The sequence below is a fragment of the Coptis chinensis genome, chromosome 5 (genome assembly GCF_015680905.1).
Source record: "Coptis chinensis isolate HL-2020 chromosome 5, ASM1568090v1, whole genome shotgun sequence".
NCBI classification, from domain to species: domain Eukaryota; kingdom Viridiplantae; phylum Streptophyta; class Magnoliopsida; order Ranunculales; family Ranunculaceae; genus Coptis; species Coptis chinensis.
In genome coordinates, this window is record NC_141460.1 from 59,717,334 (window position 1) to 59,789,422 (window position 72,089).

General features: G+C 35.8%; 2 protein-coding genes and 1 pseudogene across 2 annotated transcripts; all 3 read left to right on the forward strand.

Annotated features, from left to right (window-relative positions):
* The first annotated feature begins 222 nt into the window (after positions 1–222).
* On the forward strand, positions 223–3,264 carry LOC147498170 (E3 ubiquitin-protein ligase BOI-like). Its single transcript, XM_086563159.1, has 4 exons — positions 223–231; positions 1,554–1,725; positions 1,836–2,233; positions 2,667–3,264. Exons 1-4 carry the CDS (start codon positions 223–225, stop codon positions 3,198–3,200), a joined length of 1,113 nt encoding a protein of 370 aa, XP_086419285.1. The 3' UTR covers positions 3,201–3,264.
* Positions 3,265–31,713: 28,449 nt separating this feature from the next.
* LOC147498171 (E3 ubiquitin-protein ligase BOI-like) lies at positions 31,714–35,349 on the forward strand. Its single transcript, XM_086559027.1, has 3 exons — positions 31,714–31,819; positions 33,681–34,081; positions 34,518–35,349. The coding sequence occupies exons 1-3, from the start codon at positions 31,714–31,716 to the stop codon at positions 35,049–35,051; spliced, it is 1,041 nt and encodes a 346-aa protein (XP_086415153.1). The 3' UTR covers positions 35,052–35,349.
* A 6,078-nt stretch (positions 35,350–41,427) lies between these two features.
* Positions 41,428–41,901, forward strand: LOC147498172 (ubiquitin-ribosomal protein eS31 fusion protein-like; annotated as a pseudogene).
* The last annotated feature ends 30,188 nt before the right edge of the window (positions 41,902–72,089 follow it).

Sequence of the window (72,089 nt, forward strand, 5' to 3'; positions counted from 1 at the left end):
ATAATTTTTCTTTTTATATTATTGAGCTACTATATTTGTCTTGATATCAATGACTAGTATGTTTATTTGTTTTGCATGTATGTATCACATAAGTTGTAATGGTCATTTATGTCATACATTTCATGTAAATTGTTGTGTTTAAATTTTCTAGTAATTGAATAAATTCTTTACTGCTTTTGATGATCAATGTTGCTCAAATTCTAAACAAGCAAAATTTAAGTCATGGGTGTGGTATGTCACCACTTGGAGGCATCAATGTGAATAGTATCATTTAATCTGTAAGCACCCAAAAGTTTTGAATTATTACTCACAATATTAGTTATTGATGAATCAGGAATAAGATTTCTCAACACTTTTGGGTATATTCGAATTGAGAATCATTTCTCATAATTATTACATATTACTGATTGTTAAGCGTAAATCTGCCTAAACTACTTAGAGGTGTAATAGAGGGACAATTGATATGATATTGGTGACACTGGACTCCTAAGAGCTGCCCTACGTACCCTTCAGTATGGGATAAAGTCTCAAACAAGATGAAGAATATGCTTAATCTTGCTTGCATAATTCAACTAGGGTTTGTCCTCATGTATTTATAGAGAACCTAGACCGTCTGTGGGAGTCCTATTAGAATTAGAAAGCATCCCATTCGGTCTCAATCTTCCTTCAGTGGCAAGATTGGATAAAATCTCATTAGAATATGCTAACTAAGTATTAGACATGTTTCCTAACTATAAGGTCGGTGCCTTGTGTAATTAGCAAGTCTAGACTTGGGCTCGGGTTGTACCAAGCCTAAGTGTTAAGTTAACAGGGGCTAGACTTGTTTGTAGATGGATGTGGGCCATTGGGCGTTAGTGGAGCTAAGCTATTTGGGCTTGGTTATAAGTGAACCAGTTAGGTTTGGTCCATGCCCATTACAGTTAGGGCCTGTGGACTTGGGATTGGTAATGGGCATGTACTGGTTAGGGGCCTACGAAAGGGGGTCCCAAATATTGACACAACATATAGGCACCTGTAATGAGCATAAATTTAGAATGACTACTCAAAATAACTAAAATATATGCACACAATATAAAACAAGCCCTAAATTAATTTGATATCTAACTCAGTTTCACCAATTATCGGGGAAAAAAAATCTAACTTTTGTTACCTTGAAATGTCCTCTTGTTAGACAATTGTTTCACTGCAATCTTAAGCACATCCATAATCCGTTTAGGCAGATTCTCATTTAATTTTAGGCTAGTAGTTATTATTAAAGATCCTAGCTATGTTTCATCGTTCACCGCAAAAATTCTTGAGCGAGTCTACTATAACCCTCCCAAAGCTATTCCTAGTTTGTTCGTGTAAAATTTGATGATACTATTGCTGTATCTTGTATGTGACATGAAATCCCTACACATTGTCGCTCATTCCAATTATTGACTTTATCTTACCTCCCATTTAATCTAGTTCACAAGCTATAACATTTACAAACTTAATTGTATGTTCAAATTGATGCAGATGAATCGATATTAAATATTTTTCTTCCCTTTTAGTCTTTTTAATATTTGTAGTTGTTGTTTAATGCAATATATGTTATAGTTTCAGACAATTGCAGTGATGCTCCAATGAACTACGTGGGAAATGAGCACATATCTGTTATGAATTGTCCTACTGTCGCAAATGAGCTTGTTCATGTTCTAAATCAGCCAGTCGAAAAGAACGGGGAGGCAGAAAATATTTCATGTATGTACAAACTGATGTAGATGAAACAAAATTAAATGCTGCCTTCTGTTTTACTCTTTTTAATCTTTGTACGTAGTTGTTGTTTAATGTAATGTATGTAATAGTTCCAGGCAATTGCAGTGGTGCTCCAGTGAACTACATGGGAAATGAGCACATATCTGTTATGAATTGTCCCACTGTAGCAAATGAGCTTGTTCCTGTTCTTATAAGTCAGCCAGCCGAAAATAACATGGAGGCAGAAGATATTTCTAGACAGCGACAATTTCATATTTCTTTGAATAATAGCTTATATCAAGATGATGCTCATTGTTTAATCGACAATCTAAACCCCAACCCTATATCAACTGGGCGAAGGCTTTCTTATGATGATGAAGAGCACAACTCCTATGTAACTGAAGCAAGTACTGGTATGATAGAGGCTTTTCCAATAATATTGCCTGTTAACAACAATCTAGGGTTCGAAATTGACAGGCAACATGAAGAGCTTGATCACTACATTAGACTTCAGGTAATCCCCGTCCCCTTTTTCATTCAAGTCTGAAACTTATACCATAATATGGGTCCCGATTGGGGATTCTTTTCAGTCCAAGAGCAATGCAATCAGCAGAGAATAGAGCCTGAAAACATGAGACCCATTTATGATTAAATTTGTATTTTTAATGGTAGTATATTCTTGAAATGGCCGGAGCGTAGGTGTCTTAAAGTTATATTTATTTGAGTCCAATTTTTCAGCCCTTTAGGTAGTCATGATGACAAAACCCCCTACACCCACCCAAATGTCCACAAGACTTACTTTTGATGCTTCATTCATAGAACCGTTTGACCATAAGATGCTACATGTATGTTATAAAACAACTCAACTGCTTAATGCACTTTTGAACATACACATAAATTTTCTCTACATTTTATTACTTTATTTGATGCTTACTTCAATTTATCAGGAAAATCATATAGCGACGGGACTGAGGGAAATGAAGCAAAGACAAATGGCTTCAGTCCTTGGTATCATAGAAAATGAAGTGAATAAGAAGCTTCAAGAAAAAGAGATTAAGGTGGAAATCATGACTCTTAAGAATAGAGAATTGGCTGATAAAATACAGCAAGTCACTATGGAAGCCCAATCCTGGCAACATAGAGCGAAATACAATGAGTCAGTGGTGAATGTTTTGAAGAGCGATCTCAAGCAGGCCATTGCCCTAAGTGCCAACCAACCAAAGGAAGGCTATGGCGACAGTGAGGTTGAAAATGAAGCTTCCTCTTACATTGACCATAACAACCGCCCTGTCTTGGGTGGAGATGGAAGACCTAGAACCTGTCGGGGACTGACTTGCAAGACATGCAAGATTAATGAGGTATCAATCTTGTTTTTGCCTTGTAGGCACTTGTGCTTATGTGAGGACTGTGAGGGGTCTATCAACGTCTGCCCCGTCTGCCAGTCGATGAAAGCTGCAAGTGTTCAGGTATTCATGCCTTGAGATAAAAAAAAAATAGATAACAAAATAAGCAGTTATCAATACTACCTTTATAAGCTAAGCTTTGAAGTTGTCCCTTGATACTGTGAACTAAATGTGGAGAAGTTAAACTTCACTACAAAGTGGATTTTAGTTGAAATTTTAATTGTTTTTATTAGTTGAATATTGAATAGTAAGAACTCTGGGTGGTGGGATTCCTTTTGCTTTGTAATAATTTGGTTTAGATGAGATATGTATAATGGGAAAATTGAAATTCGTTGTTTGTCAAATAAATAAAACTGCTTTTTGAATAGCCTATATAAATAGCCAACATAAAGAATATTTACCATTAACTTGAGAGGACTAAACTACAGATAAAAAGGTGATTGATCTTGTTATTGAAAAAGGAAAAGATATCAAGAGAGACAGATGATGTCATTATTTTTAGCAAAGGGATGCTAGAAGTGTGTCTAACATAGCTGATCTTATGGAGAGATATCAAGTTTATTCGGATCGATTATGAACAAGAATAAGAGTAGGATGTTTGTTGGGGGTATGAATATGGAAAGAAGACATCACTTGCAACAACTCTTGAATATTCAAGTGGGAGCTCTACCCGAAAAGAGAAATATCTAGGGTGCTTAGTTGATCAAAGCCAAAGGTTACTAGAGTTGTGCTAGCTCCCTTGATAGACAAGATAAAAAGAGGATTAGGGTTGGGAGAGGGGAAAATTACTATCCTTTCAAGGGAGGAGTGTTCTCATAAAAGTGGGTCTGTCTAGTATTTTGGTCCAACAACATAGAGAATTACACAAGTGGCACAATAAGCATCATAAAAAGAAGTGAAGAAGCTGTTAAGATTTTTTCTACGGGCCGGGCAATCCCAAAGCTTCTGAAAAAGACTAGTGACAACCTCGTGGGAAAAAGTTTGCAAACCTCGAGAAAGAAATTGGTCGGTATCGAGGGAAGATTGAAGGAGTTAAATCGGCTTTGTTAATGAAATTAAGCTTGGCATATAAGGTTTAATGATGATGATTATCTTTGTTTTCATGATAAAAAGTTCTTTACTAGAGGCGGAGAGTTGATAAACTACTATGCAAAGTCTACTATATGACCCGGGGAATTAAGTGGGCTTTTTGAGAAGTTTTCTTCTGGGGGCTCGGTGGTTTTTTGGGCTGGGTGAGAAGGTAGATCTATAGAGCTGGCGGATTGGGGAGGCAATCAATTGACGAGAGGCTACAATTACAACCCGTTTTTTTTTTTTGTGTGTCACGTTATAGAAAAAGTGACAATGAAAAGTGACACAACATACCTCTTCCACTTCTATTCCCATCTAAAGTGACACATTAGGGCCATATGCGGTCACTTTTATGGTAAAAAGCGCAGACTATAAGTTCTTTTTTGTAGTGATTTTCATCTTTGCTTGAAGACAAGAAAATGCTGTTTTGGGGTTTTTGATCGACCCCAAATATGTGTTTTTTATCCCTTAGAATGCTTCAATTTAGGCAAATTATATGATCAATAATATAGAAAAACTCCACGTTCTTATCGCTTTTTCATGATACAAGCCTATTATGGACCAAATATCTCTAAAAAGACATGTTCTGTGTCAAAAGGGCCTGTCCAAAGGACCTCATGGAACAAATTTGAAAAGTGCCAAAAGTCACGGTCAAAAGTCAAAGTCAACTTAAGGTATGAAAACTCAAAAACTCATAAAACACCCAAAGACCTCAACCTTTTGCAAACAATGACTAAAGATACAAAAGCCCAAAAGGCCAAATGATCAAACCCCAAAAGATATGGCTTGGGGCCCAAAAGCGCTCGGGACCCCTATCCACCTCAAAGAAGGCACAAGAAGCTTCTAGATTAGGTTTATCACGGATAAGATAAGATATGGTTTGATTATGTACATCTCCACACATATATATGTAGAGATGCCCACAAAATAGGTATGGGTTAGTGCAGTTTAGGAGAGTAGTGCAATTAAGTAGGAGTAGGAGATCATAATTAGTTAATTGTTTTTATTTACTTTTAATTCATTGTTTTCCATTTTCATCGATTTAAAGCTTCAAGTTTTTTAGGTGATTTTAAGTTGGTTTTCTTCCATTCAAAAGTGTTTAATCTTACTTCTTTTCATAATAATAGTTCTTCAAAAACATCTTCTTAATCATTCATTAAAACTTTCAACCAAAGTTATTATAATCGTTTTAAATCAATCAAACGAGTTTAACTTACTAACCAATCTACATTTTTCTTACCTAATCTTCATGTTTTCTTAACCTAAAACAACTCTTTGTTTTCATGTTTTAATCATCATCACTAATAATAACTAGTTTTTCTACATCTTCAAAACCAAAGTCTTACAAAAACAAGTGAAAAGAAAAGAAAAGTTTGAGTTTTTCCATCATAATTCTACTCACATTAGATCTAAGATGAACAACTTCAAAACCCCAAACCCCACTTTCTACACCAACAAGTGATCACCGCAGAAAAGTTAGAGAAGAGTTTCTAAATTCACTCACGATCACACTCAAAACTATGGGTCGCCGGAATTGCCCATCCATTTTGTAGTTTTGTTTATGAGCAAACTTCCTTAATTGACTTCAGACGATTTCTCTTGGAGCGTGAGCAAGTGCTTTTTATGTTTTGACAGAGATGCATCAGAGTCTAAATGATCCTAAACCCTTTTTGGATTTTTAGATGTTGGGGTCGTTAATCCTAAATCATCTTCTCGGTGAAGTTTCCATTTAATTGTTTCTTCAGATTTTTGTTCTTGTTCCCCATTTGTCGGAGGCTTACGGCCTAACCTAAGTTGTTGGATTTGTAATATGAATACCTACTCTCTCGGGCCGCAGATGGCTGAGAACCATTGGACTTGGAAAGTGAATTTCCAATTGCAAAAGTCGAGTCTTGAACTTAAAGCGCAGAAGGAAAGCATTCACCGTTGTTTGTTATCGGTGAAGCCATTAACATTAACTTTTTGTGGGTTGAGGGTAGGAGTACAGACGATGCCAAATATGTTTCAACAAGATCCGCCAAAACACACTAGTTGGGTTGTAAAGTGTTCTTTCGGAAGAGATCAGTGGAGAGAGATAGTTGTTGCATTAGGGAGGGAGTTAAGACTAGGCTTCAGTATGAAGTTGCCTACATACCCAAATATATTACTTGGGATCAAGTCTTGATGGTGTAGTTATGGAGATTGATGAATGTTGGATTTTATAGGTAGGATTGATGATCAGTTTCTTGCTTGTTCTCCAATATTCCAATCATGGGATGAAGTTGGAGAACCCGCCACACCCACTTGAAGTGAATGGAAGTTTTGTGAAGCTAATCTTGAATGTGGATGAAGTTGTAGAGCGTTGTTTGATTCGGTCAAACAACTTTCTTTTGCAAATGTTCAAGACACGCGGTTTAATAGACTTTGTGTTGTGTAGGTAGGCAGGCTATAAATTGGGATTTGATTATGGGTTTTATGGGCTCGAAAGCATGGGCTTTATTGTAGGTGCGTTTTGAGCATGGACTTGTATTGAATTGGGCTTTTTATGGGCCATAATTGTGTGGGCGGAACAATATCTACAAAATATCAGCCCTTAATTCAACCAAATTAGGGATGAGGTATAGCTTTTATGCGCTTTGGGAGTGGCTCTAATTCGTGGCTTTATATATATATATATATATATATATATATATATATATATATATATACACCTACTACCTTAATACCCACATCCTACTATACACACTCCAAATCTGGTCCGTTAATTTCCTTGGAATGAGTGGACCGGATACACCCATTCTTTCTCACTAAAATACAAACAAACTAAGGAGGCTAAAATGGTAATTTGACTAACCAAATAAACCAAAAAAAAAAAGAACAGATCGATGGAATTCTTTTTATTCTCTCCACCACTTCTTCTCTAAACTCTCTCCACTTCACCTCATTTTATCAATCCTTCACCCATATTCTCCAAAGAACCCTAACTCCTATCTATTTTATTATTATTCTTCTAATCTCTAAAATATATCTCCCCCCTCCTTCCCCCTTCTCTTAATTAGTTAAAAGAGAGCTGGAATCGATGCTAATGTTCAATGAATCAGGTGAGCAAACATTTATTTTCTTATGATTTTGCATACAATCAATTTGAAGAAACTCGTGATTGCTTTTTTTTAGATTTTTATCCTAGGAACAAATACATATAGCTACTTTATTTCCAAGATGAAGTATACAAAATAATTCTTTTCTATGTGTTTTTGATAGCTTACCATACCTTCTCTAACTTTGAATTGATTATCAAATATGTTTTTGTAAAATCAATGGATGACCTATTTCATCTTGGACTATCGAGGAACATGAAAATGAGGCCGGCTCTTCTTCTTTTCCAACTCCAGATGAAATAGAAATAGTAGAGAATGTCAAGTCACCGTGTTTTGGGATGAGTTTTATAAGTCCGAAGTTGAACAATTTTATATAGACTATGGCAAAGCATTGGGATTTAGTGTCGCTATACGGGCACGCATAAAAAGGATTCCTTATTTAGATGAAGTGAGTGATAGGGTTATATACGCAAAAAGCATTAATTTTGTATTAACTCTAATTCTTTATATTTTGAATGAGAATCATATGGGCAAATGTTATGCATATTATATATGTTATTAGTTATATGCATGTGTCTAATACTTTATGTTGTAGATGATATGGTGTGTGGGGACACAATACGAAGATCATATCATGATTGCATCTTTATAAAGTATAAGTAAATGATCACAACCTAGATGAATTTGGACAAACCATTGGCAAGGTTGTAGTATAATTTGGTATTAGTCTATCTTGACTATAGGATTACACTAGTACACTTTGTGTGTATTGGCGAGGATCAAGTGAGGTTATTTTTCTTTATTATCGACTATATAAGAGAATAAACACCTTTTATTATGGATGCTTGTCCTCTTAATCCGGATATAATAACGGCACTTACGTGCATTGTACATTGCTTTAAATCATCAATGAGTAAGATTCATTTGTGAATCAACAAACTCGATGGATTAGGTAATGACATTGTATGTAAGGTGTCTTTATGATTATAGAAGGAAATGCGGACCCGCAGAAGTCGGGTTGATGATGTCCCCTTGAGGAACTTCATAAGGATTGTCATGTAAACCCCGCAGGTGGATTTATTCGACATGACAATGAGGTTGAGTGGTACTACTCAAGGACATAAGAAGTTGATTGATGTAGTTGTCGCGAATTTGACTTAATCAACGGGCATTCGATATCTTAAACACGGGGAGATCAACAAGCATATAATATGGAGCCCATAAACGCTGACACATAATTTGGGATTAGGGCGGTAGTGCAACAATGACCTTTAGTGGAATAAGCTATTTGTTGATGGACTTGGGTGGGTGTTCAGGCAAACATGGGAAGCCCAAGCCCGTCGAGGCCCAACCCGATTTCTCCTCATGGTTTTTGTTGTAGCTTATAAAAAGAAACCTCTTTTTCGCCATTTTTCTCAGACATCACTCAAGCAAAAACAGATCCAAAATTCAGTTCTAAGGTTGAGAGAGATAAAGAGGCCAAGAGAGAAAGAAGAGGTTGGAAGATCGTTGCCCACAATAACGTCCACTCGCGCATAGAATACAATGTAAGATCAAGAGGTTCTTGATCTAGGATTCTCAGAGTTATCACAGCTGATCTACAAGTATGTTTTCCAATCAAAATCGTGAACCCCATTAATTCCGCTGTGCATGGTTTTCACGGTTTGTAGAAATTTACATTTTGAAATAACGGTTCCTACAGTGAGTACATGTCAAATGACTTGCGAGTGATTTGGGACTTACAATGTACGAAAAAAAAAAATGACAGATGAGGAGTCCAAGAAAGAAGTGAAAAGGAAGAAGAGAAATACGAATACGGTGAAATGTGGGTGTCCTACAATAATAAGAGTGACAAAACATGACAGTGGATTGTGGAAAGTGGTGAAGTATATTAGTGCGTGCAATCACAACCTAGTTAGTCGGAGAAAAGAATGTGCATGCCCTGTTTGCAAAAATTTACCCGGGCTACTGACTAAGACGTTGATTGACTCATTTTAAGTGATGAAGACATACCGGTCAATAAAATTGCTAATATACTTGACGGATTACAAAATGGTTTTTTTGACAGAGATTGTTGGAACCATTTGGGCCCCTTGAAGGAACACAAAAAACCTATCAAAGGCGATGCTACTGCAGTGCTTAATATTTTTTTAAGAAGAAGTGTATAAAAGATCCTAATTTTTTCTATGCAATACAAATGGATAGCGAAGCACGAGCATTAAATTTTTTCTAGGTAGATGGTTGGTCACATATGCAGTTTCAGTATTTTGGTGACGTGCTTTTCTTTGACACCACATATCGCAAGAATGTATATGAAATGCCATTTGCTCCGTTTACTGGAGTTAACCACCATATGCAGTCAATCCAGTTTGGTTATGCACTACTTTTGGATGTGACAAAAAATTCTTTTCAGTGGTTTATTGAGACCTGGCTTGCAGCTATGGGCGGGCGTGCCCCATCTTCAATCATCACAGATCAAGACAGAGCTATGACGACGATTGCTGTGAATGTATTCCCAAATACACCACATAGATTTTGCCTATGGCACATTAGGAAGAAATTCTCAAAAAAACTTCCACATGTTTATTTCAAGAGGTCATCTTTCAAAAAAGCTATCAAAATGTGTATTTGGGAAACTTATATTCTTAACGGTTTTGAAATGAGGTGGGAAGAATTGATGTCTACATATGAGTTGGAGGATAATGAATGGCACTAAGGAATATACAAGATTCGAGATAAATGGGCACCGGTTTATCATTTGGACACTTTCTATAGTGGTAATAATATACCCTGTGTTTCGAATGAATGAATTCTTTTTACAATAATTTTTTCCGTTTAACTACAACTCTTAGAGAGTTTGTGTTAAACAATGATAGGTATTTGAGTAGAATTGTTGAAAGAAAAAAAAAAAAAAGAGGACTATACTACTGAAGACTTGGATCGCATTGTCGATAGTAATGCCTTTCTCTTGAAGAGTGCATCAAAAGTGTATATGAGGAATGCCTATGATAGGTTCACGAAAGAATGTGAGAAAGCTCAAGCTGAGTATGTCCTGTATGATGATGAAAAGGGTAATGATAACTACATGACCTACACTTACAAGTCTCAAGTGAAAGGTGATCAATGTGAGTGGGAGGTGAAGTTCAACCCAGCCACAAAAGAAGGTAACTGTGAATGCAAACCTTTTAAGTTTCTAAGGATACCTTGTAGACACCTCATAAAGGTTTTTTAGTGTTGTGATATAGAGATACCTAATCACTTTATTTTTGAAAGGTGGATGAAAGGGGCTAACAAATATAGAGCTGAGTATGACACTGAACTAGTAAGTAGTCATGAGAGTTCCGAAGCTAATTGAAACTTACCCAATTTCAGATGGCTGCTAATCAATTGGATTATGAAGCAGCTGAAACAGATGAGACTTATCAATTGATGTTAAAAAGATTACAATAACTATCATTGGAGCTCAAGAATAAAGAAGACTAACGACCAGAGCAAGATTTCAGTTGTTGATTCATGCACTGTCAATGAGAAGTCACAAGTTGCAATTGATGCCTCTCAAGTTTTTCTTATGAATCCCAATATCTCACAAACTAAAGGAAGGAAAAAAGAAGTAAAGGTTTCCAAGAGTAGTACTAGAATAAAAGAAGGTTTGGAGAAAGGCATTGCAAAAGCCACCGAAGCAAAGATGGGTAGGAGATGTACTTGTTGGAATCAGGTTGGTGTGAATCACGACAAATTAAATTGTTCTGAAAATCCAATAGGAAGAAGGGGATAAGTAAGTAAAGTAATTTAAGTAGTTTTCATTCTTTCCTAGTATTTTAACATTTTAGTTGGAGTTCACTTTAAAATTGACATTTGTCATCACTTTCTTACTTGACAGTTGTTGATGAGGAGATTGATTATAAAGACGAAGATAGAGATGATGATGATGATGATGAAGATAGAGACAATGATGGTGAAGATGAAGATACAAATGATGATGAAGAGAATGACTAAAGAATATTTTATTAGTATTGTCTTTGTGTCTTTGTTATTGGTTTTGTTAACCTGTTTTTTATTATTGTTTGTTGGGGATTGGCTTTATTCTCGTTGAATGATATATAGCTTCCAATTGGTTATGCCTACGTAAAACTTATTATTTGACATTTTGTACCTTTAGCTGAAATTGTTGTAGGAGCCATTATTTTGGTAATTTAGATAATTGTTTTGGTACCTTTACAGAGTACCAAAACAATGATTTAATATGAACTCCATCATATTCGTAGGATTTTGATTCAATGATCAATATGAAATTTTTAAGAGAAAAACTCAAAAATATTCTGGTAATTGCTGGTGTAGTTGACATTGAAGTTAAAGGTAATTGCCATTGCAACAATCCTAATTGTTGGTGTAGTTGGCATTGCAGTTCCACTAATTGGGAAAAATCGTCGCTACTGAAAAAGAGATGGAAATATGTTTTTCAAATGAGGCGCGTTCCTGCAGGTGTAAGGTGTAATTCTAGCTATTGGATTTGTGCACATGCTTCCTTGTGCTTCGAACACACTTACTAACCCTTGTTTGCCTGATACTCCTTGGTTGAAGTTTTCATTCTCGGGTTTTGTTGCTATGATGGCTTCATTTTTCACTTTTTTTGCGGACTTTTTAGGAACACAATTTTATGAGAGGAAGCATGAGGAGAGGAAAGTTAGTGAAGTGGAAGAGAGGTTGTTAAGTTCTCGATTATGCAGAAGAGGGGAGATAAAAAAAGGCAGGTATTTGTGGAAAGAAGGAGGAGGAATGCACATAGTTGGAATACATGCACTATAAGTATGATTCCAACTTAATGTAAATAATCGAAAAGTTGTTTCACTTCCTTTTCATTGAGTGTGGGCCGGATCTTTCAAGATCCGCACTTCCTTTCATATTTTTGCTTCAAAGAAGTGTCACTAACAATCCAAACCATCTGTATTCAAGAACAAGTTTAAGAAATGACAATTAACACAAAACATACCAGGACAGACACACAAATAGCATTTACACTTATATAGTCACCAATAGAAGTTCTATCCTTGCTTTTGCTTTCAATAACCTAGTTTATGATGTTTACCACAATTTTTCCATAATAACTCAAGGAATCAAGGATAAATGAAGCATAAATGTAGGTACATGAGTTGCATCTCCAGAAAAAGCCTTACCATCCTAAATATAGTGTGAGATCTGCTACTTCGAGCATTCATATTTGTCTCAGCAAAGTGTAGATTAATTGAAAATAGCAACTCACCAAGAAAAAGACATGCTGATCCCAAATAGATTGATAAAATAACATCATTTGATGCTTTTACGTCAACAGAACAAACCTTCTCAGATTCAATAAATTTAAGTAGATTCAATACATAGAATTGCCCAAAAAATTCATTACATTGCATTGGACTATCCAAAAATTCTACAATACATTTTTCCTTTCATTTAATTTTACAATGAAATTCAAATTCCTTCAATATAGCAACATCGTCAAATTCAATCATAATTTTGATTTTTTTAGAAGAGGAAGAACTCGATTAGAAGAAGAGCTTGTCGCTGAAATTTCATTCACGATTGGTGCGCATTGTGTCCAACCATTCAAGTCGTTACCACATTCAGTGCAATTTAAGAACTTTCTCCTTTCATTTTTATTTTTCTTCCTTGTTGTGTTTAACTTTCAAATCTTCGCAATTCAATATTTTGCATCTAAGAATTCATTGTTCGATCATCGACGACGGCGCCAAGCATCTTCCAACCACTGAAAGTCCCCACAATGATAACAAGTTAAAAATACTTTTCCCAATGATCAAACTTGGCTAGATCGTTGTAGAATTCTAGTGCATGAACACTTCCAAATCCAACATGGTGTTGACACCCAAATACAATTTGAAGGTGAATGAGAGTCGCCAACAATCCTTGCAAACTTGGTTTTCCATCTTAATGAAATCTTAAAAAAAAAAAAAAAAAAAAAAAAAAACATTGACATTTATAGCTATCTAAATGCTTAGTAAAAAAACCATTGTAAACTACATAATCACTTGATATCAATTAAAGGTTTAACAATTTAACATGGGCAGATTCACACCCATTTCGAACAACAATATAAGCAGATACTGTTTATCTCAATATATCATTGCACAACAATTTAACTCTACCCCATTGCTAATCATTCATAAAAGCAACTTTCAAAAATCATAAAAAGAACAAACTCAATTAATCAATCCGAGAGGGTTTCTTCATTATCTTTCTATAATACAATTTCTCCAATTTAATCTAGGGTTTCATTTGAAATCCGAGAAATAAATTAACTTAAATTTAATCTAGGGTTTCAATTTCTCCAATTCAATATATCATTAGCATTGAATTGAAAATAACTTAAATTTCAAATGAAAAAAATAATGTAATGGAGAAAAAAACAAAATTTTTTGACTTGCCTGAAGAGCAAAGCCAAGCTCGAAGTCTACTTGAGAAGTAGGAAATGATTAAGTAATGTAAGCTTTTCCTTCAAAGTGGAGAGAGTTTAGAGAAGAAGTGGTTGGTGGAGAAGAAGGAATTCCATCAATTTGTTTTTTTAGTCAAATTACCATTTTAACCTCCTTAGTTTGTTTGTATTTGGTGAGAAAGAATTGGTGTATCTTGTCCACACATTCCAAGGATATCAATGGACCAGATTTGGAGTGTGTAGGATGTGAGTATTAAGGGAGTGGGTGTATCTCTCCCATATATATATATCCGAGCAGGTTTAGTTTACCATACTTTTTATACCATAGTTTATATCATACCCCACAATTTTACCTACAACGTGAATATTATATATATACAATCTAGATCTTAGAAGTACATATTTATTTTAAGTTAAAATAAGTACGTAAATAAAACTTCACCTAGAAAATGAAATCAAACCTAATTTTTTGTGGATGTCATCTACTCATCATAAACATCATCTCTAAAAAAATTTCAACTCATTTGGAAATCTCCAACCTAGACAAAAGATGATTGCAAAAACACTATTTTTTGAACCGTTAGATTTCTTTTCAAAGATGATAACAATTTTTATCTAGGTTAGAGGTTTCCAAATGAGGTAAAATTTTGTTGAGATGGTCCTTATGAAGTAGATGATATCCACAAAAAATTGGGTTTGAATTCATTTTCTATATAAAGTTTTTACTTACATTACTTATTTTAACTTAAAAAATAAGTATGTACTTCTAAGATTCGGTATTGTGATAATGTGTTCCAATAATACAAGTACCAAAATTAATATTGATATATTACAAATGTTTTACTGTTGTTGTAATGGAAATGCTTTAAGTTATAATTTCATCGTTTCTCATTATCATAGCACAAAAAAAAAAGAACTTTCTAAGATGGTGAGAGAGACCGAGAATGCTCATGAGTTTAATAACCCAATATTTTCCGGTAAGATAATTACTTCGTCTATTTTTGTGCATATATCTTAATATTAAATGAAAGATTTACCTTACACAATTGATTTATGGTTGGTTCATTTATCGATGTGATCTTTAGTCCAACTATTGTGACCATTTCAGCAAAAATAATCTCATTTGAAAATCCCCAACTTAAGCAAAAGGTGTAAGAAAATAAATATGTAAATAACTTTCTTGGGTTTTGGAGCCCTTTTTGACGAAGTTGGAAATTTTGAAATGAGCAATTTACTGTGCAAGTTTGTTGCCTAATTATGAAATGTACAAAAATGTACTACCCATCCTATTAATGTATTTACTATTCTATGATCATTATTACTTCTGTTTTAGTTTCTCATTTGATTTTTGAAATATTTCATTTCTAGCAAATTTGTCGAGAGAATAGGATTTCACTTTAGTTTTAGGGAAAAAAGTAAATACATATTTTTACCATAATAAGAAGGTGTCTGTGTCCACACGTAGTAGTATAAAGAAAGGACCGATAAAGAATTAAAAATAGACACTTTCGTTGGTGGTGAGCGATGTGAAAAATGATAGCAATTCCACAACTTGTATCTCTCCGCCTACCACCACATCATCACAACATCTAAATTTTTATTTTTGTTTTACTTAATTTTGATTCATTGTCAACGACATTACATATTCTTCTTATTCCATCTCCAAACCTTTTCTTTTCTAGGTAACGCATCATTCTAGTCCTTGAATCTACCCTTAACCACGTTTAGTTTATGAGAGTTTTGTCTGCTTTTCTTCTTGATCATCTAGCGTGCATACAATAACTTTCTTGATTCAATATTGTCTCAATTTTCATTTGAGGTGATTTATGTAATGTTCAGTTTAATTACATTGTTTTCTTCATTTGTGTTTAGAAAAAAAAAATCTTGATTTGGTATTTAGGTTGAATCTAGCTTCGGTATTGGTTTAATCTTAAATAAAATGAAAAAAAGGTGTTGCCGTTTTTCTTTTATTATTTTCTTTCTTATATATTTTTTTGGATGATTGATTTTCAGGTTGACTGAATTTGGTTACACTTGTTTCCAAAGCGTTATTCTTTGAGGTATTTTACCTTATCTCTTTCTTTCTTGCTAGGTTTCAAGTATTTTAAAAAATACCCCACACCCTTGGGGTATGGGTTATTTTTTATGTTATGTTAAATGTGTGATGATTTTTCCTAATCAAGAAACACAAATATTTTGTTGATGATCAAAGAACAACTAGAAGTATTGAATCAATAAGAAGAAGAGATTTAGAAGATGATGAGTTGAACCACGTTCTTTAATGGTTGCCTACGTATCCTGTGTATAGGAATCAAACTCAAAGCGTAGTTCAACTATTCTATTTATAAGAATAGATGAGATTTCCCAATTAGTGTTTAACTAGGAAACTGTCTCTTGTTAAGTATCACCTTGATGAATAGATGAGGTTTCCCAATTAGTGTTTAACTAGGAGACCGTCTCTTGTTAAGTCTCATCTTGACTCTTCTAGAAGCCCCATGTTTCCCAAGTCAAATAGGTCTCCTTTATTGACTTAAACAACAGAAAAACATGTTTAAGTTCGGAGTCGTAGTTGAGGTTCGAGCCTAGTAGTTGAGCTCGGATTTGGAGTTCATAGTTAGGAGTTGGTTATCTTAACCTACAACTCCAACCAGTTCAAAGCCCTATTTAACCTGCTCGAACCTAGTAGTTGAGTTCCGGATTTAGAGTTCATAGTTAGGAGTTGGTTATACGAACCTACAACTCTAACTAGTTCCAAAGTCCACGAACCTCTTCTTTTTGTCTCACTTCCGAACCTAGGAAGTAAGAGGATTTGGACTTGAAGTGTGTTCTGGTACTTTCTACCCACACCAAGACCATATCCGAGCCTTACAAAGATGCTACCACGTGTTACATATCTATTTGCTAAAATATGCACACATAGATGCCCCCCTTTTTTATTCATGGGTTGTGAATGAAACCCTTAAGGAAAAAGGCCGGATAAAAATGTAAGCGACGTCTTACGCCTCGATTTTCTCTGTGGAATATATTGGCAAAATTTTGCATTACTTCTGCGCAAGGAACTGTAAATTCGGATCTGCCGTGACCATGCCCCGAACCTTGTATATTAGGCCGAACTTATTGAAAACCGGTTATGCCATGCCTTGTGATGATCCGGACTTGGGATTACATTTCGGAACTAAACTTCGTGAAAGTCGGACCTGTCATGCCTCGTGTTTACCCGGACCTGGAATATCTAAGGGACCAAATATGGCCACATGGCCCGGACTTAGGTAGATTTTACTAAGTCACCGTGACTCGGAAGTGCAACCCGGAACTGGGCCTTGCAAAACTGGAACTTGACCCGGAGTTGAGAAATCACTCAAAGCCCAATACATGTCTTGTAAATCCATCTGGACTTGGGTCTTATTTCCTTTTCCTTATACCCTTCGGCTTCTTTTATATTTACACCCAATATTATTCATCCGGAGTTGGATTCACTCCATCAGGAACTAAACAATTTGAAACCCGGAGTTCACAAGTCTCGCCATGAATCAAACTAGGAGTCTTGGACAAATCAGCCCATGTCAAGCCCCGTATCACTCATTTGGAGTTGAGTTATACTTGTTCAAGTAGTCTTTTTGCTTCCTGCTTGCTGAACTCCTTTTCTCTTTCTATTTGTATGTCATTGTTTAATTGGAAACAAAATAAAGATCGCCTGTTATAGCCTCCATTACCAACATAAATCTACAATTTGCTTTTTTGTTGACAATATCTTAAAAAAGTAAACCTTACTTTTCATCTTTTACAAGCATTCTTGCTTGCAGCCACCACTTAAAGCGTCAAGGTGTTCGTGGAAATCATCTCGTTTCCGCCGTGGATTCATCGATTCAATCAAAAAAAGAAAACAAGCACTGAATATTTTCTTGAAAGCTTTAAGATCGCCATTGACAAGCATCGAAGCCTTTTTAGCCACCATATTGGATTCAAAAGGAAGTGAGTAAATCACCATCAATTTGTCATATGACCTGGACCTGAGCCATGAGCCGGACCTGGGCAGATTAGGACATGCCATAAGCCCATTATCACTCATCCGGAATTAATTATACTTGGTCATGAGATAGGAGGTGAAGCCAGAACTAGCTTATCCGGAATTGGAAATACTTGGTCAGGAGATGTGAAGTAACGAAATTCTTTTACTTCATTACTTGTTGTTTGCATGAATCAACTCTTTAGGATACGATAGAAGTTTGTTCACCTTAGATTAAAAGTGAACTTTACCTTTCCAATTCCTTTAAAGTTAAGCGCTGTCCAGCAAGTTAGCCTTTTCCATTGGAAGTGGTCATTTTATCATCTTCCAGATCTAAACACTCATGTCCGACGTTGGAAACCGAGTCGTGATTTCATGGGCAATCACAAGGTCTACCAATTTTGGTTGTACCAATTGATTGTGCCCTCCCAATTTGGTTGCATCGTCAATCAGATTCGGGTTCTAAATTGTTGAGGTAGTTCCAGATTCAGTATTGGGCAATGCAGTTACGGATTCAGTTTTGGGCAATGCAGTTCCAGATTCTTCAGTCCACAAAACAATGTCAGGTTTGTTACTCGACAGAGCAGTACCGAACTTGGACTTTCTGTGTTCTTTACTAGCTAGGAAGTGGAGTTCCGAACTTAGGCAAGTTCTGAACATGGATTTCCAAGCAAGCTAGGAAGTGGTGTTCCGAACTTGGACAAGTTCCGTACGTGGAGTTCCAGACTAGCTAGGAAGTGGAGTTCCGAACGTAGAGTTCCTAACTGGCTAGGAAGTGGAGTTCCGAACTTGGACAAGTTCCGAACATGGAGTTGATGACTAGCTAGGAAGTGGAGTTCTGAACTTGGACAAGTTCTGAAAGTGGAGTTCCTGACTAGCTAGGAAGTGAAATTCCAAACTTTGACAAGTTCCGAACGTGGAGTTCCAAACTTGCTAGGAAGTAGAGTTTCGAACGTGGAGTTCCTAACTAACTAGGAAGTGGAGTTTCGAACTTGGACAAGTTCCGAACGTGAAGTTCCAGACTAGCTAGGAAGTGGTGTCCTTTTCTCCTTATTTGCATAAATATGTATACACAGATGCCCCACTTTTCTCTTAGACGACGGTTTCACATTCGGCTGTTGAGGAAAAATGACAAAAGTGTGAATTATATTTTATACAAATTAAGTATTTCAAATCTTAGAAAAACAAGGTTTTGTAGGAAAATAGGGTTTGCCCCCTGTGTCAATTCCTGTAAATACCTTTAGTTTTGTTAAGAAATAAGACTTTGTAGGAGCGTAGGGTGTGCCCCTCAGTACTATTTCTGTAAAGTCCTTAAATGATATAGTATCTAATACATAAACCGATAAGTGCTCAAAAGTGCTATTTAACCCTCGATTATGCCTCTTGTTTAGCCATCTTAGTGGACTAATAGTGTTTATAAGTTGTGTTTTAAGATTGGTGAAAAAAGAGAGTTTTGTAGAATATTAGAGAAAATGGGGTAAAACGAAGCAATTCGGAGCATTAAGGATCACATGGGAGGCCCGTGGACAATCATGGAGAAGGCCAAGGAATTGGAGCTGTTAAAGATGTGACTTGGACCTATTTTAAAGTCTATTTGGAAGCCCAAGGCCAAAGGATTCGTTGTTTGGACCAAAGCCCGCAAAAGAGGATAGAAGGATAGAGCAGAAGAGAGAAAATCGGCTTATGCGTCTGGGACGCATGTATCGAGCGTCCAGATGCATTGAGTGCATCTCGGACGTATAAATTGAGCGTCCAGATGCATTGATTAAGTTTGGGACGCATGAATAATGCGTCCAGATGCATGAATCGACACTGTAGCCAATTCCTTCTCAGTTTTGAAGACGAAGTTGGACTCTCAAATAAGTCTATTTGTATTAGGAAACAAATAACGGTTTGGAATGCTTCTAGAGCTCATTGTAACCCCTATAAATAGAGGACCTAAGTGCCTCATGTAATTTGCCAATTCACTTATATTCTTGTCTCCAGAACTTGAGGCAGAGAGAGATTAATAATAAAAGATCGGTTTTAACTAGCTGAGTCTTAATAAATTAGTCTTTCTAGTCTTATGTTCTTCGACTCTTCTTCTTCTCGTTCTTCATGTTCTTCCTTCTATATGGAAGGCTAATCTTCTCCTTCAAGGGAGGAGATGAAGCCGGTGCTTAAGGTTTAATGATTCTTCTGGTTTATGGTGTTCTTCAATCAGGTTAGTTCTTTATGTTTTTAGTTATTAGTTCCATTGCCCACACCAGGGGATGGAAGTATAGATTAAAGTTTTTATTTATTACAATTGAATATCATGCTAGTTTAGGGTTTTATTTATTGCAATTGAATATTTGCTAGTAACATGCTTTTATTTATTGCAATTGAATATAATGCTAGAATAGAGTTTTATTTATTGTAATTGAATATTATACTATTATTCTCTACTTTTCTTCTAATTGTGTAGTGTTTTAGAGTAAGGGAAGTATTCCTTGTGTTTGCCTTAGATGGTGATTCATTGAATAGCTGCCCAAGCTCACATAAAAGGAAAGAAGATACTAGTAACATGAACATAGGAACAACCTTAAGTAGAGTTAATTGTTTAACGATGTTTCACCCAAAAAGGCATCGGACACTCATTTCGATGCCCGATTGTAGTCTACTTGGAGAACAACATGAAGCAAAAAGTCATTGAATCAAAAGCATTGGTGGATTTGAATCTCTTGAATCTATCTCTCTCATATTCTCTCCTTATTTCCAATTCTTAGCTTTAGTATAAGTTTAGTTAGTTTAGTTTAGTTTAGCATTAGAATCTACAATATCTATAATCATAGTTTTTAATCCCTCAAACCCCTTTCAGTCCACGTCCTTCATATAAACATACACTTAAAAGTGGAACGATACCCTACTCATCCTTTACTTATTGAGGGATAATTAGGTTTTGATACGCTTCTTTTTGTTCAACGACCATCATCTATCTACATCATCCATACCACATCACACGCACAAAAAGACGAAGTGTCAATGGCGCCGCTGCCATTTTAAGTTGTCTATGTTTAACGTTTTCTTTCAAGATTAGAATTTTGGATCTTGAGGTAATTTTAGCCGCATCATCCATCCTTTTAAGAAAGAAAGAAGCTTGAAGGACACTCGAAGACAAGATCTACCATCCAGGTTAGTCGAATCTTCATTCTTTTTATTGCTTTCTTAGTATAGTTGCATCATAGTTTAGTTTTATTGCTTTCTAGTATAATTGCATTTAGGACCTTTTCAACAATTGAAATTGTAAAAGCCAACACAAATGAAAAATCAAACTCTAGTGTTTCTTGTCGAATCTTGACAAACGGACTATCGTCATGGGCAATGGTACTTAAGCAATCCAAGTGATTCACCATAACCCTAGAAGAGGCGACTTTTAGACAACGGGCGAGATACTAGCTGCAAAGCCCAACCCAGTTGAAGAAAAGTAGTTTTACATTCTAGTATAATTTAGAATAGTTGCATAGTAGGATAGTTTTGTTATTTTTCAAGATAGAATTTTCTAGTGTATGCCCCCGTCGTCCATATCATCGTCCGGTCCGAAGAACAACGGTGGACAAGGTTTAACAACCGACTCACAAGAATACTAGGCGAGATTGATACAATGGCCGACACACAATGATAGAGGTGTTTTGGACACCAATAATCCTTAAGCTATCCTACCCATACAAGCCAATGAGGAAGGAAGAAGGTCGGCGATTTCTATTCACCAATCATTGGAGACCCACTGGCCGAGTATTGTTTTTCCGAGACGAAGCTAATCGGTTTGAACTTAGAGCATCGGTAATATCTATGCTTCCAAAGTTCAATGGTTCGCATAATGTTCAAATTTTATGTTCACATGAACAAATTTCTATCGATCTCTCGAGAACTTTCAAGAACGAGAATATCGAGGGGATGAGAGTATCAAGTTAATTCTTTTTTCCTCTCTCACCGAAGGTAAAAGCATCCGAATGGTTAACCGCGACCCGATTAATTCAATCAACAACTAGGAGAAGTTAAGAACAAAGTTTATGAACAAGTTCTACCCACCCAGAAGGCGGATGCAATGCCGCAAGCCATCGACAATTTCAAAGGGAAGGTGATCAAGAATATCATCAAAGCTAGGAGAAATTCAATAATCTGCTAGTCTCATGTCCACATCATGGTTATGATAAGAGCACATAATTTGGCTCATTTTTCTTTTCGAGGACTTTCTACTATGAACAAGCGGATGATCTGATCCAATGCATCAAGGTAAGTTTACATCATTGGATGGAGAGGAAGCCTACAACTTCCTTGAGAATTTAGTCAAGACACTCAACATGGAGTACTAGCAACGAGGACGAGCTAGAGTGGAGGGTGTCGAAGAAATTTGGTAACCAAATTCAAGAAGACCCAAATCAAGCAATGCTATCAATTATGGCAAGCCTATCAACGGGACTTGAAAATCTGAACAAGAAGTTTGATCGGGTTCATCATGAATCCTCCAAAACCAAACAATTTCCAAGCTAAACCTCAGCCATCCAAGCCTTGTTATACCATTTGTGAGCTATGTTCTGATGAAGGCCATACCACTGAAGAGTGTTCGTACTATCTGGATACTAATGCAGAGGCATGTAGTATCAACTCTTTAGGAAGAAATAACCAGTTCAATCGAGGGACGTAATTATTGGAAGCCACAAAATACAAATCGGAGGAATTTTCCTCCGTGGATTTCGAGAATCGGTCAAATCGGTTCGAATAAGCGATTATCGGTTCCAAAACCGCCAAAGAACCATCGTAAATCAACGGTCATACCGGAACCCAGCAATACCAAGCCAACACAAATAGAGAGTTAGTACCGGATCTTATGAGTGGATATATTGCCCCACGCCTCCGGTCGAGCAAAGCGGTTATCCCACATCCGGAAGAAGCTATCACCACCATTGTCAATAAGTCAAAACGGACAAATCAAAGAACCGAAGTTGGAGAATAACTTTAGTGTCATTCAAGGCCGATAGGGCAAATCGCTGCCCTTGACGGAGAGAGATCAAAAGGAACATTACCAAGCGGTAGAGCCAAATCCGAAAGGAAGAGGTGTCCGCAAGTAGATAACACGGAGATTACACATGAACAAGTTAATGCTGTCACCACTCGAGGTCGGGGCAAGAAAGTTGATAACAAGATTGTCTATGAACCAGAAAAGATTCTCGTGGAGCCTAAGGTAACTTATGTCCCCACCATCCCACCCATTCTAACATTCCGGATATATCTAGTGTTGTGCCACCCATGAAGTAATCGGTTGAGAGAGAAGTCCGGAAGGAACTCTTGTGAAAGTAAGTAAGAAGAAGCCATCACACGAGTGACTCCCACCTGTCACTCCACTATTTGTTACCAAGCGGTGAAGCCGAAAAGAAGAGAACCGATATTGAAGAATCCGCCAAAGCACCGTTTCTTTCGAAACTAGTGAATACCAAAAAAGATGACCAGTACAAGGAGATTTGCGATGTATTTCAGAATTTACAGATTAATATCCCATTTCTGACCGCCATCAAGCAAGTTCCCTCATATGCCAAGTTCCTGAAAGATCTAGTAAAAAGAAGGCCAACATTCCAAAAAAGCTTTTATCGCTTCAAAGATGTTCATCGTATCTCTGAGAATCTATCGGTTGTGAAACTGAAAGATCCTGGAAGTCCAACTGTTACATGCAGAATTGGAGATTCTTTGGAGGAACAAGCTTTATTAGATTTGGGTGCCAGTGTGAATCTTCTACCATATTTCGTCTACGAGAAGTTGGGCTTGAAGGATCTAAAACCGACTGATGTTACTTTACAGTTGGCAGATAGATCAATGAAGATACCTAGAGGACTCATTGAAGACGTCATAGTCAAGATCGAAGACTTCTATTATTCGGTTGATTTCATAGTACTAGACACAGAACCTACATCTGGTAGGCAGATACCAATCATTCTAGGCAGACCATTCTTGGCCACTGCAAATGCACTCATCAACTGTCGAAATGGTAATATGACGTTATCCTTTGGTAATATGAGAGTCAAAACCAATATTTTCCATACTTTATAGCAACCACAGGAGGTGTGTGCTGTGAACGAGGTTTGTATGATTGAAGCGTTAGCACAGGATTATCAGACTCATTCATATCCTGCTGACGAAGTGTTGAAAGCTCGACGGATTTCGCACTATGAGGAACTTAGTGTTGAGGCAATGCCTAATGGACCATATAAAGAGTTTAAGAAGGAGCCGCCTAAGCTAGAATTGAAGCCTTTGCCGTCTACACTCAAGTATGTTTTCTTGGGAGATTTGGGAACCTACCCAGTAGTCATTGCATCGATTTGGTGAGGAGTAGGAATCCAAGGTTAGTAGCACTTTTAAAGGAACACAAGTCAGCTATAGGTTGGACAATTGATGATATCAAGGGGATCAGCCCTATGATAGTTCAACATATGATTCATTTGGAAGAGGATTCCAATACTTCTAAGCAACCACAGAGGAGGCTTAATCCGAAGATGAAGGAAATAGTTCGAGAAGAGGACGTCAAACTCCTTGATGCCAGCATTATCTACCCTATTTCTGATAGTCATTGGGTTAGTCCAGTTCAAGATGTGCCAAAGAAGTCCGGAACCACAGTGATCGAGAACGAGAACAATGAGTTGATTCCAACCGTGATTCGACCGGATGGAGAGTTTGCATCGACATGAGGAAGTTGAATAAGCGCGATCGAGGAAAGATCATTTTCCATTGCCTTTCATCGATCGATATTTGAAAGATTAGCTTGACAAGCTTCCTACCGCTTTCTTGATGGTTACTTTCGGGATACTTTCAGATCCATATTCACCCCGAGGACCAAGAGAAGACATTCACATGTCCTTTTTGAGGATTGTGCGCATCATCTCTCCTTAGTCCTTAAACGTTGTTGTTGCGATAACAACTTAGTTCGAACCGGGAAAAGTGTTACTTCATGGTAAAGGAAGGGATACTCACTGGAAGGAATTCTAGTAGATCGGCGAAAATGTCTACAGGAAGTAAGCATGTTGTCGAAAAGATCGGTTTTGAGATGGAAACCTAAGTATTCCCCACTGTTAGTTTATGGGATTTACTCCTGTTGACCTTCAAAGGAAGATTATTTGTATGGCTCGTGTAGGGTTGGTAAAAGTCCATTTGCACATAAGAGGAGAGTCGCGTAAGCTAGGTTCTTTGTAAGAATTGCCATTCTGAAACTTGTCCCCGGGTTCTGACCATTAAGAGAAAATTGTTGGTACAAGGTATACTTTTGTCAATCACATGCGAGAGAGATCGGAAGAATTCCTACAAAGTGGAACCGAGTGGGTGGGAGTACTAGTCTTGAGGATCTAACTATAAAGGACTCAAAAGTCTTGAGGATCTGACTTTAAAAGACTCACATTATGTCTTGAGGATATGACTTTAAAAAGACTCACATTACGCCTTTGGGATCCGACGTAAAAGACCTAAAAATTTGTTTCTTGAACTAATTCTGATATTCGGCATCAATGGTAATATCCTACATTTTTCTCATCCATTTCATTTACTTCTTTATACATTGAGGTCAATGCATGCATAAGTAGGGGGAGGGTGTACTTGAGAAATGAATTTCGAAAATTAGTTTTCAAAAACAAAAATATTTTTGTTTCTATATCAGTAGCATGAGAAAAATGAATTTTAATGAGGAGTCTGGGATATATATTCTATACTGCTTAGTGTTGAGTTTGATAGATAGTTGATATTATTGATTTCATTACCGCTTAGACTATTTATTATGCTCGGACATAGTTTTTATTGATAGAATTCTTTATCAAGGCATCACCATAATACTTGGTCAGTTTTGTGTACTTTTGCTAGAAGAGAGATTTAAACCCCTAGTAAACTAGAAGTAGATTTTTTAGACTTAGCCCGTGAGACTTGAGCTTTATACCCATTCTTTGGAGAGTTCTTACGAAAAATCCGAGTCTTAGTGACTCAACATCTTTCAGTTCTTTATGTCGTTGTAATATAGTCTCATTATTCGTTAATTTGGTTAATCACGAAGTGACATCAACTGGGGAGATAGTCATTAGGTCTTGTAGTCTATTCGAAATAGAGTATCATACTGATAAGTCAAGTAGTGAACCCATTCAGCCTTTATCCCACCTAGTAGGACCATCATGTTAAACCCTTTTGAGCCTTACAATAAGCCATTTTCTTTCATAAAACCTTTACCGTCCACCCAACTCGGACAAGGAGTATAGCCAAAATCTTTTATCACCATACCCATATGTTTCGAGAATACGAGGGACACAAAGAGGAAGAAAGAGCACAAAAAGGAAGATTATAAGGAAATACTAGAGAGATACAATAAAGACCATCATTCTCGTTTCTAAGTGAAAGAAGCTAGTGGAAAACAAGCATATCCATTACTAATCAAGGATACACCATCGAAGTCTTTAAAAAAAAAAAAAAAAAAAAAAATGGATGGAAAAGCTAAGACAAATGGAAAAGCTAAGACAAAGGAAGAATTTTCTCTACAATACAGAATTTGAAGAAATCTTCCAAAGAAAGAAGCAAAACCCTTAGTGTTTTTGAAACAACCTTAGAATCCTTTTACCTTTCCTTCATAAACCAATACCCAAGCCAAGTTACAACCCATGTCTTATCACTACGGTATTAATGCGAAGTCTAGAATAGGTGAGAGGATGCTAAAGTGAAGGACTCCGACACTTCATATGTGATTGACATTCTTTCGATGAGACTACTTTTATTGAAGTCCTTTTTCAAGGTAGTATGTGGGATGTTCAGATGCATTATTCTTTTCCCCACATACATGAGGTAAAATAGTAGACCATCTTCCGAGAGATTCTTTTTCGAGAGTATGACCGGTGAGAATTGAAAGTCGAGATTATCTACCTATGGTAAATTAGGGATTCTGTTTCTTGGATAGGAGAGTATAGGAGATTGACTAAGTACAAACATAAGCCTTGATTGAGAATTTTGTCAATTTTTACTATCTCACATCATAATCTATGAGTCTTTGCAGCAATGTAGTTAGCAATGGAGACTGTCTATTGGAGTAAGCACTAAGTGGGTAAGGAATTTCTCTCTCTGAAAAATACTATCATTCTTGAACATGCTATTGATTGATTTTGTGGGTATATATCACCGAAAACCCTCACGAGACTATAACTCGTCCTTTTTGGGAAATTTAAAGGTTTAAAGCCTTGTTGCATATGGTAAATGCAATCGCGATGCCTGCGAAAATGAGTTAGGATTTTATTTTTGTTATTAGGATGTGATTTTGATCACTTATCTATTTTTTATCTTATTTGCTAAGAGACTACCAAATGGCTAGTTGGGAGTTGTGATAAGTGCTCAAAAAGTGCTATTTAACCCTCGATTATGCCTCTTGTTTAGCCATCTTAGTGGACTAATAGTGTTTATAAGTTGTGTTTTAAGATTCTACAGGTGAAAAAGAGAGTTTTGTAGAAGATGAGAGAAAATGGGGTAAGATGAAGCAATTCAGAGCATTAAGGATCACATGGGAGGCCTGTGGACAATCATGGAGAAGGCCAAGGAATTGGAGCTATTAAAGATGCGACTTGGACCTATTTTAAAGTCTATTTGGAAGCCCAAGGCCAAAGGATTCGTTATTTGGACCAAAGCCCGCAAAAGAGGATAGAAAGATAGAGCAAAAGAGAGAAAATCGGCTTATGCGTCTGGGACGCATGTATCGAGCGTCCAGACGCATTGAGTGCGTCTGGGACGCATAAATCGAGCGTCCAGATGCATTGATTAAGTCTGGGATGCATGAATAATGCATCCAGACGCATGAATCGACACTGTAGCCAATTCCTTCTCAGTTTTGAAGATGAAGTTGGACTCTAAAAGAAGTCTATTTGTATTAGGAAACAAATGATGGTTTGGAATGCTTCTAGAGCTCATTGTAACCCCTATAAATAGAGGACCTAAGTGCCTCATGTAATTTGCCAATTCACTTATATTCTTGTCTCCAGAACTTGAGGCAGAGAGATTAATAATAAAAGATCGGTTTTAACTAGCTGAGTCTTAATAAATTAGTCTTTCTAGTCTTATGTTCTTCGACTCTTCTTCTTCTCGTTCTTCGTGTTCTTCCTTCTATATGGAAGGCTAATCTTCTCCTTCAAGGGAGGAGATGAAGCCGATGCTTAAGGTTTAATGATTCTTCCGGTTTATGGTGTTCTTCAATCAGGTTAGTTCTTTATGTTTTAGTTATTAGTTCCATTGCCCACACCGGGGATGGAAGTATAGATTAAGGTTTTTATTTATTACAATTGAATATCATGCTAGTTTAGGGTTTTATTTATTGCAATTGAATATTTGCTAGTAACATGTTTTTATTTATTGCAATTGAATATAATGCTAGAATAGAGTTTTATTTATTGTAATTGAATATTATACTATTATTCTCTACTTTTCTTCTAATTGTGTAGTGTTTTAGAGTAAAGGGAAGTATTCCTTGTGTTTTGCCTTAGATGGTGATTCATTGAATAGCTGCCCAAACTCACATAAAAGGAAAGAAGATACTAGTAACATGAACATAGGAACAACCTTAAGTAGAGTTAATTGTTTAACGATGTTTCACCCAAAAGGCATCGGCTTTCATTTCGATTGCCGATTGTAGTCTACTTGGAGAACAACATGAAGCAAAAAGTCATTGAATCAAAAGCATTGGTGGATTTGAATCTCTTGAATCTATCTCTCTCATATTCTCTCCTTATTTCCAATTCTTAGCTTTAGTATAAGTTTAGTTAGTTTAGTTTAGTTTAGCATTAGAATCTACAATATCTATAATCATAGTTTTTAATCCCTCAAACCCCATTTCCAGTCCTGTCCTTCATATAAACATACACTTAAAAGTGGAACGATACCCTACTCATCCTTTACTTATTGAGGAATAATTAGGTTTTGATACGCTTCTTTTTGTTCAACGACCATCATCTATCTACATCATCCATACCACATCACACACACAAAAAGAGGAAGTGTCATAAACCGACACTTATAATCATAAGGCATTAGAATTGCTCTTAGGAGGATAAAATCCAAGCTAAGTTAAACTTTCTCCATCACACGAGGAACAACACATGAGATCTTTCACTCATTATCCCGAGAAAGCTTTCTAAAGGTTCTGATACAACTTTGGCCAACATATGGGATCTTTCACCCAACATCCAAAAAGTATCCCAACAAAAAATTATAAAAGAAATAATGCTCTGAAAAGAGAAATTTAACTTTTATTAAGCATTGATTGGCATAGATCATGCCCCCAGTATAGTGGAAGCAGATCCAAATTTGTGAAAATTTTGTCTCTTAGAAGCTAAGAGTAGTATAACATTACTTGGAAACAGTACATGTTAGCATCGAGATTCACCGCTGGAGGATCTTTCATGAACATCTTGTTCCTGGTTAACTTCAAAGATGTCCTCATAAGGATAAGTTAAAGTGGTAAAGTCTCTATCCTGTGGGGGTAATTTATTACTTCCGAATGTGTCACTAGTCTTTTGTCTCTTGGACTTATCTTGATAGGAATTCCTGTCGACTAACTTGTGCTCATTTGTGGTTCCTCGGACTTCCTATCATTATAATGACTAGCGAGCTCCTACCAACAGAACGGAGGTGACATCGGTTATCACTCTTTTATAAGAAGATTCCCTATCCAATTGGTCTTCTTCTAGTTCTCAAGATACTTATCGATCCGAGCATACAACTCTGTCATGTTAAGTAGGCTCCTCTTTCTTCAAGGACATGTATAGACCGAAGTGGGATCTAACCCCTTTCTAAAGGCCACAATGGCGAGGGTCTCATCGACGTTGTCAATATGCAATTGCACCTTGTTAAATCTTTTGGTGAAATCCCTAATACATTTCGTCCTTTTCGGATCTTCATGTCAAATAGTGCATCAGCCGGTTTTAATGTAGGATTCGGTTGCAACTGAATTTCACAATGAAATTGATGGATAACACCTTAAACTTCGTGAATGCCCTTGGGCAGCCTTGTACTAGGTGAGTGCCGAAGTCCGTCAAACTTGAAGCAAAATACCGGCACAAATAATGATCTTTCTTAGAAAGACCCACCATTGCTTGACGATAAACAAGCACGCGTGAGAGACCGGATCTCCTTTGCCATTAAATTTAGAGAACTTCGTGGTTTATAATAATGGGGATGTATCCACTCATAACATGTCGTGAAAAAGGAGTTCCAATGTCTCCCTCGATTGCTGACTGAACAACTAACTCATCCATCTTAGTTGGTTTCGAACCTCGCAATTCCTCCAGTATTTGCGCCTTAAGCTGTGTAAGAGTAGTCGGTTAATGAATTTGAGTTCTCTCGTTGTTATACCTCAGACCTGGACTCTCGTAGTTCTCATCTCGATGATAACATGGTTCCGGATCCCAAGATCGAGTGGAGGAGTTTCCAAAACTGGATCGGGGAACTGAGGGATTCTGAGGCAATGAAGGTTCCCTTGGAATTGAAAGTCTTCTTCGTACTGAGGGTGACCTTGATAGTTGTGGATTCCGGGAAAACACATTCGAACGTCCATCCCTCGTACCTCTAGAACTTTGAATACCAAGAGAAGTCGGCCAGTGTGAACTCGAGTGTCGGGTTGGATCCAATTTCAGATTATAATCCGAATTTGGTTGGTCGCTATGATACCCAACGAAGTAAGGGATATAAGGCGTAGGGACGTAACCCTCACTATGGTCAAGACTTGGTGGCCAGAACTGCCCCCCTCGAGTTTCCATCAGTAGGCAACACTACGGTAGTAGTCTTGTAAAAAACGTAAACGAGCCTCTTGTCGACCACGTTCGGCCATCACAGCATCCATGATGGCTTGGTTGGTTATGGCAGATTGGGGAGTATCGTTGTTAGGCTCATCTTCTTCACGACCCTGTCCAAAATGATGATCTCCTCTACATTCAGATTGTCTTTGAGAAGTAACACGTGGGTTATTGATCTCGTTATTCCCCTCGTTACTTTGATTCACATTGGCTCTTGTAGTAACTATGATTTTGAATCAAAGTGAAGATAAGAATTATTTTTTTTTAAAGAACAACAAACCCAAGAAAAATTGGTGGGTAGGAGAACCTAGAACCGAAAAAATTTCAACCAAGAAATCAAATCAATTCTGTATGGTGTTTCCCACAGACGGCGCCAATTGTATGATGATTTTTCCTAATCAAGAAACACAAATATTTTGTTGATGATCAAAGAACAACTAGAAGTATTGAATCAATAAGAAGAAGAGATTTAGAAGATGATGAGTTGAACCACGTTCTTTAATGGCTGCCTACGTATCCTGTGTATAGGAATCAAACTCAAAGCGTAGTTCAACTATTCTATTTATAAGAATAGATGAGATTTCCCAATTAGTGTTTAACTAGGAAACTGTCTCTTGTTAAGTATCACCTTGATGAATAGATGAGGTTTCCCAATTAGTGTTTAACTAGGAGACCGTCTCTTGTTAAGTCTCATCTTGACTCTTCTAGAAGCCCCATGTTTCCCAAGTCAAATAGGTCTCTTTTATTGACTTAAACAACAGAAAAAAACATGTTTAGGTTCGAGTAAGTAGTTAGAGCTCCGAGCCTAGTAGTTGAGCTCGGATTTGGAGTTCATAGTTAGGAGTTGGTTATCTGAACCTACAACTCCAACCAGTTCCAAAGCCCACGAACTTGCTCCGAACCTAGTAGTTGAGTTCCGGATTTAGAGTTCATAGTTAGGAGTTGGTTATACGAACCTACAACTCTAACTAGTTCCAAAGTCCACGAACCTCTTCTTCTTGTCTCACTTCCGAACCTAGGAAGTAAGAGGATTTGGACTTGAAGTGTGTTCTGGTACTTTCTACCCACACCAAGACCATATCCGAGCCTTACGAAGATGCTACCACGTGTTACATATCTATTTGCTAAAATATGCACACACATTACATATATTAGCTGATTATGTAAATGGGGTTATTGATAGTTTAAGATGTTTGGAGGAGATAATTCTAGTCCAGTGTATCCTAATTTCTTGGAAGAAGATCAGTTCCAATTTGATTCCAATGTTTCAACTCAGTTGCAACTCTTTGGTAATTGTGAGTAACTTTGGATGCTTTAATTCCCTTTATAATTTTTCTTTTTATATTATTGAGCTACTATATTTGTCTTGATATCAATGACTAGTATGTTTATTTGTTTTGCATGTATGTATCACATAAGTCGTAATGGTCATTTATGTCATACATTTCATGTAAATTGTTGTGTTTAAATTTTCTAGTAATTGAATAAATTCTTTACTGCTTTTGATGATCAATGTTGCTCAAATTCTAAACAAGCAAAATTTAAGTCATGGGTGTGGTATGTCACCACTTGGAGGCATCAATGTGAATAGTATCATTTAATCTGTAAGCACCCAAAAGTTTTGAATTATTACTCACAGTATTAGTTATTGATGAATCAGGAATAAGATTTCTCAACACTTTTGGGTATATTCGAATTGAGAATCATTTCTCATAATTATTACATATTACTGATTGTTAAGCGTAAATCTGCCTAAACTACTTAGAGGTGTAATAGAGGGGACAATTGATATGATATTGGTGACACTGGACTCCTAAGAGCTGCCCTACGTACCCTTCAGTATGGGATAAAGTCTCAAACAAGATGAAGAATATGCTTAATCTTGCTTGCATAATTCAACTAGGGTTTGTCCTCATGTATTTATAGAGAACCTAGACCGTCTGTGGGAGTCCTATTAGAATTAGAAAGCATCCCATTCGGTCTCAATCTTCCTTCAGTGGCAAGATTGGATAAAATCTCATTAGAATATGCTAACTAAGTATTAGACATGTTTCCTAACTATAAGGTCGGTGCCTTGTGTAATTAGCAAGTCTAGACTTGGGCTCGGGTTGTACCAAGCCTAAGTGTTAAGTTAACAGGGGCTAGACTTGTTTGTAGATGGATGTGGGCCATTGGGCGTTAGTGGAGCTAAGCTATTTGGGCTTGGTTATAAGTGAACCAGTTAGGTTTGGTCCATGCCCATTACAGTTAGGGCCTGTGGACTTGGGATTGGTAATGGGCATGTACTGGTTAGGGGCCTACGAAAGGGGGTCCCAAATATTGACACAACATATAGGCACCTGTAATGAGCATAAATTTAGAATGACTACTCAAAATAACTAAAATATATGCACACAAAATAAAACAAGCCCTAAATTAATTTGATATCTAACTCAGTTTCACCAATTATCGGGGAAAAAAAATCTAACTTTTGTTACCTTGAAATGTCCTCTTGTTAGACAATTGTTTCACTGCAATCTTAAGCACATCCATAATCCGTTTAGGCAGATTCTCATTTAATTTTAGGCTAGTAGTTATTATTAAAGATCCTAGCTATGTTTCATCGTTCACCGCAAAAATTCTTGAGCGAGTCTACTATAACCCTCCCAAAGCTATTCCTAGTTTGTTCGTGTAAAATTTGATGATACTATTGCTGTATCTTGTATGTGACATGAAATCCCTACACATTGTCGCTCATTCCAATTATTGACTTTATCTTACCTCCCATTTAATCTAGTTCACAAGCTATAACATTTACAAACTTAATTGTATGTTCAAATTGATGCAGATGAATCGATATTAAATATTTTTCTTCCCTTTTAGTCTTTTTAATATTTGTAGTTGTTGTTTAATGCAATATATGTTATAGTTTCAGACAATTGCAGTGATGCTCCAATGAACTACGTGGGAAATGAGCACATATCTGTTATGAATTGTCCTACTGTCGCAAATGAGCTTGTTCATGTTCTAAATCAGCCAGTCGAAAAGAACGGGGAGGCAGAAAATATTTCATGTATGTACAAACTGATGTAGATGAAACAAAATTAAATGCTGCCTTCTGTTTTACTCTTTTTAATCTTTGTACGTAGTTGTTGTTTAATGTAATGTATGTAATAGTTCCAGGCAATTGCAGTGGTGCTCCAGTGAACTACATGGGAAATGAGCACATATCTGTTATGAATTGTCCCACTGTAGCAAATGAGCTTGTTCCTGTTCTAAGTCAGCCAGCCGAAAATAACATGGAGGCAGAAGATATTTCTAGACAGCGACAATTTCATATTTCTTTGAATAATAGCTTATATCAAGATGATGCTCATTGTTTAATCGACAATCTAAACCCCAACCCTATATCAACTGGGCGAAGGCTTTCTTATGATGATGAAGAGCACAACTCCTATGTAACTGAAGCAAGTACTGGTATGATAGAGGCTTTTCCAATAATATTGCCTGTTAACAACAATCTAGGGTTCGAAATTGACAGGCAACATGAAGAGCTTGATCACTACATTAGACTTCAGGTAATCCCCCCGTCCCCCCTTTTCATTCAAGTCTGAAACTTATACCATAATATGGGTCCCGATTGGGGATTCTTTTCAGTCCAAGAGCAATGCAATCAGCAGAGAATAGAGCCTGAAAACATGAGACCCATTTATGATTAAATTTGTATTTTTAATGGTAGTATATTCTTGAAATGGCCGGAGCGTAGGTGTCTTAAACTTATATTTATTTGAGTCCAATTTTTCAGCCCTTTAGGTAGTCATGATGACAAAACCCCCTACACCCACCCAAATGTCCACAAGACTTACTTTTGATGCTTCATTCAGAGAACCGTTTGACCATAAGATGCTACATGTATGTTATAAAACAACTCAACTGCTTAATGCACTTTTGAACATACACATAAATTTTCTCTACATTTTATTACTTTATTTGATGCTTACTTCAATTTATCAGGAAAATCATATAGCGACAGGACTGAGGGAAATGAAGCAAAGACAAATGGCTTCAGTCCTTGGTATCATAGAAAATGAAGTGAATAAGAAGCTTCAAGAAAAAGAGATTAAGGTGGAAATCATGACTCTTAAGAATAGAGAATTGGCTGATAAAATACAGCAAGTCACTATGGAAGCCCAATCCTGGCAACATAGAGCGAAATACAATGAGTCAGTGCTGAATGTTTTGAAGAGCGATCTCAAGCAGGCCATTGCCCTAAGTGCCAACCAACCAAAGGAAGGCTATGGCGACAGTGAGGTTGAAAATGAAGCTTCCTCTTACATTGACCATAAGAACCGCCCTGTCTTGGGTGGAGATGGAAGACCTAGAACCTGTCGGGGACTGACTTGCAAGACAAGCAAGATTAATGAGGTATCAATCTTGTTTTTGCCTTGTAGGCACTTGTGCTTATGTGAGGACTGTGAGGGGTCTATCAACGTCTGCCCCGTCTGCCAGTCGATGAAAGCTGCAAGTGTTCAGGTATTCATGCCTTGAGATAAAAAAAAAAAAATAGATAACAAAATAAGCAGTTATCAATACTACCTTTATAAGCTAAGCTTTGAAGTTGTCCCTTGATACTGTGAACTAAATGTGGAGAAGTTAAACTTCACTACAAAGTGGATTTTAGTTGAAATTTTAATTGTTTTTTATTAGTTGAATATTGAATAGTAAGAACTCTGGGTGGTGGGATTCCTTTTGCTTTGTAATAATTTGGTTTAGATGAGATATGTATAATGGGAAAATTGAAATTCGTTGTTTGTCAAATAAAGAAACTGCTTTTTTGAATAGCCTATATAAATAGCCAACATAAAGAATATTTACCATTAACTTGAGAGGACTAAACTACAGATAAAAAAGGTGATTGATCTTGTTATTGAAAAAGGAAAAGATATCAAGAGAGACAGATGATGTCATTATTTTTAGCAAAGGGGATGCTAGAAGTGTGTCTAACATAGCTGATCTTATGGAGAGATATCAAGTTTCGTCGGGTCAGATTATGAACAAGAATAAGAGTAGGATGTTTGTTGGGGGTATGAATATGGAAAGAAGACATCACTTGCAACAACTCTTGAATATTCAAGTGGGAGCTCTACCCGAGAAATATCTAGGGGTGCCGTTGATCAAAGGTAAGGTTACTAGAGTTGTGCTAGCTCCCTTGATAGACAAGATAAAAAAGAGGATTACAGGTTGGAGAGGAAAATTACTATCCTTTCAAGGGAGGAGTGTTCTCATAAAGTCGGTCCTGTCTAGTATTTTGGTGTACAACATGGGAGTCTACAAGTGGCCTGTAAGCATCATAAAAGAAGTCGAAGAACTGTTAAGGAATTTTCTCTGGACGGGCAATCTAGCTACGAAAAGACTAGTGACAACCTCGTGGGAAAAAGTTTGCAAACCTCAGAAAGAGGGTGGTCTCGGTATCAGAAGATTGAAGGAGTTAAATCTGGCTTTGTTAATGAAATTTGCTTGGCATATAAGGTTTAATGATGATGATTATGCTGTTTTCATGAGAAAGAAGTTCTTTACTAGAGACGGAGAGTTGATAAACTACTATGCAAAGTCTACTATATGACCAGGAATTAAGTGGGCTTTGCCTGAAGTTTCTTCTAGGGCTCAGTGGATTTTGGGCTCAGGTGAGAAGGTAGATCTATAAAGAGAGATTGGGATTGGGGAGCAATCAATTCAACAGAGGCTACAATTACAACCAGAGGTTCTCAAGGGATGTAAAGCTAAGGTTAGCAGTATTATCTCTGATGGTACATGGTCTATCCCTTGAGCTCTTCAAGTCATTCTTATGATTGCAGGGTTTAACTTAAATCAGCTACCTATTATCAATGGGGCAGACCATGCGATTTGGAAGCCTGACCAACAAGGTCAATTTTCGGTTCAATCTGCATTTGAGACAATTAGAAGGAGAGCACTAGGCTCTTGGTGGTGCAAACATTTGTGGCACAATTGGTTGCAACCAAAGATCTCGGATACTGCTTGGAAGCTATTGAGGAACTGTGCTGCCACTGATGAGTCTCTCCAAAAAAGAGGTGTTAAACTAGTTTCCAGATGCTACATGGGATGTAATGCGGCTGATACATTCCAACATATTTTGTGGGATTGTACAGAGGCAAAGAAATTATGGGAATGGGCTGGATTTCAGTTTGGATGTAACGACAATTTTACAAATTTTTCAGAGGCACTTAGGCTACATAGAAGAAGCGGTTCTCTCGTTAAGCAGTTGTGGGTGTCGACGGTATTAGCATGCATGGTCATCAACTGGAGAAGTAGAAATCGATGCATCTTTGAAGGGGAATAGCTGAGTCTATGTCAAAGAAAAGCACAATTGAGGACTAATATCCAATTCTCTTATTGCCTTGCTACAGGTCAGATGAAAAGAGGGGGTAGTGAGTCTCGTATCTTGAAGAATTGGGGTTTGCAAGACAAGCTAGGGAGGGCACCTAGGATCAAGGATTGCAAATGGTACCCACCCGAGGGTGATATCATAAAAGTTAATGTCGATGGGGCTTCTTGTGGTAATCCTGGCCCTTCAGGCTATGGTGTGGCTTTAGAAATTATGAATGTGTGTTCCTAGCGTGTCTTTGCAGGAATATTGGTCATCAGACGAATTTCATAGCTAAATGTTTAGCAATTCTAGAGGCGGTGGAGTATGCTATTAAGAGAAATTAGAGGAAGGTATGGGTGGAGTCAGACTCGACATCTACGGTTAATGCTTTTGGAACTTCAAGTGTACCTTGGTGTATGAAGCAGAGATGGCAGAGATGCATAAATCTTTTAGACTACTGCAAATTGACTCCAGTTTGGAGAGAAGCCAATTTCACAGCAGATCAATTGGCAAAGTACTCGGTCAGTTTGCAAGACAATGATCAAGTTGTTTTTATTGTAAAACCCCCATGGATTACTGAGAATTTTTTTTATTGTAAACCCCCCCCCCCCCCAACCACCTTTCATCAATACAAATTTTTGCTTACTGAGAAAAAAAAAAGAGACAGATGACACCAAATAAAGCATATATGATTTATAAACAGTGATATATTTCCTTGGCAGGTTTTCCTAATAATAGACAACATTAGAAGAATGATTTTAGGATAGTAAAGGTTCACAATTAAGAATGTGTATAGAGAAGTAAATTAGCTAGCAGATGCTTTAGCAGATAGTATTCCAAAAAATGCTAGCTTTGTAGCGATTTTCCTAGTTCCTTTTCTAAGGACATTAGGAAAATCATTTATGCTGATGTATTAAGGAAATAGAATCTCATAACATGACCAACTTGTATTATTAATGAAAATGGGTAAAATACCTCTCAACAACCCTGCTAGCATATGACCAAGACAACCACATGGATAGAACATGAATTAAAGAGGAAAATAAAATAAACAATAATACGACAATGAATATATAAGAGTAATCATGAAGGGAAAAATATCTTCTTTGTTTTTCTCTTATTGATGGAAAAATAGATCTACAATTAGAGAAGGTTTTCTACTTGCTCCTTTTTTGGATTACAAGTCCATTTATATAGTGAGAGTCCTATCTCTACTCAACTAGGTTTTTACAATGCAAGTGGAGCCCATTAGGAAACTAGGTCGCCCACTTAATTAACTACCCACATGTATTGCCACTTGTGATGCCTATGTGTGTTGCCACTAAGCTGCCCACTTAAGGTGCCTACTTTATTCTTATATATCCTCTTGGATCATGGCTCCCCATTTAGGAGCCTTGAGCTCCTGTTCAAGGTAAACTTGGAGATGAGGGAATTTAGAAGTTCCTTTTCCATGACTGTACCACTTGGACTTGCTAGGAAGTTGACCTTTTATGCTGATTCTGAAAGAGTCAGATTTGGCTCTCCGGGTTTTACTCACCTTTCTCTTTAGAATACAATCCCCCCTTCAAAGGTTCTTCTCGCTCAATCTATAAAAATATCAACTGATGGTAAACGAATATCTTTGGTGGAGTCTTCATCCAGTAGAGATGGCTTAAAAAGCTTTATATTCTCAGCTTTAGTTATTGAGTACATAGGCATAGAGTATAATAAAAAAGAAACAAGTAGAAGTTATACATTAGTAAAAATAACTATCAATAACCACATGGTAGTTATTGCTAGAAATAACCACCTGGTAATTTGAATAAAATATTGTCTAAACGAGCGATATCGAGTTCTCTTGCACTAAGGAGGTAAAAAATTATTGTACGTCTGACCTGTTCGCTGTCCTTTTGTTTTTTTTTTTCTTTCATCTTCCCTAATTTCCTTCTTCTCTTCCTCTCCCTCCCTCAATTTCTTTCATTCATGAATCATACTTTGCGACTTTCTTTATTTCCTATTTTAGAACCAGATTTTTATTTTTATTTTTTCAAATCTCCTCATTCCTTATTTCCATCTCCTATTTTCTTCTTTTATTCTCTTCTCTTCTCCCGCAAACACCAATCCTATTTTTAATTGCAAATTTCAACTTCCCAGGGATGATTCATGAGTTCACTTACTGTCACATGGTACACTGTATAAGTCTTAGGGGTCATTTGTTTTTCTGAGCCTCTGAATGCTAAATGCTGAATGCTAAATGACACATCTTGAATGCTGAATGCTGATTTGAACTCTGAAATACATGTTTGTTTTCTGTCAGAATGATCTGGCTTTGAATACTGAATATAAATCATTTGGACAATTTCACCCGTTGTTATCTATTTTGAGCACAACTTAATTGTTTATAAAAACAAAAGATATGAAAATACCAAGTTAAATTAAATTACATGTTATTATTATAGAAGCGAAAATAAATACATTTATCTATTTATTATTTTTTCGGCTAATTAGTTAGAAAAATGAGATGAGGTTATAATAAATCATTTATCTATTTAATTATTTCGGCTAATAATAAATGATTTATCTATTTAATTATTTTGGCTAATAATAAATCATTTATCTATTTATTATTTATTAAGAAAAATGATTGTTTTAACTTTTAAATATGAGATGAGGTTATTATACATGTCGACTATTGGTGGACATTGAAGAAAATTTTGATTTTTCAATTCAAAGTTGGAGAGACAAATGTGAGGGCAAAAAGGGAACTATACTTTAACATCTCTAATTTCAACATTCAGCGAGACCTTAGGCGCGGAACGTTGAAGACACTTTTAGCTATTGATCACTGAAACAACTTAAAAAAACAAACAGCTTTTACACCTCTTAATGCTTAAAACTTATGATTCAGAAGCTCTGAATACTGAAAAGTCAAAAAACAAACAACACCTTAGTGTTAGTTTAGGTGGTTCTTTTATCAAATGTTTTCTATTGTATATATGAAATATGAATATGTGTTCTTCTTGTACTATTCTATAAATAACCTTTCGTGTGCGTGTTTATGGCTATGAGATGGCTGTAACTGTTGATTTGTTGTATCATATATATATGGAACTACCATTAAAATTAAGGGAGGGGTTTTATGGACGACATATATTTCAAAAACACGTAAACAAACTCATGATTGTTACGGCCTTTCTAAGTTTTAGATTTGGGTAATTTTTTGTACATATGATCTTTCAACTATTTTAAACATTGTCACAAAAAATTATTCAAATCCGAAACTTGTGATCCCATCGAATGTTGTCAACAAATTCAAAATTGTGGACCGTTCATTTTCACGATTATAGATACTATATCTGGCAAGTTTAGATTTTTTTTTTTATTATTTGTGCAATGTTTAGAATAGTTAAGTAGAGATCATATCTACAAAAAATTAGCCTAATCTAAACTTTATAAATGCCCTAACAATTTTGAGTTTGTGTACGTGTTTTTATAAAATATGTCCCTAGAACTCATCCTTAAAATTAAAAGGCTAAACTTGGTAGTGTTTGTGATTGTTCTTCACTAAAGGCTAAAGGTGTGTTTTGTTTTTCTTTTTCTGAATTATCTTATTCATTTACACACGCCTATGCTGCATCCACATCAGTTTTACTTGTATGACGGAAATATGGCTTTACATGACCACCTTCGTCCGAACCCCCAGTTGTCTAGAGATGTCTTGTAATTTGCAAGTAATTCAAAAACTCTTATCTTCAAAAATGACTTTTACAAAGTGTATAAGAATTCTTTAAAAATTTTAACTAAAAATGATCATGCTTAAAATAACATTCCATCCCGATTTCATTACAGTTCTAGCAATAACCGACGGCGATACAACCTTCCATCGACAAAGAAAATTGTAGTGGTTTTACCATGAGGAGATGGGGTGAGTTGATAAGATGGGAGAGATTGTTCTACATTTAAGATATGGGTGGTGAGGATAAGCAAGTATAACCTATCATCAATGGGACGTACTAATATCCAACTGACCCTAAAATCTCTTTGCGAGTCAATTTTGAGTTGAGAATACTGGAACAGGAAGTATAGAGTTTACTGGGCCATCAAATAAAGCTTAGCCGGATGAAGGTCCCTACTGATGATATTAGGCTTTAATTGTTAAACCGTAGAATCCCAAAACACTCAAACCCTAACCCCACATATCTAAACTATTTTAAAAATTGAGACCTTCATCTACAGTCCGGCAATAGTAAAAAATTATATTTTTATGTAGCTCTAAATCTCTTCAAGCTTTTTTTAGACTATTTTGCCCACAATGTGTTTCTGAAATACCAATGGTATCCTCTATGATATATGGTAATAATAGTTGAAATAGAGGGATGAATATGGAACTAAAAAAATGTGTCAGTCATCACCAACTTTTTGTGTTTTGGGGGTCCCACTAACATTGTGTTTATTCCAAACATGAGAAGCACGTACATGATACTAGTATAAAGAAAATCTCGACACCACTTACATCCTCAAAACCCTCATTTCTTTCAACATCAACAGTAGTGGTTAACCATGTAGATCTTCGTTAAGACCCTGACGGGGAAGGCGATAACACTAGAGGTCGAGTCAAGTGACACGATCGACAATGTGAAAGCAAAGATCCAAACAAGATAGGAATTCCAATAGGCCGGCCAGCAGTGTCTAATCTTCACTTGGAAACAGTTGGAAGACGGTCGGACACTAGATGACTACAACATCCAGAAAGAGTCAATGCTTCATTTGGTGCTCCATCTACTTGGAGGGGTGAAGAAGAGGAAGAAGAATAGATACACTAAGCCAAAGAAGATTTAACATAAGCATAAGAAGGTTAAGCTTGTTGTTTTGCAGTTTTACAAAGTGGATGACTCTGAAAAGGTGTAGAAGCTGAAGAAAGAATGTCCCAATCCAGATTGTGGTGCTAGCACTTTTATGGCCAATCATTTCGACAACCATTACTATGGCAAGTGTGGTTTGACTTATTTTTATCAGAAAGCTGGTGGGGATTGATTACTCTTCTCCTCCTCTTGGTATAATCTTTTTATCAAACCCCTATTTTTTATTTCTTTTTAATGAAATATATTTGGTATGGTGTTCATGTGATTTACTAGTTTTGAATTGGTATCTTAGGAAATGTTGTTTGCGTACAATAATTGATGCTTTGGGTGTGCCTATTTAAATTGTCTAGGTGCAAATTATGTGTGGTTTTAGAGACTATTGATGAATTGTTGTCCTTACACTTGATGTCCCATGGCAATTGCGCTCCACCAAATGAACTCACTACTGCCACTGAGTCAGATTCAACCAATAGTGGACTAATCATGCTTGTAAATTATGTTTTATGACTTTACAGATGAAAAAGAGAGTTTTGCAAAATATTAGAGTAAAAAGAGGAAAAATGAGCAATTTAGAGCATTAATGATCACATGGGAGGTCATGGATAATTATGGAGAAGGCTCAAGGTTTTAAAGCTATGAAAATATAGGATTTGGACCTATTTTAAATGATCACATGAAAATGAGCAATTTAGAGCATTAATGATCACATGGGAAAAATGAGCAATTTAGAGCATTAATGATCACATGGGAAGTTGGACTCTCAAATAAGTCTATTTGTATTAGGAAACAAATAACGGTTTGGAATGCTTCTAGAGCTCATTGTAACCCCTATAAATAGAGGACCTAAGTGCCTCATGTAATTTGCCAATTCACTTATATTCTTGTCTCCTTAACTTGAGGCAAAGAGAGATTAATAATAAAAGATCGGGTTTTAACTAGCCAAGTCTTAATAAATTAGTCTTTCTAGTCTTATGTTCTTATTTTCTTCTTCTTCTTCTTCTTCTGTTCTTCCTTCTATATGGAAGGCTAATCTTCTCCTTCAAGGGAGGAGATGAAGCCGGTGCTTAAGGTTTAATGATTCTTCTGGTTTATGGTGTTCTTCAATCAGGTTAGTTATTTATGTGTTTAGTTATTAGTCTCATTGCCCACACCAGAGGATGAAAGTATAAAATAGGGTTTATGTTTTGCAATTTAATATCATGCTAGTGTTCTTTACTTTTCTTTTAGTAGTGTAGTTCTTTATAGTTAGACAAGTATTTTTTGTGTTGCTTTAGAAGGGGTAGCTTAGGGAGTGGCTACCCAGGGGAAGTATTCTTTATGTTTGCCTTAAGTGGCGATTCATTGAATGACTTAATTGGGAAGTACTTATTGATGTTGCTTTTGGTAATACATTGAATGGCTATCCAGGCTTACATAAAAGGAAATAATATATTAGTAGCATAAACATAGGAACAACCTTAAGTAGAAATAATTGTTAACGATGTTTCATCCAAGAAGGCATCAACACTCATTTGATTGCCTAATTGTAGTCTACTTATGAGAACAACCATGGGGATAAAGGTCACAGATCAAAGGTATTAGTGGATTTGATTCTCTTGAATTACCTCTCATATATTCTTTTATTCTCAAAGTTTAGTCTAGTTTAGCTTAGCATTAGTTTAATTCATAATCTCTACAATCATTGTTTTTAATCCCTCAAACCCCCTTTCCAGTCTCGTCTTTCATGACCTACTACAATGTAAAAGTGGAATAATATCCTATTCATCATTTACTCATTAAGAGATAATTAGGTTTTGATTATTGTGCAATTCTGACCAATGACACCCATCATCCATCATCATCCATGTACTTATTCCATCATTCCTATTCTCATTAAACATCATAATTAAATAAGTATCAATAATGCTACTTCAACACTTTCTAGTAGTGCAAAGCCCTCAACCACGTAAGTAGTAATCCCTATTTTTCTACATGTAACCATCAAGACTTATAGGAAATCTGGCTCTGCTTTTCTATAAACAGAACCATTCCCCCTTGTAGAGCCATCCAAAATGATGGCAAGACTACCTGTTTTATTTATCTAAGATAAGGGAGTCCCCAGTAGCCATTAAAGAACCCATGATTCCTTCTGTTGCTGTGTTTTTGTTGAACTTACATGTCCATACATAGAGAAAGAATCTCCTATATATTAAAGTAGGCAGAAAAACAAATCTTGACTTCTTGCAACACACAGAAACTGGAACCTTAAAACTGAGGCAACCAACATGGGCACCTGACGTATTATATTGTACTGTATAGATGTTGTCTATACTTGTATCTTGTTTGTGCTCAGCCAATAGCCTATCACTATTTAATGGTTTTAATGTTTGGTGACATCAGCAATAAACCTTATTATCATAAAAGAAGCCCATTTTTTTTAATTTTTTTGATGAAATTCTTCAGTTCATTACTCTAATAAATGAAGTTGGAGCGGAAGTCCCCATCATACATAGTTAGATCACTAAGACCTTGTTGTTTAACCCAAATGGCTAACCTATTGGCTTTACTATTACAAAAAACATGAATACTTCTAGAGATGAAAGAAACTAGACTATCAGTCCAAATCCTAACATTGCCTACTGCTGGCCTCCATTGCTAGTTAATTTTGCTTCCGTGTCAAAATACTGTGAATTCCTTTGGACTCAATTTCCAAAATCATGCATGTATATCCTTGCTACCTGCCATATCACACTGCCATCTCTATAACTAGTAACATAACATGCTCCTTAAAGAAAGCCATGTGGATTTGAGTAGTAGCTCCATGGAAAACACCTTCATGATCCCTGACAACCACAACACATAAAACATTAGACATAACTTTTATAATAAAACAAACCGTACCATAGTTGATTTTAGTCTATCCAGGAAGGGGTTTAATCCATTCCGCCTCCTTAGGGTTAGAAACAACATCCAAACCAATCCCCCACTAACAACTTGATCAAGAATCCATTGCCAATTTACAATCATTCCTACGCCACCATGTGTAAAATATCTTAGCAAAAGCATAAATATTCATATGCTGTTGCCCAAGAATAACACTAGAAGTAAATAACTTGAAAAAATCAGCTGGCTCAAAAGAGGACTCCTCCACCTTCCACCCAATTTGAGAAGAAAAAAAGAATCTTTGAATCCAAGGCCATAAAAAGAAAATATGGTGCACATATTCAATGTGTCTCTTGTAGAATGGGTAGTCCCCATCCACCCATACATGATGTTGGTAAAGCACCTTCCCAGTAGGCAACATATTATTCAAAAGCTTCCAAAGAAAATTCCTAACTTTAGCTAGTACAAGAAATTTCCAAATGAGACTAAACCTTTTATCCCAAAGTTGATATGATGGGACCCTTGGCCTTGTTATCTTTCCACCTTAACAATCAAATCATAAGCAGACTTCACATAAAACTTTTCATTAGAGCTGGTAGCCCAGTTCATCTTATCTTTAGTGGTTGGTCTGGCCTGACTCAACTGGATGTCCTTCATAACAACATTAGGAAGCCACACCCTCAGCCTAGAATGACATGTCCCAAGAACCATTAGGTATAATGAAATCACTCACAACAGTGTTAAGATTAGGGTACACGTGATAGAGATTTAACCGGTCTAAATAAACAGATTAATTAAACCCTATAATTATAATAATACTTGCAAGCGCACAAGGTCTATTGTAGTAGGTATGCAAATATGAGGTCGATCCCACAGAGAATGCGTGTTGGGGACAATTGAGTTTGAAACTAATACTTAACCTAATCCGAATAATGGTATCTTGAATGGAAATAGAATTACTAATAAATAAAGCTATTTAATTAAACTATTCTATAAAAGTAATAAAACTTAATATAAACTATTAATGGAGAAATTACAAAGGAATTCGAATCCACTCTAGACCATTATAGATTATCCTAGTTCAATTAATTCAAAGTCCTCTTTTTATTATGAGTAACACAAGGGAAAGGTGACTCTTGCTTGCTCGAAGATGTGATCGTGAAGTTCTTATATAAATCTATATATTGGTTTGATAGAATTTCAACAAACAACAATATAAACCCCTAGCAAAAGTTGTATGTTTAAGGCGCAACCTTTCACAGATTTATTTACACATAAAAATGATGTTTTGATAATAACAGAATATTTATCTAACAATTAACTAGTCAAGATATTGAATTTACATGCAAGACGTAATTAATGAAGGTATTCTACTAATATCAATAAACTCAATCAATTATATATTGTAAAACCAAGTCAGAGATCAAAAAACCAATTCAACTGCAAACACCTACGTCTAAGGCTTCATCTAAGCCCTAGCTTGTTGTTTAGCTACTCATCATATATAGAACTACGAAATTAGAAGAGAAAGCATCCATAAACAAAACTAAAATCCTGCTGTAGCGTTTGTCTTATTAATTTCATCTTCTTCTCCAACTCTCCAAAGCTTCGGCCTCTCCAAGATTTGTCCTGTTTTAATGTGTGTGGAGGCTCCCTTCTTCTTGGTTTTCCTTGGTATATATAGGGTTTCGTTTAGAGCATGCCCAAGTTGGAACTGATTTAGGAAGGTTTCCTTTGGTGTTTGATTCCAATTGGGACTGTCTAATTCGAAATCTAAGTTACGTGCAAATCAGTACTGTGATCTACTATTTTTGTGTGTACTATGAAAGAGGGGTGCGCACCTTTCAAACAAGGCAAAATAGAGGGCGGGAGACCTCTAACTTTTTTTTTAAAAGATAAGCTAGGGTTAGGCTGACCCTCACCTGCATTAACTAACCAAATCTTACAAAGGTGGTACCTAGTGCATCCTCCTTTATTAGTTTATGCAATTCTCTATCTAGAGGAGATATGAACACTAACAGTTCATTACAAAGAGAAAGGTTAAGTCCTACAAGTAAGTTTGCCAGCTTATTTGCTTCCCTAAAAACATGCGGGAAAGAACAAAAACTTAATTTCAAAGCACAGTTTGAAATCTATGACTCCAAATCCGAACATGTCCATGGTGGTTTTGCAATCTTAGTGATAATTTTCACTGCTGTAAGGGAGTTAGATTCAACTTCCACTTTTTGAAATCCTTGCTCATAACATAACTCAAGCCCGATCACAATAGCTTTCAGCTCCTGGTATAACACAGACTGAATGTCACCACTTCACGTATAAGCTTCCACCACCTCGCCATTATAGTTTCTGATGACACCTCCATGACCAGTTCCTTTATTCATCAAAGCCCCATCTACATTCAGCTTCACCATTCCATGCTCCGATGGAATCCAGTTGTAATTATGCATCTTCATAGCTCTGAACTTTATATCTATACCTAGTGACTAACATAGATTTCTAGCTAATAGATCGAGAATCTAAACTTTATGCAGTGCTTCAAGAAGTCCCCATCATGTTATTTCCAGACTTGCATCGAGCATTCTTCCTATAATCAAACCTTGAGGATTTTACAATCCTTTTAAAAGCTTAGGTCTGAGCCCGTTTTGTTGCGTTCTTGTTGATTTCTGTAAAACCAATGAAATAAACTAATCAAAGGAACTTATATTAATTAACTAGACATATTAATATAAATATGAGCATACATGTGTAGCATTTATGTGCTTATCAAACCCCCAAACTTACATTTTACTAGTCCTCGAGCAAAACTAAATCTAAACTAATAACAAAAAAATCCTAACTCACATTCGTAGGAATCACGATTATACTTAGCACGTGTAACAAGCCTTTTAAACCTCTAGGTTTATCCTAGTGGACGAGTTTAGTCTTGTGAGAGTTTTTAGAGAAGTTACTCACAAACTTCATTTATACTATAACGACTAAGAAATAAAAGTAATATCCCCTTAATTTAATCTCAGATATCTATACATCTCACTAGTAATGAATAAAGAATAGTTATATCAAAAACTAAGTTAATATATGCATAATAATCAAATCATCTAAAAATAAACATACATACAATGAACTATGCTATGAAATGCAATAGCAGGTTCGTTTATGAAACTTTTGGAATAGTGTCCGTAAGTAGGTTCTCACAAGGAATGTGTCAGACACAAATCACTCTGATTTTTTAACTCAAGTTTTGTTCACTCAGTGTGTAGTGGGCACACTTTTACTCACAATCTCAATGACGTCCAAAAGAGTCGAGGTTGATTAAGCACAACTGCCACTTACTATCACACCAACATATTCCTGATTGAGATACATGTCTTTATTAGGTGTTATGTAAGGCTTATGTGATGGTTTAAGAATAAATAGAATGGATAAACAAAATAGACAAGTCTGAGAAAATAAGGTCTTCAAATTATATTACTAGAGAAAACCTTTGTTCTTACTTTGCTTATAGACTTTTGTTCCATACTTAGCCATTTTGTTTTGGCTTTTGACTCCTTTTGCTTCTATTTTTGGAGTTCAACTTTGATTTTCTTATTTTGGAAAATTTCGTTTCTTTTTCGATTTCTTTTGAAACAACTAACTATGAAAAAGTTGTTTCTATAGAGTAGTTCTTTTGATATGCAAATTTAATTTTACAGAGTAGTTTGATATATGAAAAGTTGAATTTACATATGAAATTTTAAGTTTACATAGTATAATTATTTGTGAAACAAAACAAGCCTAATGAAAAACCGTATGGAAATATATTTTTACATATTAGTTTTTGAAACTAAACATGTCGATAAAAACTTAGATAACCTATGAATTTTCATAGTTGTTTAACCTATGCAAAATTGTATTTATATATAAAAATTTAGATTTTCGTAGTAGATTACTAAAATAAAACAATTCTAATATTGGACGTATGCTATGAAAATCTTAATTACACAAAAGATTAACCTATGAAAATTTTAACTCGCATAAGATGTGATGTAGGAGTTCTTTTTGTTCAAGATGGATAATGGCTATTGAAAAAATAAAAAAAGTACGGTTTACAATAACATTTTCTTTCTAACATTGGACTACATTTATTTCCACAAAGATGAATAACAAATACGACTCATGAATCACCATTGTAATCATACAACTTTCACCCAAACCAAATGCTCAAACCCTCTCATTTTTTTTTGTATGCGATGACCTTGTATTATGCAAACTTAAAACTACATAGCAATATCACTGAATTTTCATAGACGTTTTTTTTCTAACATCTGAGTTCTGAAAGGTGACACAGGCTATGCAATGAAAATTCATATTTTCATATGCAAATATGAAATTTCATATACATTTTTTTTGACATCTGACAGGTGACACAAGTTATGTAAATATGAATACATATATGAAAATATGAATTTACATATACACATGGATTTTCACAAACGTTTTTTTTTGTCACCTAACAGGCGACACAGTCTATGCAAATCTGAACTTACATATGCAAATATGAATTATGATAAACTTTTTTCTGACATGGTTATGGAAATCTGACAAACGCATCAGGCTTATTTTTTCCATTACATCTAGAATTTAAAGATCAATAATTCAAACAAAATTAGTATCCAAAAGTTACATTCAGAATTCAAAGATAAACTGACATTACATAAAAGATAAAAGATTTACATCCTTAATTCAAACAAAATTAGTATCCCAAAGTGATCCACCAGACCACTAATAAAACACAACACACTATTTCATGATATTCTTTCTTTGAAATGTTTTCTTAGTTTCCACCACATAGATATCAAATGTTTTATATATCATATTCCTTTCCTTTAAGTTGTACATCGAATTAGATTTTCCCAGTCTATTTGTCTCTTCCTCCCCATTCAACTCAGTCTCTCCAATGTCCTTCAACAAAAACTATAAAAAATTTGTCCAAAAAGAGTTTCTTTCATCTTGGCGATCTAAACATCTCTAATTCTTCATTTGAACTCTTGAAAAAGTGCTAGCATAGGCAAAACAGTATAACAAAACACCTTGGTAGAGCTAGTAGGTTTTACCTCCTGTTGCAATAAAGGGAAAAATAATAAATAAGTCTGTTAAACTAACATTTCAAAATTTACTTTCACATATATGAAAATACAAATTTACACGACAAATTTAGCTATGCAAGTAAACATACGAAAATATAAATTTACATAGTTATTATTATAACCAAAACAATATTGATGAAAGCAAGCATACATATGTAAATTTACATTCACATAGAAATATGAATTTATATTCAACTTTGCACAATACTGAAGATTTGAGTTTGTAAATATGATACAAATTCAAATTTTCATATCAGCTACAGAGTATGAACTTCATATCAACTACAGAGTGTCAACTAATATCAATTTCAGACAACTTAAAATATGCTTAAATACGAATTTACATATGAAACTATATATGTAATTTACAAATTCATACATATATAAATTAGGCATTTGCATATATAAAAATTTAAATTCTCATAAAAAAATTGTATTTACAAACAATTTTTTTTAAAAAAATATGATTCTCACCTTAGATTTCGTTTATTTACAAACAAAATTAAAAAAAAAATGATTTTTACCTTCGATTTCATCTTTTTATCGGTAGTTGCTTTCCTTTTTGTTTGTGACATGGAAACTTTCGATTTTTTTGTTTTGTTGGGTGTTTTTCTCTTATTTTTCGGTTGTTTTGTCATCTTAATTTGGTTTTGCAGGATATCTAGGGTTTACAAGAATAGAGTATGCGGCGAGAAGAAAGAGAGAAGATAAATTTGAGATCTAGGGTTTTATGTGTGGGGGGTATTTTAGTCAGTTTGGGTATTTTAGAAAAATAGGGGGTTTTTATGGGTTAGTACGTAATGAGGGGGTTTTTATGCTTGTTATGTATCAACCAGGGAGATTAAACCCAAAATCTTCTTGAACATTCCTCAACACCCAAACTTGCATTACCACTACAAAAACTAGGAAATGTCAAATTAGGGTCCAAATTCTTCTTTAAAAGATAAAAAATAGTTTCAATATCTTTTTGAGTTTCCTTAATTATGCCACACTCATGTTTCAAAGAATTATGTTAATGCATTAAAGATTCATTCTCTACCTTCAACTTATTAGTAACACACATATTCTCATTAACTTCGGAACTCAAAACAATGTTTTTACTTTCTAGAGTGATTATCTTCTCACAAAACTTTTCATTTTCTTCAAGCAATTCTTGATTTTTCTTTAAAAGTTCAACATATATCTCATGAAAATTTTCATTTGAACCATTCAACAAACTATCACTGCTATTACTTAGACAAGGAGTGCAATCAAGAAAAGAATGATTATTAGAAATAGGACATGATGAAGAAGTAACATCAAAAGGATCACTAAAAGAAAAGTTTTTAGATATAGGATTTATCACCTCTCTTAGTTCTGATAGGGTTATATACTAAAAACATTACTTTTGTATTAACTATAATTCTTTATATTTTGAATGATAATCATATGGGTAAATGTTATGCATATTATATATGTTATTAGTTATATGCATGCGTCTAATACTTTATGTTGTAGATAATATGGTGTGTGGTGACACACAGAAGTTCATATCATCAATATCTTATAAAATATAAGTAAACGTTCACAACCTAGATGGATTTGGACAAACCATTGGTACGGTTGTAGTATAATCTGGTATTAGTCTATCTTGACTACATGATTACACTAGTACACTTTGTGTGTATTGAACAGGACCAAGTGAGGTTGTTTTTCTTTATACTGACTATATAAGAGAACAAACACCTCTGTTATTATGGATGCTTGTCCTCTTAATCCGGATATAATAACGGGCACTTACGTGCATTGTACATTGCTTTAAATCATCAATGAGTGAGATTCATTTGTGAATCAACAAACTCGATGGATTGGGTAATGACATTGTATGCAAGGTGTGCTGTTAATTATAGAAGGAATCCGTGACCCGTAGGAAGTTGGCTTGATGATGTCCCCTTGAGGAGCTCATAAGGATTGTCATGTAAACCCTGCAGGTAGATTTATTCTGACATGACAATGAGGTTGAGTGGTACTACTCAAGGACATAAGAAGTTGATTGATGTAGTTGTCAGTAACTTGACTTAATCAACGGGCATTCGATATCTTAAACACGGGGAGATCAACAAGCATATAATATGGAGCCCATAAATGCTTACACGTAATTTGGGATTAGGGCGGTAGTGAAACAATGTCCTTTAGCGGAATAAGCCATTTGTTAATGGACTTGGGCCGTGTGTTCTGGGCGAACATGGGAAGCCCAAGCCTGTCAGGAGAGCTAACCCTAATTTCTCCTCATGGTCCTTGTTGTAGCCTATATAAAGAAACCCCTCTTTCTCTGGCTGAAATACTCAAGTTTTGCTCAAGAAAAGTGAGTTCCTAAATTCAGTTATGATCTTGTGAGTGAGAGAGGCCAAGAGAGAAAGAAAGGGCTGGAAGATCGTTGTCCACACAACTTCCATTCTAAGGATAGGAATACAACAGAAGATCAAGAGGTTGCTAATTCGTAGAGCTTAGATTCTTAGAGTTATTACAACTGATCAAAGGTATGATTTCTAAACAAAACCGTGGACACCCCTTATTCCGCTGCGCATGGGTTTTTGCGGTTTGTAGTAAATCATTACATTAAACCATAATGGTTCCTACAAGTTCCCCATCATCACTACCGCTAAAGTGGTTTGGATGATCATACATGGATTCAGAAGTATTAGACAACCAAAAACATCCTCAACATCATCAATATTACTTAAGATGTGGTCATTAGTCCCTACCAAATTAATCTCACATATATTTTCTAACTCCCCAAACTGGTTATGGAGTTCTCTCTCATTACTTTCCTCAAGAGAGTTGACTAACTGACTGACACGAGTTTCAAGTAGTAGGGTAGCCTCATATGTTGTGTGTGCCTCTGTCTTGATCTCTTGCATGTCCAAAGTACTTTGCACAGATTGAGCAAGATTGTGTTCTAAAGAGGATGATTGTGCAAAAGGATTGTATGTGTTCCACCATCAAGATTCTAATACCCCTATGGTTCGATTTTTTGTACCCTCAAGGTTATCAAAATCTTGCATCATATTGACTCTAAATTTTAGACCTCTTTATTATTATTTATTTATTTAGACTCTATATGATAACACTTTACAAAAACACGGACATTTATTTCTAAGACCTAGATAATTGATGTAGACAATTCACACAAACAATATCAAACAATTATATCAAATTCAATTTAAAAATAATTTGTTTAATATTGTTGCTCCTAGACCCAAATAACACTATTCCCAATTCTTGTGCAAAAAACACCATCACTCGATCCACGTGTCAGTAAGGCTTACCTAGTGAACAGGCTAAACCTGTCCTAATGCAAGATGCTTAGGGTTGGTCAAAGTGAATTATCCCTCCTAAATGCAAGAAATGTAGAAAAAACAAAATGAAAGCAAAACACATGACACAAACAAGCTTGATTATTACTAGAAATGAATTCCTCTGACAGAAGAAACGAGGAGTGGAAGTAGGAGAACTTGTATGCCTCCTTGCTACACTCACTAGCGCCTTCAAGCACAAAAGACAGTGTCCTGTAGAAGACTGGAGCACCGTACCAACTCATTTCCAGAGCCGAGAAGTGACCTATGTGTGACCTCCCTGAATCTCTGTGTCTTGTAGCTCTTGAACACTATACGGGTAAAGTTTTGGATTACTCAAAGCAACCAGAATTATCCTGCAAAGAATAAAACAAAAAATCAACAGTACTGTAGGGGTGTGCACATTCAGAAAACACTGAAATATAGGGTGTTTGCCCTTATGCTTAAATTCAGAAAAATAGAAGAAGGGGCGGGAACCCTTTAACAATGGCCAAACAGGGGGCGTGCACCCTCTAGTCGTCACTGTCAAGCTTCAACTTTTTCTGACAGGTTCCCACAGATGTCAGGAACTTAACACATACACTTAACTATAAATTAATAAAAACTACGACTAAACTAAAATGAAAAATAACGAAATACGTAAAGTAAGACTCTAAGACTCAATTGTACCACTGCAATCCCTGGCAGAGGCACCAAAAACTTGATAGAGATTTAATCAACCTAAATAAATAGACTAATTAAACCCTACTATTGTAATACTACTCGCAAGTGACATTTGTGAAGAGTGGGGTTTGTGGTTTTGAAGTTGTTCATATTTGATCTATTGTGATTAGAAGAGTGTTGGAGAAAACCATAACTTTTCTTTCTTTTTTCACTTGGTTTCCTTATGGTTTTTCGGTGTATGAAGATGTTGAGAACTAATTATTGTGGTTTTGATGATTAAAACATGAAACAAGAGTTGTTTTAGTTTGAGAAACATGAATATTAGATAAGAAAAAAGTAGCTTGGTTAGCAAGTTATACTCGTTTGATTGATTCAAATGAGTATAACCAACTTTGGTTAGTTGAATGAATGATTAAATTTTTTTTTGAAGAACTATTGTTATGAAAAACAAAATTAAACACTTTGAATGGAAGAAAACCAACTAGATTCAACAAAGCTTGAAGCTTTAAAACAATGAAAATGGAAAACAATGAATTAAAGTAATTACAAATAAATTACTAAATTCTTATCTCCTACTCCTACTAGAGTCTAGCTATTAGTTAACTAGCTCCCTTACAAATAAATTACTATAAGTGTAGAGATGTACAAGTTTGCCCTCATCTTATCTTATCTAACAAGTAACCTAATCTAAAAGCTTCTTGTGCCTTCTTTGAGTGGATATGGTCAAGCCTTTTGGGCCCAAGCTCATGTCTTTGGGAATTTGATCCTTTAGTTTTTTGAGACTTTTGTGCTTAGTCATTGTCTTGCAAAGGGTTGAGTCCTTAGTTCTTGAAGCCTTAGAGTGTTTCCTAAGCTTTTGAGTTTTTGAACCCTTGAGTTGACTTTGACTTTGACTATTGACTTTTTGGCACTTTTTCTCATATTTCCCACAAGTTCCGTTTTAGGCTCCTTTTGGCTCTAGAATACGTCTTTTAAGGTATTTAGTCTAGAATAAGGTTGTATCATGAAAAAACGATAAGAACATGAGTTTTCTACATTATTGATCATATAATTTGACTAAATTGAAGCATTATAAAAGAATAAAAATGCATATTTGGGGACTGATCAACTACCCCCAAATAGTATTTTGCTTGCCCTCAAGCAAAGATGAGAAATAAAATAGAAGAAGTCAAATATGTGTTTATTATACTAATCTTATTTCGCAGAGTGTGACTACATTGACCATATGCAACAAGGCCATAAACCATTAGGAATTCCCTAGTGGTTGAGTTTAAGTCTTGTGAGACTTTTCCAGAGAAGGTACTCACAAACTTCCTCTATCTAGCACAAAAGAGTCTTGTCTCCTATTTATCTAGCACAAAAAAGTCCTATCTAGCGGGTGAATAATGAGAAGCTCCTTTGAACTTACGATAAAATATGTGCAGTAATTAAATCATCTATATATGCATGTGCAAACATGAGCAATGAAATGCAAAAACAGAGTTGTTTTCGAAACTTTTGGAGAGCGTCCTTAAGGTGGGTTATCGCAGGAGTGTGTTAAAACACAAACTCTCTGATAGATTCACTCAAGTTTCGTTCTCTCAAATGCAAATGACACTTAAATTCCTCACATATATGAATGACGTCTAAAGAAAACTGGGGTCGAATGATCATAATTACCACTTACTATCACACCATCATATTCCTAGTTGAGCTAGAGGTCTTTTACTAGGAGTTACAAGGCTAAGGTGGTGGTTTAGAAATAAAAAGGAAGGGGAAACAAACTCTAATAAGTTGAGAAATCGAGTCTTTAGGATATTTGTAACTAGATAATAACCTCGTTTTGTTTTTTGCTTCCGAATTTGTGATTCATTCTTTAGTCCTTTGGCTTTGTGACTCTATATGATTTTGATTTTTGGGAGTTCTAACTTTGTTTTTGTTTCTTTTGAAATCGACTCAATTTGATTTTGAACTTTTGAGAGTTTCAATTTTTGATATGAATCTTTCTTTTCTTTTCTTTTCAAAGCAACTAACTATTCTATTTTTGTACAAGGTCTTCTCTTCTCTTTTTACCGTTCATCCAATTCTCAACTCATCAGCTGGGTAAGCTTTTTATTGTGTGTAGCAACGTGTGGTCTTTCTATCCGGACATCCTTTGTGTCATCGCTCAATAAACATACAGATGAGGCCTTTGGCTAGAGTCTTATAAGATATAAAACTTCACTGTTCTAACCTTGGTCTCAGAAACTCACTGTTATATACAATCAAATGCTTATGCATGTCATTCATGAAAAGATGTAGAAACTATTATACGTATATTAGTCTAAATTCGAAGAACGACTCCTTACTCTATTACTATAATGAGACTTCTAGGCCCTGTATTCATCATAGAAAAAGGAAACAAGATTTTTAGTACTAAACTCAAAAACTATTTTTTGCTTTTTCGAAAATATTTTAAGAAAGAAAGAAATATACTAATATATCTAATATAAGAAATGTCTAGTTTTTGCAGAATGTTACTATACCACCCCCAAACATAAATATGTTTTGTCCGCAAAGTATGAAGAGATAAGAAAAGAGATTACCATAGGAACATGAGCAAAAATGGTAGTACACCAGTACTCTATTCTTCGTTATGAAAATATACCACTCCCAAACAAGTTTGAAGCATGGGTTGCTGGATATAGAACAAGAAATACATGGTTTGCCTAAATAGGAAGTTACGTAATTATTTTACCATGAAATTTTTGGGTTTTTGTATTTATTTTTGAAAAACATATATAATGCTGAAATTTGAAAATTTTGGCATGATGTACTTGTATTACCTTCTGCTCATATACCAAATACTAAACATGCATACATGATTATTATTATACTAATAGGTTTAAGAAATAAAAAGTGTTAAATGTAAAGTTTGTAAATAACTATCTATACATACACATATGAATTGTGTGTGTGTGTGTGTTTTTATTTTATTTTATTTATTTATTTATTTATAATAAAAAGGTTGTTTTTCTCAATCTAAATGTATATCTAACCATATAGAGGGTTTCTACAGAGAATTAAATCATACGTTTATCTAGTATCATTTTGGTTACTCTGGGACGTACGATTTTCATTTTTAATAACCTCAAGTTTTTGAAAAAACTATTTATAGATGTTATAAAGATAACTCATACAAAAGCTTTGATTTTTAAAGGTAAGTTTGAAAAACAAACCATAACAGGTGATCTTAGGCAACTTTCTTGTCGGCTCTTTATTGAACCCAATCTAGTCAGACTGTGGTTTTAGTTCTGTGTATTGGTGGATTTACTGTGCAAGATGTAAGATATCTTGTACAAATATCATGGTGATATGGGTGACCCTTAGTAACACATAACTGATCCTCAAACTGCCTTTAGAAGAATGGAGATTGCGTATTTCTAAAGGTTAGTCTAGGTGGAATCCATTGCCCGTGTTTGTAGAAAATAACATAACTATTGTTGTATAGAGCATCTTCTATTATGAGAACGGGAAAAACAAACATTTTTGAGCAAAGAAGTGTAAAATAAAGAAGTGAAAAATAGTATACTCACTTCATAGAGTAACACTACTCAAACTACGAGTAAAAAGTGCTAGATAGACTAGAATGTGCGAGATATATGTGGACTAAGGCTCTGACACTTACAACCACTCAGTCCAAGAGGAGGGCCTGATTACCTTAAGGATACATTCCCATGGAATGCATAGAGAAAACATAATATGAATCTTTTATAGTAAGATATTCAATACTATAGGTGGGATCATTTTAAGTCAGATTCCCCAAGACTATGAATAAGATGGATGATATGTTGTTAGCAATAAACTAATAGTATAAACAATTGGGGATCAATATAGAAAAACAAGATAACGCATTTACCCCCAAATAGAGTGAAATGATGTAGTTGGAGTGTAAGATGCAGTATGATAAGAGAAAGCTTATGTAACCCATCATGAAACTTATGCAATAACCCGGCATAGTTGAATTGTCCAAGAGAGTATGAGTATGGTAGTAGTTGTCCTTCATGAAGCTCAGATGATGCGAAATATGACAAACTGGGCTTTTCATCCACTTGAATAAATTTGATCATCGTATGCTTTCAAGAATTCACATTCCACCATTGATTTTGTTTCCTTTTTTTCTAGCACTTTAATTAAAGCGGGGTTCTCATCAACTGGAATGATAGGCTCGTGAGTTTGTATGTTGGGCAAAGTTTCTTTACTGGGAAGGTTTAGAAAATTATGAAGGATCTCAAGGCAATTGACTTAAGTGCGAATTGGAGTTTTCTTTGAAATGGTTTAGTGGTGAAGTCCTAAGAAATTGGTGGATTTTTGATGAATGGAGATTGGCTTTCATGAGGTGTTAAATTGGGATGGTGATTGTTGGGTGGTGGTTTTTCATATAATCTTGAGGACTCAGAGAATTCATCAATTAGTTTTGGCGTATCCACAAATTTTTTGCTCTTGTCGGCAATATTAACAATGTCACAAATTTGTTCCATCGATAAGTCTTTAATGGCCAAACTAAATTGGGATCCACTTTCCACCATATATTTTATTTCCTCCTTCTAGGGCACTTGATTTTCTTTGTCCTCTCTTCCTAAATCTTCATAAATTTTCTAAATGATATTGTCCAAGTCTGTCGAGTTACTTTCCAACACAGGTTTGAGAGTTTCTTCTGTCGGAGTGTTCTCATGCATATAATCATCATTATAGAATCTGGAATTCACACGATAGTCAGGTGGATAGTGATGGGTTTTAATTGGTCATAATTAGTAGGATGGGCTTTAGCAATTGGCTATGTTATAGTAACACCTTGTTTCTCTTGTTGGTTGGGTTCTAGACTAGTGAGAAGAATATTAGTCTCAAATGTAGAATCTTTTGAATCGGATTGGAGAAAACATAATGTATTTGCTATTTGCTGAATTTGTATTGTTTGCTCATTCATTACCTAGTAAAGTTGGTCCGTGATAGATGGTGAAATGGAAAATCAATTTGAAATGGATGGTGATTGATTGAGATAGAATAGTGGTGTTGAGAGTTGTTTTGTTCATCTTGAATCCTTTGTTTGGAGGATGGTTTTGATGGTTGGAAAAATTAGACTTGTATTCTTCTCTCCTACTTTCAAATGGGCATTTGAAATTACTTCTTAATGTGAAACTCTTGGTTGATTTGTAGATGGATTAAAACTTGTTTTTAACTTGTTGGTGAATCAAAACATGTAATAAAATTGGTTTTGATGGTTATCTTGCTCACAAAGTTATGCTCATTTGAACTTGTCAAATGAGTATGACTAGTGTTTTGGGATTGAATCAAAGATGAGATAAGTAGAGAAACTTGTATTGAATAAAAGAATGAAAACTTGTATTAAAGTTAATATTGCAAACTTGTATTAAATCACTTAAGACTTGAAAAACATAAAAATGGAAAACAAGTAAATAACAAATTACACTATTAAATTAAAACATTTTATCTACTCCTAATGACCAAAGATTAGCTCTAGGGCAATGTTCATTCGCTACAACTTTGGTTTATATAAAACTCTAATTATATCATTGCCCTTCCTTCTAGAACCAACCTTTAAGCTTTGTGGGCTTTAGACCTAAGCCCATACAATTGAATTCTTGATTTTGGCTTTAAGTCCCTGAGTCCATAGCTTTCAGCTTTGAGTCCTTGAGTCTTTGACAGTTGACTTTGACTTTCTGGCACTTTTGCTCTTAAGCTAGAATCTTCCCAAGCAGCATCAATAAGAATCCTTTTTGTACTAAAATGCACGTATTAGGAATATACATCCTAAATGGCCTCCTGTAAACGGTAGCCAAAGTTATAAGTTGTCTGTTCATTAAGTATAAGAAGGGCATAATTGAAGTATTGTAAAGGTAATAAAATACACATTTGAATTTAGAAACTAATTCACGATGTTTTTTAAAGAGAGAAGCTCTGCCTTTCTCACTCTAGAAAAAACATAAACCTTATCTGCTCGAAACCACTTATAGGAAAAAGCCTTTAGGTGTAGTTTATCCTATCCTTTCCACTTAGATTTTATTTACTAAAGAAGTAAGTTTTTTGCTTCTCTGTTCTCTCAAGCTTGAACCTTTTCCGATCTCCTCCCATATAGCTTTAACAAGCAACCCCCCTACTCAGTCAACAACCGCAAATAGAAACTCTGGAACACGAACCGATTCGTGGAGTGCTTTTTTTAGTAGAAATGGGGCACAGGAAGCAACTATTGCTTTCAAAGCTTTCTCTCCTATTATTGTTGATGGAGTAGCTGAATTCCCACAAGATCTACTAGAACAAGGTATACAACAATGGGATAAATATGTGGTGGGTTATTTTTTAGGTTCCAGACTATCTTTTTGTATGGTTAAGGACTTCCTAGAAAAAAAGTGGAAACTCAAAGGGTCCTTTGATATTACCACTAATAAGGAGTTGTTTTACATGAGTTTCACGAGTTCAGAAGACCGTCAAATGGTGTTAGAAGATGGGCCTATTTTCATTGTTGGAAGATTGTTTGTGGTAAAGCCATGGAAGCCTTTAGGTGTAGTTTACCCATAAATAAGGTGGCTTTAGCGCCGGTATGGGTAAAGTTGATAGATGTACCGAAGGAGATGTGGACCTTTGATGGATTGTCTTATCTAGCGAGTTTGGTAGGAGGTTGATAACTATAAAAAAAGATAGTCTTACTCACAAATAGAGCGATGAAACTCTAAATGAAAGTAAAACTATAAACTGTTACTTATACTAGACTTATCAAAGATATTTATTTTCTACTCTCGATCCTATTGACGTAGAGTTGGAATAGAATATTCGTTCCACTCCTAGTCCTTTAACATTAAAGTTTTCTACAATTGATGGTCTATCCAAGGTCAATGAGAGATTTAAGAAGGGAATTTATACTACGATGTGAATTCAAATAACAAGATACAAATAACGGAATGACAGAATGCTAAAAGTTGAATCTAGATAAAGAATTAGGGGAATTTGATTCCACCTTGAATCCAACTTAATAAACTAGCATAGATTTGTTGTAAACCAATTCTTACGTTCTTACGGTAAGAATTGGTCGTTCTAATCCCTAATTATACATGACATTTCTACCAATTTATAACTAGCATGTGAGGTCATCCACCCATTCTCATGGCGAATCAACGACCTTTTAGAGTGGAATAGATACTTACAACGATTCTATACTACACAATCAAGTTTTCATCAAGGCTTCATAAAACCCCTCTAATGGAGGTTTAGCCTTGATTCATCAAACTATCATTTCCAATTGAATTAAAACTAGACATAATATAAAGATTTGAACTTTACTAATTTAACTACTCAAGAATTGAAATCCAAATTAATAACTAGGAAATGAATAACAAACAATAATTGAAGTAGATCTAAACAAATTTAAATAACAAAATCGAAATTAACAAGAACTACTATTTTATTTATCTAATGAATGAAGAACAATGATTCAAATAATTAATCTAAAACAAGGAATGAAACTAATTAATTACTTATTGAAATTCAAAAACTAGATTTACAAGCTATTCTAATGGCTACTTTTTATTCTAAGCTATTTAACTCCCTATTTATTAAGAGCTAAGTCTTGTTTTATGTAAAGGAGGAGACCAGATCCATAATTTCGTGCATGGGCTGAGGAGCCATGTTTTGGGCCGGAAAATCGAGCCCAAAGCCCAATTTCTTCAGTCCACAGAGCCCGTTTAAGCTAGCTTAGACTTCAGCAGACTTTTCATCTACTTCTACTCCTCTGATTGGCTTAAGGATTAGACCATTGGAAAGGTCTTTCTGAGCCGGTCGTTTTGACGTAAGGTAGGCCCAAATCCGAGGCCTGAGTCTAAAGATATGGTCTTCGGAAGTTCTACTAACTTGTGCACTGTTTATGCCCGTGTTGACTTTTCAGCTTTTGATCGGGCTTCATAAAGGCTTTGTCTCCTTGAATCTTGGCCTTTATCACATAACTTCTTAGCAACCAACCCTTTGCTCTTTTATATTGCCAAAGTGGCACATTTCTGCACATAATTGAGTTCCATGCCTAAAATACATAAAAGCACGTAATTAGCATTAACTCTTATTTATTACTCTTATAATTGGTCTAAAAGTAGTATTATTAAGGGGTTAAAACTATAGTTTTAGGCTCTTATCAAACCACCCCCAAAATGCATTTTGCTTGTCCTCAAGCAAATATGAGAAATTAGCATAAGTGACCAAAAATGGAGTTCTAACTAATCTCGTTTCGCTGAGTGCGATTGCATTGACCATATGCAACAAGGCCTTAAACCACTAGGAATTCCCTAGTGGACGAGTTATAGCCTCGTGAGAGTTTTCTAGTGAAGGTACTCACAAACTTCATTTATACTACAATGACTTAGAAATAAAACTATTGTTTCCTTATCTATGTTTCAATTATCTATACATCTCACTTACCAAATGAATACGTAATAATCAAGTCGAAACCTAAGCTAATATATGCATAATAATCTATCATCTACGAATAAACATATTTACAATTAGTAATACTATGAGATGAACTAGCAGGTCCGTTTCTGAAAAACTCGAATAAGCGTCCCAAGTAGGTCCTCACATAAATGTCAAGACAAAACCACTCTAATTTTTCCGCTCAAGTTTAAGCTACTCAGGTGTGTAGTGGGCACACTTTACCTTACAAACTCAATGACACACAAGGAAGCCTGAGTCGATCAAACACATCTGCCATTTACTATCACACTAACCTATTCCTAATTGGAGCTAGAGGTCTTTATTAGGTGTCATGGGATTAGGAGATGGTTTAAGAAGGAAGGAATTGGATATTCAAAAAGAACAAGTCTGAGATAATAGAGTCTTCATATTATGTAACTAGAGAAAACCTTATTATTTACATTTGCTTCTACACTTTGTTTCCATCCTTAGCCATATTTTTTTTTCTTTGGCTTTTGACTCCTTGATTATATATTTTTTTGGAGTTCTAACTCTTTATTTTCTTTTATTTTTTTTTTTTTTATTTGGATGGAAACTTCCTTTTCTTATCTGAAGCGACTAACGAATTCTTGTTTTCAAAGGTTCTTCTCTTTTCTATTCTTCATCTCTATTCTCAGACTTATTCAAAGAATTGGGTAGGTTGATTTTTTATTTTGTTTTTTTTTTGTAACAAGGCAAAGGATTTGTGGTCTAAAGAAAGGCTCAAGAAAGGCTCATAGGGGCGACTAGCGGAAAATAATTCATAGGTTTGAATTTCTGGCTATATCGATCCAAAGAGGGCCTAAATTCTCGCTTAGGATATGGTATAGTAATCAAGCAAGTGGACGTGTGATTTCTCTATCTGGATTTTACTTCTCCCTTGTGTCATTTCTCAAATGTTCACTCATATAAGGCTTTAGGCTATATTCTCACAGGATTTGTAGAATAAGTACTCTAGCCTAGATTTCAGAAACTTATTGCCAACAATCATAGATACTCATGTAACATATTTATAGATAGATGCAAGGATTATTACCTACATATTAGCCTAAGTTTCTAAAAACTATTCTAATGCAAAAGCTACGTGAGACTTCCAAATTATTAAGAGCATAGAGAAAGAAAACAATACCAATATTCCTAAGTGTATAACATACTTTTTATTTATATATATATTTTAAATTTTTTGAATTTTTTTAGCTAGAAAACAAGTGCATATTATACATATCTATATCCTAACAGATGCCTTAATTACAAGTGTTTCTATGCCCCAAACAAGAAGCATGCTTTGTCGTCAAAGTATTTTAAATAAAGAGGGTAGGAAAATACCATTGAAATGTGTGAAATTCCGGATCATCTGCAAAACAAGGTTATAACATACTAATATAGAAAAAAAAACTGACGCAACTCTATAGTAGTTCCACCCGTAATGAGAAACAAATTTGCTTGGGACATAAGCAGACAATAACTGAAACTAACACTTACCTGCACTCCCATTTAAACATTGTCCTCCTCATTTCCCTCTTCAAAGAGATGAGGTTCCTTCGCATCCTGCCATGCCATGATAACTTGCCAAGCCTGCCGTCGTGTGTCGTCAACTTGTGCTAACCTGTCTAGTGTTACGCTTTTAAGTTGACGAGAAGTAGAACTAATAGGAAAAACCTCTCTACACGAATGTAGATATAGTAAACGTCCACATTATCGTGCCTTACTACTTCTCGGTGTGTAGGGTGTTGATGGGTTGATTAATTAATTAATGTTTTTATTAACTCAAAAAGTTTTTGCCCTACATAATAGTTATTTTATGTGATTCTCAGGTTTTCAAAATGGTTACTTTCAACCCACTAGCAACTATTCTAAAGGAAAACAAACTCCGTAGCCCTAATTACATAGAATGGAAATGCAACCTAGATATCGTGTTAACTGCTGAAGAGTACAAATATGTACTCAATGAGGAATGCCCACTTAAGCTTAAAGATGATGCTGGAGAAGAGGAGAAAGGATCATATAAGAAGTGGATCAAAGCAGATGAGATGTTGCGGTGTTACATTCTGGCATCTATGTCAGGTGTGCTGCAACATCAGCATCAGGCCATGACCATGGCTTATGATACGATGATCAATCTCAAGGAACTCTTCGGACACCAGAATAGGGCTGCTAGGCAAACTGCCATGAAAAACTTGATGACCACAACTATGACTGAAGGGACTCCTGTAAGGGATCATATACTCAAGATGATGGCTTATTTGAATGAGTTGGAGATCCTTGGAGCTGATATCGATGCGGAAACGTAGGTCGATATCGTTCTCATGACGCTGCCTGAGAGATTTGAACCGTTATGCCTTAACTACAACATAAAAAGGTTGTATTCTTTGGCGGAACTTATGACAAAACTTCAGTCAGCTGAGAGTCTCTTTAAGCAGAGTTATGTTCAGGTTTATGCTACTGAGAAGGTTTCTACTTCTACGCCTAATGGGGGTAAGAAGAAGAATAATGTTCAGAAGCATAGGAATATGGCAAAGAAGGGCATGGGACCTCAAGGAGATGTGAAAAAGCCTAAGCGCAAGTGCTTCAAGTGCAAGCAGTCAGGACACTAGAAACCAAATTGTTCTATTCTCAACTATGAGAAAATGGAGGTATGTCTCATGCACTAGTCATTTAACATGTTTAGTGGTGTTATCTACCAGTACCTGGTATGTAGATACGGAAGCCACTAATCATGTCTGCATTTCATTGCAGAGGTTCTAGGAAACCAGAAAACTTAGTGCTGGAGAGATTACCATATCTTTGGGGAATGCTACGATAGTAGTAGCTATTGCAGTGGGAGATGTTTGTTTATCTTTTTGGTAGAAATAAGAATATTGTGTTAAAGAATTGTCTTTATGTGCCTAATTTTAGAAAGAACTTGATTTCAGTTTCTATGTTAATTAAGGATGGGTATCCTATTTCTTTTAAATGATAAGATCGTCGTTAAGAAAAATAAACATTTTATCTATTCTGGTGCATTAGAAGGCAATTTATACATCATTAATCTTATTCCACCCACAGTGCATTAAATTATAACTCCGAGTAGTATTATTCTAGAAGTATTGAGAGGAGAGATATTAAACTACTTCAGTACTAATAGTACAAGAACAGAAACCACAACGTGTCACTAATGACGTACAAGAACAAGAGGTGCTTCGTCGTAGTGGGAAGGTTGTTAGACAACCTGATAGGTGGATTGGTTTGGGAATGTCTTCAGATATAACCACTGATAACCAAGATCCTGATCCCTGGACCTAGAATGAAGCACTCCAAGATAGAGATGTAGAATCTGGGAAAAAGGCAATGAATTCTGAGATGGAATCTATGGATTCTAATCAGGTCTGGGAGCTTGTAGAGCCACCCAATGGTGTAAAACCCATTAGATGCAAGTGGGTCTATAAAATGGATATCAAGACAGCTTTCCTTAATGGAATTCTTGAGGAAACCATCTATATGAAGCAACCAGAAGGATTCATTGAAAAAGGTCAAGAGCATTTTGTTTGTACAAGAAATTTGATGGAAACGTAGTGGTATTTCTTGTGCTTTATGTAGATGACATCTTACTAATTGGAAATAATGTGAAAGTGTTGTCAGACATAAGGGTATGGTTATCAAAGCAATTTGATATAAAGGACATAGGAGAAGCGGATCACATCCTTGTGATCAAAATTATAAGAGATTGCAAGAATAGGATGTTGTGCTTATCTAAGGCTACCTATATTGATACTGTGTTGACTCGTTTTAACATGCAAAACTCCAAGAAAGGTATCTTGCCTTTCAGGCATAGAGTTCCTCTATCAAAGGATATGTGTCCCAAGACACCAAAAAAGATAGAAGACATGAAAATGGTTTCTTATGGTTCGGCTGTAGGAAGCTTAATGTACGCCATGCTATGCACGAGGCCAGACATCTGCTTTGTCGTTGGCATGGTAAGCAGATATCAGAAGAATCCAGGACAAGGGCACTGGACTACGGTAAAACATATTATGAAGTACCTGAAAAGGACTAAGGATTATATGTTAGTATACCATGCAGATAGTTTGGTTCCCTTAGGGTATATAGATTATGATTTTCAGTCAGATAGGGACAAAAGTAAGTCTACCACAGGTTGTGTGTTTACCTTGTGAGGTGGAGCCATAGTATGGAGGAGTGTCAAGTAGAAATACGTGTCTGACTCCACCATGGAACCTGAATATGTGGCAGCTACTAAGGCAGCCAAAGAGTCAGTTTGGCTCCGGAACTTCTTGTAAGAAAGTAAACACATGGAGTGTAAGTACCACCTGATACGATTAATCGTAAAAATAAGAGATGTTACTATTACCAAGATAACATCAGAAGACAACCTAGCTTACCCCTTTACAAAGAGCTTAATGGCTAAGTCTTTTGACAGGCATGTTTAGGGGATGGGAATCAGATGCTTGACAACATAGCTTTAAGTATAAGTGGGAGATTTGTTAGTAGTATACTAAAAAGCAATGCTTTGAGTATAAGTTGGAGATTGATAGGGTTATATAATAAAAGCATTACTTTTGTATTAACTTTAATTCTTTATATTTTTGAATGAGAATCATATGGGCAAATGTTATGCATATTATATATGTTATTAGTTATATGCATGCATCTAATACTTTATGTTGTAGATGATATGGTGTGTGGTGACTCACAGAAGATCATATCATCAGTACCTTATAAAGTATAAGTAAACGTTCACAACCTAGATGGATTTAGACAAACAATTGGTACGGTTGTAGTATAATCTGGTATTAGCCTATCTTGACTACAGGATTACACTAGTACACTTTGTGTGTATTGAACAGGACCAAGTGAGGTTGTTTCTCTTTATACTGACTATATAAGAGAACAAACACCTCTGTTATTATGGGTGCTTGTCCTCTTAATCCAGATATAATAACGGGGACTTACGTGCATTGTACATTGCTTTAAATCATCAATGAGTGAGATTCATTTGTAAATCAACAAACTCGATAGATTGGGTAATGGCATTGTATGTAAGGTGTGCTGTTAATTATAGAAGGAATCCATGACCCGCAGGAAGTCGGGTTGATGATGTCCCCTTGAGGAGCTCATAAGGATTGTCATGTAAACCTTGCAGGTGGATTTAATCCGACATGATAATGAGGTTGAGTGGTATTACTCAAGGACATAAGAAGTTGATTTATGTAGTTGTCAGTAACTTGACTTAATCAACGGGCATTCGATATCTTAAACACGGGGAGATAAAAAAGCATATAATATGGAGCCCATAAACGTAATGCACGTAATTTGGGATTAGGGCGGTAGTGCAACAATGGCCTTTAGTGGAATAAGCCATTTGTTGACGGACTTGGGCCATGTGTTCTAGGCGAACATGGGAAGCCCAAGCCCGTCAGGAGACCTAACCCTAATTTCTCCTCATGGTCCTTGTTGTAGCCTATATAAAGAAACCCCTCTTTCTCTGGCCGAAATACTCAAGGATTGCTCAAGAAAAGAGAGTTCCAAAATCGGTTCCAACTTTGTGAGTGAGAGAGGCCAAGGGAGAAAGAAAGGGCTAGAAGATCGTTGTCCACACAATGTCCATTCTAAGGATAGGAATATAACAGAATATCAAGAGGTTGCTGATTTGTAGAGCTTGGATTCTCAGAGTTATCACAGCTGATCAAAGGTATGATTTCTAAACAAAATCGTGAGAACCTTTTATTCCGATGTGCATGGGTTTTCACGGTCTGTAAATCATTACATGAAACCATAACGGTTCTTACAATTTGGTTCCTACAGTAGGAGTAGTGTCGAATTTTATTTTTCAAGTCATTTACATTCAAGTTCTTTACTTTTTGTTCTTCAATTCAATCAAGTTATTTCTTTCAATGTTTGTGCTTTCAATCCTTCATTCAACAAGTTTTTCTAATGTTCTTCATACAACTAGAGTTAACTAAACAAGTCCGAAAAGAAACCTACCTTCCTTCCTTCTAAAACTCCCTAATCATTCAAGCTCTAAATAATTTATGGTGAACCTTACCAAACAACTTTGAAATACTCTTCTAAACATCAACTTCAGAAATCCCTGGTGTCATTATCCCTCATGAGTTACGAGACTTGCACAATAAAATATTAAGAGATGTTGTAGATTGCACGACGGTTGAAGAAACTGGTTTGTAAACAGACCATCTGGAAGTGGATGCTTATGTGGCACCCACTTATTCCTCCCCAACTAGTGGTAGTGACACTGATGGACAGGCTGAAACCAACTATCACCTAAAAACTTCCATGCGGTCACAACTTGAGAATGTCCATCTTCCGCAAGGTAAATACAGTTTTGCATTAAACATGTTCCATCCATTTCTAATATGTATGATATTTTTGTGTAGATAGCAATAATAAAGGCAAATCGATTGCAAGAGAAGAAGTTCAAGGGAATAGTGGAATGGGTTTGTTGAGGAGCATGGTGCTAGGAAGTCATATAGTGGTAGAGACTCAGAAGAAGACACTAATGAAGATGGAAATGGTCAGTATCCCTTTTCAGTTGTCAATACTTGTGTATATAACATGTCTGTCTATAACAATTCTTTTCTTATATTGATATTCCACTGAAGAAAGGAACTACAAAAGCCCAAAGTAGAGGTGATCCAAGAAAGATTGCCACCATCGAGGGAAATGAAAGGCTCGGTGAACAAAGTTGGACTACTTGAACTAAAGGTAAGTTTTTTTTAACCTAGTTCTTACTTTGTCAATTGCATATTGTTTATTCTTTTGCTGTATGCGTACGGGTACAAGTGTTGGGTTTGGTCACTAGTATAGGGAGTCATACATGATGAGGTCTGATCGTCTGAAATTGTTTTATGGAGTGATTGTCATATAGATATTGTCTTATCATGTATATAGATAATGTCATAAAAGATTGTTTTGACGGCGACAATTTTGTTTTGACTCCTGAGGTATTTTTTCCTTGCAGTTTTGCAATGTATATACTTGGGAAAACTATCATACTCTTGCTTGTTATTGTTGGTTGTATGTGATGACTTCAAGTTGAACCCATATTGCTAGAGATGAAATTGTTGAGTGGAATACATACCATGTTGAGTCATATGGTGTTAGGATAACTCTTATGAATTATTACCATGTTCAATCCGTTCTTTGGCATAGCGATCCAACTCATTGAGCGAATGGCGAACTATTTACTTTGGATGCAGTAAGAATGTAGTTAGTTAAATTTCTTATAACTTTCCCTCATAAGGAATTGTGTCATTGTGGTTTTTTTTTTGTATGTTGTTTCATGGCTTATTTTATTAGTCTTTCTCACGAAAGTCCGTCTATTGTAGGATCCTCACAAGAAGTAGTGCAAGAGCAACAACCATCAGACCTACAGATTGAAGTTGGACCGACATTGTAGCCACCAGTAGTCGGAGTAAGTAGTTGTAAAAAGTGGCAATGTACTGTTGCTTGAGAAGAAACACAATCTACTTTTTAACCAACTGTTGGTAGAATAACCAGATCAAAGAAGGGTTTCTTCATGTATCCAGGTGAAACAGGAGGCAACGAAGTGGCAGGGGAGAAAAATAAGAAGAAAAAAATTTCTACTGAGAAGAATAAGAAAGAGGTCAATATTATTGATCTAGATGATTTCACTTCTGTTAGTCGATAGGAATTGAAGTAAGGTTGAAAGAGCTAAAATGATCGAAATGCTTGAGATATTGTAGGAACCGTTATGGTCGCAGTTTACAAACCGTGAGAACCATGTGCAGCGGAATAAAGGTTCTCACGATTTTGGTAGGAATCATAACTTTGATCAGCTATGATAACTCTAAGAATCCAAGCTCTACGAATCAACAACCTCTTGATCTTCTATTGTATTCTTATCTTAGAATGGACATTGTGTGGGCAACGATCTACCATCCCCTTCTTTCTCTCTTGGCCTCTCTCACTCACAAGATCAGAACGGAATTTAGAACTAGTCTTTCTTGAGAAAAACCTGAGTTTTTCTTAGTGTAAAAAACGGCTAAGAAGAAGAGTTTCTTTTTACAGGCTACAATAGGGACCATGAGGAGAAATTAGGGTTGGGCCTCCTGACGGGCTTGGGCTTCCCATGTTCACCCAGAACACATGGCCCAAGTCCGTCAACAAATGGCTTATTCCACTAAAGGCCATTGTTGCACTACCGCCCTAATCCCAAAACCGTGTATTACGTTTATGGGCTCCATATTATATGCTTCTTGATCTCCCGGTGTTTAAGATATCGAATTCCCGTTGATTAAGTCAAGTTACTGACAACTACATTCATCAGCTTCTTATTTCCTTGAGTAGTACCACTTAACCTTATTGTCATGTCAGATTAAATCCACCTACAGGGTTTACATGACAATCCTTATGAGCTCTTCAAGGGGACATCATCAACCTGACTTCCTGCGGGTCACGGATTCCTTCTATAATCAACAGCACACCTTACATACAATGTCATTACCCAATCCATCGAGTTTGTTGATTCACAAATGAATCTCACTCATTGATGATTTAAAGCAATGTACAATGCACGTAAGTGCCCGTTATTATATCGGGATTAAGAGGACAAGCATCATTACAATAGAAGGGTTCAGTTGCAACACACTCTTTTGCAGCGCTAAAAAATGGTTGGTAAAAGATATCTATTGTGACGCATGGAGGAGTCCCTAATAGTTTTGCGTTCTATCCGCCTTAGCCTTAGTGAAACTTAATTATTGCCACGCCTTTTGCGTGACCAATAGGCGTGATTAATTATTTTGGTAAAAGAATAAATACAATGTTTTTCTCTTTACCTTTGCTGCTACGATAATGGCGTCACTGATGGTCATTTTATTGGGGCGGGATGTTCTAATTCAACAAAATTTTCTCGCGGGCCTTTCTTATTATGCTATTCCAACCCTAAAAACTGGAAAACCCCTCTAACCCTATTCTTTTCTTTATTGCCACCAAGTCATCTTCATACCCAAAAAAAAAAAAATCTTCATCCTCCTCTCCTCTGGTGTAGTCAAAGCTAAGGTATTAGTCTCTCTTTTCTTTCTTTCGATTGAATTTGAAAGCTTTAATTTTGGTTATTCTTCCACACCATTAAAGCACCGACTTTTGGTTTGTTCAATATTTGTTTAGGGTTAATTCTAAATTTACCTAATGAAATTTTCAGATTAGAGTTTGGGGTATCCTCCACCAAGTTAAAACTTTGTGAGCTTGCTTGACTACATTGAATTCAAGCCTTGGCTTAACCCACCCTTCAAACTCAGGAATAGATGACAAGTGCATTACGGTGCCGTCTCGGCAGATAGAAGTCTCATTTCAATGAGTTTTGGCCGACCCAGTGAAGAAAGCTCAATAAACACAGACGAACACGATGCAGGGCATAACATAAATGAGACCACTGATCATATAAAAAAAAAGATATGCTGGACCTTTCTCGATGCTTTTGGGTGACTCATCAACCGACTGTACACAGGAAAAGAAGAAAAAGGTAGAACCTTACTAAAAAATGAACGGGAGGAATGAAGTTTCTCTTTCTTTTTCGATTTTCTCTCTTCAGGTTTCGCTTTTTCTTTCATCTGTTTTTGCAGTTTCTCAAGTTCAGACTGAGCGAAGCGAGGGGGGACACGATCCCATCTGTCTGATTGCTTACTCACTTATCGTCTGCGAGTGCTGTTATCGTTGGATGATTGTGCCAAGAAGTGGAACTCATTAGATTGTCACTACTTGCTTTCACTTATCCGACGCACTCACATTCAACTATGTACTTAAACTGGGACGGCCCAATCATGTTGATTGTATATCCGACCTAACTCAAGATCGATCCCCTTCTTTAGGGACCTTTCATACACTGATTTTTGACTTTTGCATATTCCGCCACCACCGTCAAATCTCAGGTAAGC

Bases quoted from the DNA above. Each gene is read 5' to 3' on its own strand.
- LOC147498170 (XM_086563159.1), top strand. The intron at 1,726-1,835 runs GTATGTACAAAC...TAATAGTTCCAG, and splicing joins GGAGGCAGAAAATATTTCAT to GCAATTGCAGTGGTGCTCCA. The intron at 2,234-2,666 runs GTAATCCCCGTC...TCAATTTATCAG, and splicing joins ATCACTACATTAGACTTCAG to GAAAATCATATAGCGACGGG.
- LOC147498171 (XM_086559027.1), top strand. From the start codon at position 31,714: ATGTTTGGAGGAGATAATTCTAGTCCAGTGTATCCTAATTTCTTGGAA. The intron at 31,820-33,680 runs GTGAGTAACTTT...TGTATGTAATAG, and splicing joins GTTGCAACTCTTTGGTAATT to TTCCAGGCAATTGCAGTGGT. The intron at 34,082-34,517 runs GTAATCCCCCCG...TCAATTTATCAG, and splicing joins ATCACTACATTAGACTTCAG to GAAAATCATATAGCGACAGG.